Raw genomic sequence first — 60,948 nt, 5'->3', positions numbered from 1 at the left:
TATTTTGTAAACCATAAAGTGCTTTATAGATATATGTACTAGGTCATATCATAGTAGAAGGAATTTGATTTCCAGGGGTCCTAAGATAAAGTGGATAAAACTCTGGAAACAGTACTTGGTTCCTGGATTGATTGAGAGTAAGCAGACCTGGGTTCTTGTCTTGATCTTCCACATAAGCAATGAAGCATTTTCAGCTTTTGGGTCTCAGTGTCTCTATCCATAAAATGAGGCCTTTGACTGGCTTTCTTCCATTCCTGACAATGAGGAATTATTAAAGTAAAGACGTATATTATGTGCATGTTCTATACCATGGTTCCATTGATCTCTTTACCTGATCTTCATGTACAGTTGGCAGGGATTAACATAAGTCTTTCTATGTGCACCACACGCAGGGGTAAAGATAAGCTCCCAGCATAAGAGTATACCTGTTTCATGATTAACATATCTATCACAGTGTATCTGCAAGAAGAAAGAGAGCTTTCACGTACACAGGCTGTAGACAACAGTAATTAATCACATGGTCTAGAAAGTCAAATCATCAAGGCAAAAAATGCTAACTGACATTGTGATTTTCTATAAATGTTTCACCCTTGCCAAATCTCAGTGGATAACAGGAAATTTCTTATAGTTTAATTGAGAGGAATAAATGAAATAACAAATGTTAAACATGTTCCACAAGTTCTAGTGTAAAATAAGGGTTAGCCATTGTTATCTTAGATTATTTGAAAGTTAGACAAAAAAGTTACTAGGGCTTCTGAGTAGTATAATAAGATCATTATGAGGAAATACTCAATATAAAATATCTTTATTTTTACTCACACAAGTTGATCACTGCAAACAATTTCCTGCAATTATTTATTCAGTAGGAAACATAATTAATGCTTCCTACTGAATAATTAATTTATGACAAAAAAATCAGTCTTTTGTCATCAACTGTTTTTTTGTGGCTTTTCTTTGTGGCTAAGTAATCATTTGGGAAGATCTCAATTTCATTGATTCTTTCTCAAAACTGATTTTTGCTCATACAGCTCATATGTTAGACATAATCTAAATATATTTTAGTTATAGCTTATTTTTTCTAGATTTTAAGTAAATAATATCATATTGATATTGAAAATCAGGGTGGCATAGTGAAAAGAGGATTGTATTTAGACTTGGAATTAGAATATATGGCATTGACTCCTAGATCCCCACCAATGCTTTCTAGCTTAATTTCCCTCATTTGCTAAAAGAAAGATAAAAACAAACAAAAGATAGTAGCATCAGGCCATCCTATCTCAGAGAATAAAATTAAGAAATTCTCATGAAAATGTTATATAAATGATAAAATCCTGTTTGAAAACAAGATTTAAAAATTTAAATGAATGCAATAGCTTCAAAACAACTTTTACAAAACTTGATAAATAATGTATAGACTCGAACTAAACTTATGGTTAGTGTCACTAAGAATATCTAGAAAAGAAGAAAACAGTGAAAAAGATAAGGACCAAAATGTGCTCTTTAAAATTATTTGCAGACAAAGAGTTTTTTAAATTTGTAGTCAATGTAAAAACTATTTTTCATTTTCCCTCAGACAGTTTTGTGACGTGATTTAGCACTCACCATTTTTTCCCCTAAGGGTGGTCCTAGACTTTATGGATGGTAGACAGGGAGTGCTCATGAATAACCAGACGCTTACCAGAGCAAAACCAAAATACCAGAATAAAGGGAAAAGCAAAATATGACCAACCTTTTGGAGAAGATTTTTTTTTTTTGCTGTGGATACTGTGTTGGGTGAATGTTCTGGATAAACTCTCATGCAAATAGACCTTATTTACATGGATCTGCACAGAGGCTGCTGGGAGACAGTGAGTTGTTAGGGACTAATTAGTAAGAGAAGTGGAGGTTGGGTTCTGTTCTCACTTGTCAGGAAGGACTCTGGTGTATAATCACGGTTCTGCCACACTGGGCTCAAATCAAATTTCACCTTCTCTAAGAGATATTTCCTGTTAATCTCATGCAGCAGTGATGTTGCTTTCCACTGGGACCCTCTTGTATTGAGCTGGGTCAGACGTCTATCTCTGAATTTTCTAATTCTGAATATATAACAATTAAAAAATTAGATTGTTTAGGGCTTTTTTCAGTTCTATTGAATGATAATTTGTAGTGTGGAATCCTGGCATCTTTATTTTAGTTCATTTCTCATTATTCTTATGCAGCAAGTCTGGTATCTGCAAAGATATCAGATTTTATTCTAATGATGTTTCTATATTATAATTGTGATCCTTGGCACATTAGGCTGCATTAATAGACAAAAAGTTTTAGGAAAGAGGTGATAGTTTTACTTTTTCTGTATCTGTCGGACAAAAAAAATTGTGATTAGTCTATTTTTGGACAGCATAGCTACATATTTTAAGATGGACAATGCCTAATTGTAACAGATCCAAGGAATACGGTCCAGGATAGATATACTATAAAAGAAATAATGCTTAGGAAAAAATGGTTGAATTAACCGGAAATTTTTATCCTGGACAAAATAAATTTCAACGGAGACAGAATGTTCATTTTTAAATAATGAAAAGTCTGTTAATTGGCAAAAAGGGTGAACTTTTTTGTTGTATAGTGTCACTGGCCCTGATGGTTGGTTGATAGCCTCATGAATGTAGTTTTTCACTCTAGACAAATAGAACATCCCAACACTCAGATTTCTACAATAATGGACCTGCTTCCTCTCGAAGTACTGGCTTTTCCATCAGTGCTCTAGAAGAGCTGGTCTATGAGAAATTGTGCTATGTTTCTGGAAAGAAATAGGAAGACAAACTTCCCTTCTAGAGATGACTTCTTGGAACAAGAGAGGTTCTCTTTTAAGGATCTTTAAAAAAGAAATCAATGTAAAGCAACAGTATGTATATAGATGTCTCCAGTGGATAAAGACTCCAGGAGAAGGTGTGGTGTTCATTGGTGTTTCTGTGGGTTTATGTCTATGTATTTTCTGTTTGTGTGTGTGTGTGTGTGTGTGTGTGTGTGTGTGTGTGTGTGTATTTCCTGTGAGAAGACGTGGTGTTCATTGGTGTTTCTGTGGGTTTATGTCTATGCATTTTCTGTGTGTGTGTGTGTGTGTATGTGTCCTCATATCCATGTGTTTCTTGGAAGCTGATTGGGATTCTTTGTAAAAAAAGTTTTTCCTAAACAACAAGACTTCTATGTTTTTCAATTTTTCTTTATAGTTGTGATATTTTATAACTTGATCTAAGAAAAAACACAAACCGAAGTAAAGATAAACTTTGTGGGAGATTAGTTTTTTTATTGATGTGTTAAATAAAAAAAAAGAAGCTAGTGTGTCAGTAAGGCATGCATTTGTAGGGGTATCACTGAAACTTTCTCCATTCAATCAAGATGACTCTGAATCTGGCTCTGTCTCCGAGGCAAAACATCAGTAAAACTGAAAGAAAGTCCATCAGAGCCTGGAGATGATGAAGATGATGATGATGGTATCATTCCTTTCTATCCATGTTCATGGAGAATTTAGCAATTTCCTTCGTGAAGAAACTGAACTTTTCCATTACTTTTCCTAAGGGAAGACAGAGTTCACAAGATTCCTTAACACAAGATGAAATTTTATGTAATATTAGATCTGAAAGGAAATACAGAGATTATGAGGCTGAACCTCATTTTACAGATAAGGGAACTGAGTCTCAGAATTGAATTTTCTAGCCAAATCACGTTCTGACAGAAGCAGAATTTCCCTATTCCAGTGATAATTCCACCCCTTTCCTGCCTCCTCTGATTCCAGACTCACTGATCATTCAGTGTCTTAAAACAACAAAGAAAGAGTATTCTGGCAAAGAAAATTAAGGGCCCTATCTCTCAGCTTTTCCTGGTCAGCAAGGCCTTTGATGAAGCTGGATCCTGCATTAGTGAGAACTTTCATCATATTTTCCTTCAGTGTCCCTTGAAAAACAGCTAGTTTCCTGGCCAAGGGCTAGTTTCCCCACCTACCTATGTGACAGAATTTTACCTTTTGTGAAATAAAACCTCCCAAATAGGAATAAATACATAGACATGTCATTGTGCGCTCAGGGTTTGATATTCTAACTTGTTAAGGTAATCACAAAGATGAAAACACAAGATCTAAGTGTCCAAAATCCAGTGGCCTAAAAGAGTTAACAACGATCACAGTGGACTTGGTATGAGACAGTTAAATGCAATTTACATGTCTTGTACCAAAAAAGTGACATCTGCCTAGCTACATATCTGCAAAAACGTTGTGTGGGCCAAAGAAAATACCTAAACAAAACATGTCTATGGTATTCTGGTCCAAATACTGACAGCTTGTATCCCTTATTTTAGATAAAGGAAAAACAATCATTTTTTGTAGCCTTTATTTTGCAGCCTTATTCCCCTTTAAAGCTACAGATACTTAGAGCTTCTAGGAATTTGAAGATAAAAATCCTGTAGACACCCTGTGTCTAAGAATCAAGCTGCACTGAGACTGTTAAGTATCTTGGAAGTCAGGTAGTGTAGTGGTTTTCAATAATTTTTTGAGGGTAGGGAGTTCAGAGCCCTTTTTTCAAACATGAAGAACACAGCACTCCACTACTTAATATAGTCAAAGCTAAACTTAATGTCATAAACTATCCTATATGGTCCCTTTAACCCTAATGGTGATTCCTGACTTGTCTCTATAGAACTTCTGTGCTCTGGGACAGCAGTTTAAGAATTCACAGTCTTACTGGATTCCCACAACTGACAGACAGGAATTGGAGGTTCTGTGATGGGATGGGACCAGTATAAGCTGGCAGAACAGGTGACACTACCCTGTCTGATTGTGCAACAGTCCGTTTTCTATCCCCACTTGCTGTTCTGAGTGGGAATAATTATAAATTATAGCATATAGAGATTTAAGCTGGGTCCTGGAAAGAAGAAGGATTCATAGTAGAGAGCATGGGTTCAGATCTCTTTTTCTTCTTATGAGGTACTCACAAGCTCTCAGTACACAAGTGACATTCATTCCCATAGGTGATGTAGTCAGAACCACAAACTGGCAGGTATGTGATGGGGCAGGGGATGGCCACCACTGGATACTTCTTGTAAATGCTGCAGTCCACCTGTGTCATACACAAGCAAATATCCTGTTTTTTCTCCCAGACCCCAAGCTAGGATACCTTGGCCACTCTTAGATATACTACAAGGGCTGGAAGTCCCAGCTCAGATATTCAGATGTTGCTTGACCACTTCTGTAAGTACTAGTATTACCACTATGACAAATACTAGTACTACCATATTCTATTTTTTCTAATCTCAGTTAACAATTGCTGGGCATTTCTGCGCTAGACATTAAACTTAAATCTTACATTAATTTTGTTGTTTAATCTTCAAAACAACTAAATAGCGTAAGTTTTACCATTAAGTCTCTTTATAAATGGAGAAATTAAAGCTTAGCGATAACTTGTTCAAGGTAAATGCTGGTAAGTATTAGAGCTAGTATTGAAAACCAGAGCCTGTGTAATTTATCAGGGTATTTTTGCCCCGCTTCTTACGTGTTACGCCTTTTAGGAAAATATTACCAACCTCTCAGCTGGAATGCAGCTCTCCCTCCTTTAACTCTGGAATGTTTAAAAAACAGTTTTAAAATATGTTTGTTTATAGATATATTTCTTCAGTTGCCTTCTGGAGAGCAGATACCATTTCTCCATATGTGTTTGCTTCCCTCTTGAATCCTCCTAAATGTACTGAATTTATCCACCATAAATTGGCTAAATGGCAGTCCATAGGCATTGGCATTAAAATGTTATTCAAAATACTCACTGTTTTTAAAGGCAGACTAGCAGCTTCTGAAAAAGAGATGCAGATGAAAATGTTAAAAATAAAGCAAATTTTACATCTCATTAATTAATATGTTTCATTCTATATAATTAGATTTTCTCTGGCAATGAATTTCAGCACACTCTCCATCCTTATGCAAAATCATAGTTGTTTGCTGAGGAAGTTGAATGGCCAATGGGTTAGATTAACCCTTGGTTTAGGCAAAAGAATTATCAAAATTTCCTCCATTTATTAATCATGGGATGTTTTCTGAACCTCATAGTTTTTTTGATATTGGCCAAAGTCAGGTAGCAATAAGAATCATGAAAATCATCACTCTTAAGAGCCTGAAGGATCATCTTTGATATCCTTTCCTTCCTAATTGATATAAAGAAATGCATTATTGGAATGTCTTTAGGGGTTGGAAAGACTTTAATTAACTTTTCTCAACATAAAAGCCTAATTGTTGACCCTTGGCTTTTTGAGAATTGTGTTTTATTTTAATCCCTACAAACTGATTTAAGAAAAATGAGAACACATGGACACAGATAGGGGAGTACTAAACACTGGGGTCTATTGGGGGGAAAAGGGGAGGGCCAGTGGGAGGGGGAGGTGGGGAGGGATAGCCAGGGGAGAAATGCCAAATGTGGGTGAAGGGGAGAAGGAAAGAAAAGCACACTGACATGTGTGTTCCTACGCAACTGTCTTGCATGCTCTGCTCATGTACCCCAAAACCTAAAATCCAATAAAAAATTAAAAAAAAAGAAGACATCTAAATTTTTCTGTATCTTGACACTAAGGAATAGTGTATCTAATAACACTCACAACTTCCAGTGTCCATATGAACATATGAAATGAAAGACTTATGGATAAATTAGATCATTTTTTGGTCTATGGATGCAAATAAGAATCATTGAAAGTGAAGACATTAGACTCAAGTCTCTCAAAGTACAGACAGAATATAAAATTCTGTTACAAACTGTTATACTTTAAATTCTTACAACCAGATGTTTCTGAGATGCTCACATCTCAGGAGGGATTATTTGTGAAAACAAACTTAATGGCTGTATAGGGCATTGTCTGACCTTAACTTACCTGAGATGCTGTAGAAATGGATCACAGTACAGAACAGAAGGAGACCACCAATGATCTTCATGCTGGAAATGGCTGTGGTGCAGAGGCTGCTCCGAGATTGTCACTACAGTTGCCTTGACCATGTCCTGGGAAAGGGGTCATGTTTATATATGTGCAAGGCTTGGTTCTCCACCTTTCCTATGAGGTCATCCAGAGGATCGCAAAGCACAGTGTCACACCCTGGGCGGTTGTGTTACAGTCCTTGTTACTTAACTGCTACCTCTTATCTGACCAGTGATTTGGTTAATTGAGATAAGTATTCTCTCTCTGCCCCAAAGGTGGGACTGTTAAGAATTCTGAACTTCATATACTAGAAGAGATTAAGTATGAGCTTCTTGGCTTAGTTATAAAATAAGTGGAAATTTCTTTTATTTTACAAAACTGGAATTGATTAAACCCAGATTAGACTAATTACACCTATGTTTATATCTTGGTACCTGGGGAAATATTGTTTATTTTTGAGGAAATGAACCAATGAAGCAAACTGAGACCTAATAGAAGGAACAGTGACTTTAGCATTTATGAGGTATGGGGAAGATCATTAACATACTACTTTTGACATGTTCTACCTGTATAATCTTGGATAAGTCATTACATGCTGTGAGCCTGAAGAAGGCTTGGTTGCGTTGTGATAACATATAACTCCAAGATATCTGTAAATTAAAACTTTGTTTCTTACTCAAGCTACACATGTATGGTGGTCCGCTGATCATGCTGTACTGCCTTCACTGTGGATGCCAAGTGGACAGAGTGGTCACTATTTGAAATATTGTAGTCAAGGTGAAGTGAAGATGAGTTCTCAGTTCTCATGTTAGCAATGAAAACTTTCAGCCCAGAGCAATGCTACTGTCACTTCTCCTTGTGGTCTTACAGCCATTACATGCTTTGTTATGTATGGAGTGAGTGCAATCAGTCTGATATGGTTTTGCTCTGTCCCCACCCAAATCCCATCTTGAATTGTAGCTCCCCTAATTCCCATATGTTGTTGGGGGGATCCATGGGAGATAACTGAATCATGGAGGTGTTTTCCCCCATGCTGTTCTCATGATAGTGAATAAGTCTCACCAGATATAATCGTTTTATAAGGGGTTTTCCCTTGCACTTGGCTCTCATTCTCTCTTGCCTACTGCCATGTAAGACGTGCCATTCACTTTCTGCGATGATTGTGAGGCCTCTCCAGCAATGTGGAACCTCTTTTTCTTTATAAATTACCCAGTTTGGGGTATGTCTTTATCAGTAGCTTGAAAACAGACTAATACACAGTCTGACCTTGCCCCCTGAAGGTCAGATGGAGAACTAGAATAGTTGCAAACAGCAGAGAGATCATCCCAGAGACTGAGTTTCATCCTAATCCAATAGGGCCTGTTCTTAGCCACAATAGAGTTCACATAATTGGAACCATATACATAAAAGTCTGCTCTAAAGCATAGTGCATTTAATAATGTTATTGTGATTGTTATTATCATTGACAAACCAAGAGTTAATGCTCTGAGTTGCTGACATTAGATTGTAAACTGTATTGTCCATGTGCAATTGTCCAAATGGCTGCAGTTTACTTATTGATCTTAAGGACATATATAAGAAGACCTGGGGAAGGCAGTAGACTGTCCCACTAGTTTATGCTTGGCAGGTTTATTTTAGTGCATTCTAAAACATAGCATCTACAAAGTATATTAAGTAAATAGTAAATGATATTGCATAATCCCCTAAAACCTTGATTCCTATATTAGTTTGGAAGGCAATATAATATAGTGGTTAATTGAGTAGATCTCATTTAGAATCTTTCTTCTAAAAAATGTTGACTGTGTGTTTTTTAGTATTGAGATTAACATCTGATACTTAGTGATCTTTACAACAGAAATGATATTTACTCTATAGGTTGTTTTGAGTGTTAACTTAGATTTTCCAGACACACATATATTACACAGTTGACTCTTGAACAACTTGGGAGCCAGGGGTGCTGACCCCCCACAGTTGAAAAATTAACATTCAACTTTTGATTTCTCAATAACTTAACTACTAATAGCCTATTGTTGACCTTATTAATAACACAAACAGTTGATTAACACGTTGTGTATGTTACATGTATTATATACTGTATTCTGACAATAAAGTAAGCTAGAAAAAAGAAAATGTTATTAAGAAAATTATAAGAAAGATAAACATATTTACATTAGTTAATTGGAAATGGATTATCATAAAGATTTTCATCTTTATTAACTTCACTTGAGTACACTAAGGAGAAGAAGAAAGAGGAAAGATTGATCTTACTGTCTCAGGAGTGGCAGAGGTAGAAGCAAATCTATATATAAGTGAAACCATATGGTTCAAATCCATTTTATTCAAGGGTCAACTGTGCATATAATCTCTTATGGATGCATGTCTGTGAGGTGTGGTCTGTGTGGCGTGTTTGTGTGGTTTGTGTGTATTTGTGTATCAGGGTGCCAAGTTCATAATTATATCTTGATATATGGTAGCTAGTAATATGGAATGTGCTCTTCATAACAGCTCATTAAGGAAGGAATTTTTATTACCCTAGTTTTGCCAGTGAGTAAGTTAAGACTCAGAGGATTTAAGTAATCTTCCATGGATCATGATACAATTAATAGAGGAAACTGCTGAGTTCAGTCAAGGAAAAGAAGCAAAGTAAAGGTTTCAATAAGGAGAAGTAATTGTAGGTTTCATTTTTTGCCATGAATGTTTGAAAAGAATTAATCCTAAGAAAAAGGGTTCAAGATGAGGTGTCTTTATTGCAGTTTGAAAATGCCCTTTGTTTTCAAAGTGCAATAAAGAGGAGTAGGAATAGGGTCAAAGAGTGGTCAAAATGGTGGTAAAAGATAGGATCGCAGAATTTTTAAAAAATGTTTGATAGAGCGGAGAGGAATGGAAGAATCTGAGGCTACAGAAAGATCTAGAATAGACTGAGCATGTCTTAAAACTGAAGAGAAGAAGAAAATTTAGACATAAAGTTGAGAGTGGCTAATTAAAGGCATGTAGAAAGATTTAAAATAAGGTTAAGAGCACAGATGAAAAACCATTTTCTCTGATACATGAGAGAGAGTAGAGTGGATAAGAGGCATATTTTGCAGGTTAAGGAAGGAGAGATGTGGAGAGCCCACTGCGAGGTAGGCTCTGGTTGTTCAGTGTTGGTTTGCTTTTTGCACTGGGAGAGCTGGGTTGGTCTGGAAGCTTGAGAAAGATGATAGAAGACCTGGTAGCATGTCAGATAGTCAGCAATGGTTCTAAAGTTTAATGGCAGCTGGGAAAGTTAGAACTAGATTTTAGAAGGCCCAATCAGTACTCTTCTGCATATTTCTCCCAGAGTTTGTGTGACATGGAGTGAGAAATGGGGAATAGTGATTTTATAGATAGGGAGTATATACATCAGAGGCTTGAGGGTACCATAAAGACTGCATTAGGAGGTGGCAAAAATTGGAAGAGAGTTAAATGTTTCAGAAGGTTCTGATGGATTATACAAGGTGCAAGCAGTTAAGTGTTTGAGATCAAGGTTTAGGTGAACTGTGATAGGTATAGAAAAAAGAACAATTATTAAGACAGTAGGCGCTAAGAGTCAAGTTGTCAGATACAACTTCTCGGGGTAGGGCTGAAATAATGATTCTCAGGGTGTATCCAGTGGGTGGAGATAAAGTTCTTTCAACTGAAAAGCATGAGGAAAGGGGAGGTCAAGGGACCAGGAGAGGGGTTGCTTTGGGTTTTGGAAGCCATTTATATAGACAGGAAAATTTCCAGCTGGATACTGAGGGACAAATTATGGAAGAGGCTTTTGGAGTGAGAGTCAAAACCTGTGAGGATAAAAGCAGTCCATTTCAGGATGAGGATAGTTTTTTCCTTTATCCTCGTAGTCTTGCAAGGAGACAAACTTAAGGCCTTGTAAGAGAGAATCACTATGGTCCTGGTTCCATCATGAGGAAGGCAGAATAAAATTAGCTCTTTTCCCATTTAGGAAAAAAAGTGCAGCTTGCTGCCAAAATTCGTTTAATTTTACATAAACACACTCTTTGAGGCTGAAGTAAATCTGATTTTTTGGTGTGAAAATAAAATAGAAAAACTGTTCTTGGAGTTATTTCTAAACAGAACTTGTCTCTAATCCTGAGGTAACAGAAATGTATATGATGATCAGTATTTAATAATTTTATTCTCGTTTGGTAAATTTTGAAGTACAGAATAGCACAAAGCAAAACATCATATTCTGCATAAAAATATTTCATTTCTCTCCAGATCTTTTTGCTATCCTTGTCATTGTGTAAGTAGCAAACTTTGCAGTGACCAGTTGGATTCCACCTCCCTAATGTTGGTGGTATGCTCTTGGGGACATTTCTTCCAGACAGGCAAAGAGGAGTGACATCATCAGAGGACGGACGACCTCAAAGACATTGCTGCCCTGGTCTGTGATGTTTTTCCAGCATTCTTTCAATGAATGTCAGTCTGAATTTTACATGACTAATCATGTGCTCAGGATTGTCCTTCTTGAACAGGATGTAGGAGTTCAGCACTGTAATGTTTGGAAGGAGGCAAAAGAATTTCTTATACCAAACCTTTCAGCTCAGTTGGATAATAAGCAAAAGTCTGATCAGCCAAGTCCACTGCTCCCATATTCTTGTTGTTATCCACAATGACATATGGCTTCTTAGTTTTCTTTCTTTTCATTTCTGTGTCTACTTCAATCACAGTATCCTGGTTGATATGCTTTGGCTCTGTGTCCCTACTCGAATTTCATTTCAAATTGTAATTCCCCTGTGTTGGAGAAGGTGCCTGGTGGGAGGTGATTAAATCATGGGGGCAGATTTCCCCTACCTGTTCTAGGGGAAATGATAGTGAGTGAGTTCCCATGAGATCTGATGGTTCCAAATTATGTGGCACTTCCCCCTTCTCTCTTACGCTCTCTCCAGCTACAATTAGAAGAAGGTGCTTGCTTCCCCTTTGCCTTCTGCCATGATTGTAAGTTTTCTGAGGCCTCTCAGTCATGTTTCCTGTTAAGCCTGCAGAACTGTGAGTCAATTAAACCTCTTTTCTTCATAAATTACCCAGTATTATGTAGTTCTTTATAGCAGTGTGAGAATGGACTAAGACAATTGTGGAATGTTGACGGCATTGTCACCTAATTCTTTTTGGGGTAAATGCTGCAGCCACAAGTGCTACTGGCAAGTATTCTCAGGACAAATGGGAAAAGGATTTGCAGAAAAGCATAAAAATGAATAGAAAATTTGAGAGCATTGGGAATTTTTTCCCTTATAAATGTGGGGTGTCACAAGGAAGAGCAGGATAACTCCTTAGAGGGTTAGAGAAGGGTGAGGGAATTAAATTGGAACAGGGCCTGTATGAAGAGTTCTTGGGTTAGTTAGCTGGAGGGCAGGAATCCAGTCATAGAATAGTGACTCTAAGGATGGACTGTTATGATAAGAAAATTAACCATATATTCAGCACTTACCATGTGCTAAAAGTGTGCTACGCCTGCTGTGTGCATTATCTCATTTCATACTTAAAACGTCTTATGAAATAAGAATGGCTATTCTCCCTGCTATTTAGTTGCAATAATGGGCACTTAAGAGATGTGGCTAGCTTAAGGTAAAGGGCCAATGCTTTTTAATCACTCTGGTGTGTTACCTTTAAATCTAAACCTAAAAGGTAGAGTCTACAAATCTACCTTTTAGGTTTAGATTTAAATTTAGATTCACTGGACACTGAAATAATAATAGTATAACTGCAGAATAATAGCAGTCAGGAAGAACAGCTAAAGATCTGAATGAGCAGCAGAGGGAGCCGAACACTAGGGTAGAGTGTGTGACATTTTCACCTGTGAGGATCATTGGGAAAGAGGGTGCATTCCAGTGGGGAGAGAGGAAGACTGAAAGCCAGGTGCCAAGGGTTCCTGTCCTGTTCCTCATCCTCATCTATCTATCTAGGTAGCAAATGCTGTGACAACCCCTTCTCCAATGTGAGCTTTCTACTTCCCCTGCATCTAGTGAGATTAGCCAAGATTGGTAGTTCACATTTTTGAGTTAAAAAGCCATCCCTAGTACACTAATATATACAATAAATAAGGCTGAGGAGTGAGGCTAGGTGGGAAGGAGAGGCTGGAACTTTATTAATTGATTCCGATTTTCCCTCCCCATTGCTGCATCAGCATCTCTCACTTATCCTACCAGGATGCTTTTCTTCTTGACATCCAGCAAAAAAACCACCCAGCACTCTCAAGGAATCTTTTGACAGTTTAAAAATCACCGGCCTAGATTTGTCTCTTCTTCTTTCCCTATGTGAGCCCTTCACATCCCAGCTTTTTTCTTTTTTCTTTTTCAAGATAGTCCCAACTGTGATCATGCTGTCGTGACCACTGCAGGCACAATGACCTAGGCATCTGGATATCTGCATATTGACTTTATCTGGCAAGACTCTGTTCCCTGTATCTCATGAGAGCAGGGAGTTAGCACATCCAGGGATCTTATTCTTTGAATGCCTTTCATTATTTCTGGGCCATTGAGGCTAAATAGTTCCGATCATGGAATAAGGTAATTTGGAGGAATGAAACAACTATTGTTTTCTCTATGTTGCTCCTGGGGGCCCTCACAGTATCTGGATGAAGACTTTTTACATACACATACACACATTTGTAGAGAACCAGCCCTACATCACACCCGTGGGTACCCCACATTCAGTGGGACAAAGGAATGAGAAAAAGACAGATTAAGAGAGAAAGTGGGACCAGAGGGCCATCACTTTATTGCTTTGGAGGAAACAGTGAAGACCCCTAGCTCTGATCATCCACACAATTTATTGATTATAATCACTTTGATCTATAGGGTAGGGGTCCAGCGATGGTGGAGTGAATCAGTGAACTGGAAGTGAATCAGTGAGCCAGACTGGTATGTCATCCTAAGGATTGATAACAGTGATGGTTTGGGAGTTTCACAAACCAGTAACATGTGATTATTTTTAGCTTATGATCTATGTACAGCTGGTGGAACACAGACCTTACAAGAAGCCTATGAGTCTGGGCACATCATAGTGCTATGAAGGGGTTTTATGTCCTTGAGCACAGTGTTTATGGTAATAGAGCCTAGGTCACCCTGCACCAGAACATGAGGCATGGAGAGGCCTTCCTCCCCAGAGGCTCCTGCGGCCTTCCACAGTTTGTTGTTCCTTGTTTATGTGTTACTCATAACCAATATATGTTGACACTCTGTAAGTTCTTTCTCCTTTGCTGCTTTTCCCAACACACATGCACACACACACACACACACACGCACACAGCCCCAACTGGTAAAAATTATGTTTACTAGGAAGGAGCAGAGCAAGATGGCAGAGTAGGATTCTCCAGTGATTGTCCCCCTATAAGAAACATTGATTGGTAACAATTATCCATACAGGAAGAATCTTGATAAGTGCTAAATAAACCAGGTAAGAGTACCTAGTTTAAAAATAATAAGAAGAAAATATATATTGAAGATGGTTTTATATTACCCACATCTCCTTCCTCTAACCCCAGGCAGCACAGCTTGGAAAGAGAGAGATACTTTCTTGGGAGAAGGCCAGGGAAGCAAGTGTAGGACATTGCCTATAGCAGAAGCTAGAGTTATTAGGAAGAAGGTAGAGATGGGGTGACATTGGTCAAAGGAGACATAATTACAGTTAGATAGAAAAAACACACTTCAGCAGAACTATTACACAGCAGGGTGACTGGAGTTAATGATGACATATTCATTTTTATTCTTAAAAAATGTCAAAAAGTCGATGTTATGTGCTCTTACAACAAAAATGATAACTAGAAGTGGTAGTGCATTTGTTAGTTAGCTAGGTTTACTGTAAATGTACTTCAAAGCATCAGATTATATAAGATAAAAACATGTAATGTTATCTGTCAATTAAAAAATAAAAAAATTTAATAATCATGTTTCCTGTGCTCAGTGCTGAAAAGATATCTGTAACCTCAGAGTTAGCCAACAACAAGAAATGTATTAGTCTGTAGAGCTGCAGTAACAAAATATCACAAACTGAGTAGCTTAAACAGCAGAAATTTTTTCATTTCTAGGATCCAAAATCCAAATGCCAGCAGGTCTGGTTTCTCCTGAGGATTCTCCCTTTGGCTTGCAGACAGTTTGTCTTCACTGTGTCTTTACTCTGCTTACATGCCCCTGATGTCTTGTCCTCTTCTTTCAAGGACTCCAGTTCTATCGGATTAGAGCCTCTCTCTTAGGACCTCACTTAACCTTAATTACTGTCCTAAAGGGCATATTTCAAAATACAATCACATTGGGGGTGTTAGTTAAAAGATGCCTCTTTACATATTTTAAGTTTAGCCTAAAGATTTCTCTGTACATTGTGAACTATAACACATGGAGGTGTAAACAGACCATAGCATACACTTGTGCCAATCACTGAGTTTTGACCACTCAAATGTAGCCAACTGTTTGAGCTGTGTTCAAATAAGGCAAGCACCGAGCTGTCACCAGTCCAGTTGTTTATGTACCTTGCTTCCATTTTCTATACATCACTTTACTTTTTCTGTCTATAAATCTTCTTCCACCAAGTGGCTGTGCCAGAGTCTCAGAGCCTACTGTTGCTCAGGAGGCTGCCAATTTGCAAATCATTCATTGCACAATTAAACTCAACTCCTTTGAACGCAATTCAGCTGAAGTTTTTGTTGTTGTTGTTGTTTTAATCAGGGGTCAACATATAAATTTTAAGGAGACAAAATTCTGTCCATGACATTCTACCTCCAGACCCTCAATATGCATATTCTTTTTTTAAATTGCACTTTAAGATCTAGGGTACCTGTGCAGAACATGCATCCATTATCTTGTTATCTACATGAGGTATTTCTCCTAATGCTATCCCTCCCCTACCCCCCATCCCCAACAGTCCCTGGTGTGTGATGTTTCCCTCCCTTTGTCCATGTGTTCCATTGTTCAACTCCCACTCGTGTTCTCCCATGAGTGAGATCATGAGGTGTTTGGTTTTCTGTTCTTGTATTAGTTTGCTGAGAATGATGGTTTCTAGCTTCATCCATGTCCTTGTAAAGGACATGAACTCATTCTTTTTTATGGCTACATAGTATTCCATGGTATATATATGCCATATTTTCTTTATTCAATGTATCATTTATGGGAATTTGGGTTGGTTCCAAGTCTTTGCTATTGTGAACAGTGCTATAATAAACATACATGTGCATGTGTTTTTATAATAGACGATTTATAGTTCTTTGGGTATATACCCAGTAATGGTATTGCTGGGTCAAATGGTGTTTCTAGTTCTAGATCCTTGAGGAATCACCACACTGTCTTCCACAATGGTTCAACTAATTTACACTCCCACCAAGAGTGTAAAAGCATTCCTGTTTCTCCACGTCCTCTCCAGGATCTGTTGTCTCCTGATTTTTTAATGATTGCCATTCTAACTAGCATGAGATGGTATCCCAATGTGGTTTTAATTTGCATTTTCTAATGACCAGTAAGGATGAGCTTTTTTTTTTCATATGTTTGTTGGCTGTATAAATGTCTCCTTTTAGGAAGTGTCAGTTCATATCTTTCACCCATTCTTTTCACATGCAGAGAACCATAGATTTTTGATCTTCAAGACCCTGGTATCTCAGAAAATGTTAATAAGTGTTTCTTGAAAATAAGATGTCCTGATCAACTAGACATGGTAAACTCTGGGTACTGCATTTCTCTTTGAGGAATTCTCAGTACATTTTATTTTATTAAAGGTTCAATTACATTTTTTTTCCAATATGGAAAGTTTTCACTTTATTTAACTCAACTTTTTCCAAAACTTAACTGGCTGCAGTTTATTTATCATGTTATAGAATACTTAATAATGTCGAAAGGGTGCCAGTGTTTTCTTTTTTTATTATTATTATACTTGAACTTCTAACGTACATGTGCAGTTCGTGCAAGATTGTTACATAGGTATATACATGCCATAGTGGTTTGCTGCTCTCATCCCCCCATCATCCATATTAGGTATTTTCCAAATGTCATCCCTTCCCAATCCCCTCACCCCCTGCTCTCCCTCCCCTACCTCTCCCACCCACCAACTCCGGTGTATTCCATTCTTTCTTATCCCTGATATCCAGTCAGTGTTTTTCTCTACTGGCCTATCTTCCTGGTTTTTTTTTTTAATGTTCTCTCTATCTATGTCCTATAATCCATATTCTGCTGTTACATTCATCAATTAAATTAATTAATTTCAATAATTGTATTTTTAAATTCTAGAATTTACATTGATTTTAAAATATTTTAAAATCTGTTTGTAAAATTCTGTCCATCTTCTCATCTGTTTTCTTGAGCATGTTAACTAGTTATTTTAAAGTCTGTGTCTTAAAACTCCAGTTAGCTCACCAGTCATTCTTTCAACATGAATTTTATTAGCAGAGAGAAGACTAGTGGTCAGGCAATTACAAATAAGTCTGACAATACTAAAGAGTAGATTTACTTTAAGTAGAAGATGATTTGGTCAGAATTTATTCAATAAATACTTATTTAGTGCCTACTGTGTTCCAAGACACTTTTTAAAGTGCTAAACTTTATGGCTTGAAGGTCTTACTGACCACTAACCTTCACTGGTTTTACTTTTTCTGACCTCAACTACTGGTACTGGCCTTCTTCTTCTTCTTCTTTTTTGAGGCAGTCTCGCTCTGCCACCCCAGCTGGAGTGCAGTGGCATGATCTTAGCTCACTGCAACCTTCACCTCCCAGGTTCAAGTGATTCTCCTGCTTCAGCCTCCTTAGTACCTGGGCCTACAGGTGCACCACCACACCTGGCTAATTTTTGTAGTTTTAATAGAGATGGGGTTTCACCTTGTTAGCCAGGCTAGTCTCCAACTCCTGACCTGACCTCAGGTGATCCACATTAGGTATTTCTCCCAATGTCATTCCTCCCCAATCCGCTCACCCCCTGCTATCCCTCTCTTGGCCCCCAACCCCCCAATAGGACCCAGTGTGTGATGTTCCCCTCCCTATGTCCATGTATTCTCATTGCTCAACACCCACTTAGGAGTGAGAACCATGCAGTGTTTGGTTTTCTGTTCTCGTGTCAGTTTGCTGACAATGATGGTTTCCAGCTTCATCCATGGGAATGTAAATTAGTTCAACCATTGTTGAAGACAGTGTGGCAATTCCTCAAGGATCTAGAACTAGAAATACCATTTGACCCAGCAATCCCATTACTGGATGTAAACCCAAAGGATTATAAATTGTTCTTTTATAAAGACACATGCACACATATGTTCATTGCAGTTCTGTTTACAATAGCAAAGACTTGGAATCAACTCAAATACCCATAAATGATAGACTGGATAAAGAAAATATGCCACAGATATACCATGAGATACTATACAGCCATAAAAATGGATGAGTTCATGTCATGAGCGTGCCAGTGTTTTCTTGGACATTAAAGAAAAATAAGGATTTACTTTAATTTTCCATACTCGTCACTAAAGAAAGTCATCAAATTTTTGGCCTTCTTGGACTGCTCAGAAGTTCTTTATCACATTGAACAGATCTCCCCTGGGATGTAGCCTCCAATATTCTAGTTCTCAACAATGGAACACAACAGAACAAATCTGTACCCTCTTTCCGAGCATAGCCCTTTAAACCTGCAAAGGTAGTTCTAGAGTGCCCTATCAAGGTCTTTGTTTCTCCAGATGATTAGATCTCTTAGGTTTTCCTTATAGTACATATTCCTGTAAGTCCTCCATATTCTGACATATTAACACAAGTTTGCTTAATAAAAATGAAACACCAAGTAATAATCAGTTTTACTATTTCCCTTCTCTATTCTAGGCAGTGTTTCCCACACTAGAGATAGAGAGTTGAAAAAGACACACAGGATCCCTACTTCATAAAGCTTACTTTCTTGTAGAGTAAGAAAAAAAATATCAAGAAATATAGTAAGATGATTTCAGATCCTGACAAGTATTTTAAAAAATATGTATCATGATATTGAGATAGAAGATAACATGTAAATGGGGGATGAATTGGATTGGGTGACTACGGAATACTTCTCAGAGAAGGTGACATTTGAATAAACACCTAAATTATGAGAAGGAACCAGTCTGGGAGTGCAAAAAGCTCAGGTAGTGAAGAGGGAATAGCTGGTCGTTTACACATTAAATGATTAATGATTTAAATGATTCTGTTTTCTTTAATTCCAGTATTATATAAAATTGTTGATTTTTTCTTAAAACCTTCAATTTGGAAATCAAGCAAGTAGTAGCCTGTATCGTCTGTAACTAGGCTAAATGTCTTATACTGAATTCTACATGGGACTGAGTTGAAAAATTCTGCCATCTAGTTTCTTTTTTAAATCACCTTTTTATTTTCTTCTTTCTCTCTTCTTATTTTTTATTGGAAGTGTTTTTTCCAGTGATTTCAAGTGGTGTCTCTGTCCAGGAGTCTATAGTCTCAAACTTTCATTCAACATCTATTTATTCAATTCCTGTTATATGCCTCACTTTTTATCATATGACTTTGTAATTCATTTTTATGATAGCATTCATTACTGACATTCTGACTCAATGACATTGCCTATTCAATTATTTGTATTGTGTATTATCTGTATCGCACCACTTGAATTCAGCTTCCACAAAGACCAGGCTCTTGCCTATATTTTTTATTTGCTTATCCAACCCCTTATATGCATTGCCCAGAGTAGGAACTACTTAATAAATAATTGCTAAATTAATAAATAGACCTAAGATTCCACATCATTAGCCAAATTGTAGAGCAACTCACAATTCATCCAGCATTTTGGAGAAATCATGCATTTTACTTTAGTGGATTTAAAAAAATAAGTAAACTTACCTCGCTGGAACTTAATGTAATCATTTTTATTGAATTTGAATTCAATAATAAGAAGAAATTAATATGTTTAACACATTGTCTTTAACTTCCCCCCACCCATGATTTATAATAATGTTGAAGTTGAAATAACTATTATTTGAACATGCAGAGACCCCTTTGCAGAGCTCCCATCAGAAGAGAAGACAAAAGGATAAATGTATGCCTTAGGGCTGAGGGAGAACCACTGCCTACTCCTCCTTAGCTGCTACCATCACCGTATTCATACAAGGAATACACCAGTCCTTGCAGTGCCCAGATATAGTCTATAAAAAGATTTATCAGCCAATCAAAAGGCTTTATTAATTATGCTTGTATCTACATACTTAAAACATACATTCTGCCAAAATGTAGCATGTCCAGACCAAATGACCCAGGGTAAAAGAAATTAAAAAAATAAAAAAATAAACAGGACATGAGAAATGATTCAAGTAACTTGAAGTTTTTTTTTTTTTTGGAGGAAAAAATTGAGAATGCATTGAGTAGAAGTCAGAATATGCATTTTACATGACTAACTGGGAGAGTAAAAACCTATTCTGCCATGAAAGGCTCTGAAGGTTGAAAGCATCATATATGTAGCTGTGGATTTAAGGTAAGCAGAGCTGCCTATCAATCGGACCTCTATAGCAAAGTTGTTGCTTCATCATGAAGTGAGTTTTCTTTTTGTGGAAAATGCTGTAGATTCTTGTTCACTAGGAATATTGTGAAAGAAATCAGAGATGGATTAGATGATCTTTGAGTCCCCAACCAACTCTGAAAACCTGTGGTTATATCCACGTTAAACTCAGTCAGTGTATTGTGCATTCAAAAGACTTAGCTTTACTCATGTCTGATATGCAGGCATACATTGCAGATGTTGCAGAATAATTACCAGAGCACAAAAATAAAGTTATTATCACAATAAAGCAAGCCACACAGATTTTTTGGTCTCCCAGTAGATATAAAAATTATCTTTATCTTTACACTGTAGTCTATTAAATGTACAATAGTATTATGTCTAAAAACAATATATATATAATTTAATTTAAAAAAACTTTCTTGCTAAAAAATGCTAACAATCAGTTGAGCCTTTACCAAGTTGTAATTTTTTTGCTGGTGAAGGATATGATGTTGATGGCTGCTTACTGATCAGAGCGGTGGTTGACGAAAGTTAGGGTAGTTGTGGAAATTTTGGAAAATAAGACAACAGTAAAGTTTGCTGCATCAACTATCTCTTTCTTTCAAGAAAGGTATCTCTTTAGCATGCAGTGATTTTTGATGGAACTTTAACCAAAGAACTTTGAAAATTGTCAATCCTCTCAAACTCTGCCACTGTTTTATCAACTAGATTTATATGATATTCTAAACTTTTGATTGTGTTTTCAGCAGTGTTTACAATATTTTCACCAGCAATAGATTTTATCTCAAGAAACCACCTCCTTTCGTAATTCATGAGAAACAACTCATCATCCATTGAAGTTTAATCATGAGGTTACAACAATTCAGGCACATCTTCAGGCTCTGATCTAATTCTAGTTTCTTTGCTATTTCCACCAAATCTGCAGTGACTTCCTCCACTGATCTTGAACCCCTCAGAGTTGTCGATGACAGTTTGATTTACCTTCTAAACTCTTGCTAATGTTCTTTTGACCTCGCCTTATGGATCACAGATATTCTTTTTTTTTTGAGATGGAGTTTTGCACTTGTTACTCAGGCTGGAGTGCAATGGCGGGATCTCGGTTCACCGCAACCTCTGCCTCCTGGGTTCAGGCAATTCTCCTGCCTCAGCCTCCTGAGTAGCTGTGATTACAGGCATGCACCACCATGCCCAGCTAATTTTTTGTATTTTTAGTATAGACGGGGTTTCACCATGTTGACCAAGATGGGGATCACAGATATTCTTAATGGCATCTAGAATGGTGAATTCACTGCAGAATATTTTCAATTTACTTTGCTATCAGAGGAATCACCATCTATGGCAGCTATATCCTTATGAAATGTATTTCTTAAATGATAAAACTTGAAAGTCAAAATTAGTCCTTGATTCATGGTCAGCAGAATGGATGTCATGTCACTGGGCATGAAAACATTATTCTTGTACATTTCCATCAGAGTTCTTGAGTGACTAAATGTATTGTCAATGAGCATCAATAGTTTGGAAGGAATCTTTTTTTTCTTTCTGAGCAGTAGTTCTCAACAGTGGGCTTAAAATATTCAGTAAATCATGTTGTAAGCAGATGTGCTGTTATCTAGACCTTGTCATTCCATTTATAGAACATAGATGGAGTAGATTTAACATAATTCTTAAGGACAGTAGGATTTTCAGAATAGTCAGTGAGCACTGGCTTCAACTTAAAGTCAGCAGCTGCATTTTCCTTTAACAGGAAAGTCAGCCTGGCCTTTGAAGCTTTGAAACCAGGCATTAACTTCCACTATCTGGCTATGAAAGTCCTAGGCAGCATTTTCTCCCAACAGAAGGCTTTTTTATACACATTAAAAATTTATTGGGTAGTGTAGCCACCTTCATCAATTATCTAAGGCAAATCTTCAGGATAACTGGTTGCAGCTTCTTCATCAATACTTCATTTTGCACTTTTATGCTATAGGAATGACTTATTTCCTTAATAAATATGCTCTGCTAAGCTTCTAACTTTTCTTCTGCAGCTTTCCATTTCTCTTACCCTTCACAGAGTTGGGGAGGGGTAACATGGGGAGAAATGTCAGATATAGGTGATGGGGAGGAAGGCAGCAAACCACATTGCCATGTATGTACCTATGCAACAATCTTGCATGTTCTTCACATGTACCCCAAAACCTTAAACGCAATAATATATATATATATATGTATATATACATATTTTTTTAAAAGGAATTAAAGATAATTAAGGCTTTGCTCTTGACTAGGACTTGACGTAAGGAAATTTTGTAGCTGGTTTGATTTTCTATTCAGACCACTCGAAGTTTATATCAGCAGAGTCCATTTTGTTTTCTTTTTCATGTGTTCATTGGAGTAGCACTTTTAATTTCCTTCAAGAACTTTTTCTTCACATCCACAACTTGAGCTATTTGTTGCAGCAGGCCTTGCTTTTGGCCTATCTTAGCTTTTTTTTTTTTTTTTCTAATTTATTATACTTTAAGTTCTGGGATACATGTGCAGAACGTGCAGGTTTGTTACACAGGTACACATGTGCTATGGTGGTTTGCTGCACCCATCAACCTGTCATCTATATTGGGTATTTCTCCTAATGCTATCCCTCCCCTAACCCCACACCCCGACAGTCCCCAGTGTGTGATGTTCCCCTCCCTGTCTCCATGTGTTTTCATTGTTCAACTCCCACTTATGAGTGAGGATGTGGTGTTTGGATTTCTGTTCTTGTGTTAGTTTGCTGAGAATGACACTTTCCAGCTTCATCCATGTCACTGCAAAAGACATGAACTCATCCTTTTATATGGCTGGGTAGTATGCTATGGTGTATACGTGAAGAAAACCCAGGCAATATCATTCAGGACATAGGCATGGGCAAAGACTTCATGACTAAAACACCAAAAGCAGTGGCAACAAAAGCCAAGATTGACAAATGGGACCTAATTAAACTGAAGAGCTTCTGCACAGCAAAAGAAACTATCATCAGAGTGAACAGGCAGCCTACAGAATGGAAGAAAAATTTTGCAATCTATCCATCTGACAAAAGGCTAATATTCAGAATCTACAAATAACTTAAACAAATTTACAACAAAAAAAGAATCCCATCAAAAAGTGGGCAAGTGATATAACAGACACTTCTCAAATGACCACAGTGAGATACCATCTCACACCAGTTAGAATGGTGATCTTTAAAAAGTCAGGAAACAGCAAAGGCCAGAGAGGATGTGGATAAATAGGAACACTTTCACACTGCTGGTGGAAATGTAAATTAGTTCAATCACTGTGGGAGGTAGCATGGCGATTCCTCAAGGATCTGGAACCAGAAATACCATCTGACTCAGCAATACCATTACTGGGTATATACCCAAAAAATTATAAATCATTCTACTATAAAGACATATGCAAACGTATGTTTATTGCAGCATTGTCCACAATAGCAAAGACTTGGAACCAACCCAAATGCTCATCAATGATAGACTGTCTTAGCTTCTGACATGCCTTCCTTACTAAGTTTAATCATTTCTAGCTTTTGATTTAAAATGAGAGATTTGCAACTCTTCTTTTCACTTCAACACTTAGAGACCATAGCACGGTTTTCAGCTGGACTAATTTTAATATTGTTCTGTCTCAGGGAAACAGAGACCCAAGGAGAGGGAGAGTGATGGGGGAATAGCTACTCAGCAGGGCAGCTGGAACAATATTTATGTTTCAATTAAGTTCACTCTCTTATATGTCATGGTTCATGGCACTCCAAAAAAATAAAATAGCAGTATCAAAGATCACTGATTACCAAACCAGATATAATAATAATGAAAAAGTTTGAAATTTCATGAAAATTACCAAAATGTGAAACAGAGACACAAAATGATCACATTCTATTGGAAAAATGGTGCCAGTAGACTTTCTTGACACAGGATTGCCACAAACCTTCAATTCTTAAAAAGCACAATATCTGCAAAGCACAATAAAATGAAATGCAGCAAAGTGAGGTATTTCTGCAGTGACAAAGACTCTCTCCTAGACCAAAACTAGTCAGGCTCTCTTGAGTCCTATTCTCACCTAGGCCTAGAAAAACTGCAGACTCTCAACACCTAAGATTTTGTTTACTCCTCCCCATATTTACTGAAATGCACTAAGAGATCTGAACAAACCCTAGCAAATAGTTTCCAACAGCTCAAGGTCACATGCCTAGGATGACTCCAGCCTTCCCTAAAATGCTGGCCTACAAAAGCTTAACACTGCTGGGAGAATTTACTTTGTTCCAGCCAAAACCTGGTGATGGACAGATAGACCCCTAAGACCCCTCTTAGTTAAGCAGTTACTTTAGAAAGCTTGCAATTACAAATCCTTTCTCTTCCGTTTAAAATATAAACTTCAAAGTATTTCCTCAAGGACCTAAGCACTGTCTCTGAACTGCAAGCCTTTATGGAGATATCACTCCATTTTGTTCTCAGCCCCCATGAGAGGATAAGGGCCTCGCTTAAGTGGGAGCTTCACTTTATCTTGCACATCTGCTCTGGTCATAAATAAGAAGTTTGTTTCTTCTTGGAATAAACACCAGTTAACAAACCCAACTAACTCCTCTTGCCCTGATTGTTGTGAACTCTGACTTCCCTGACTGCTCAAGCCCCTACCTTTCTCTACTCTCTGTACCCTGTCCTCCTCTTCAAACACTCAGTCACTTCTGTACAAATCAAAGTTGCGTTTGGTTTACACTAGCTATTTCCCTATAGCAACAGTATTACTGATAAAATGTACCCTGGTTACTTGAGTAGTGTCAAGCTTTGTTTAGCTTTGACAATGTTTTATTAGTAACTTCTAAGTGAGAGAAATACAAAATAAAATTTGGGCATTGTTGGAAATATTAGATGTGCTGTCAAAGTTCAAGCAGTGGATCACAATCAGGACTTACAAGACTCCATGGAAGCTGAATGTATTTAAGATTATTAGAATGACCAGTTAGGAGTGTCAGTAGAAGCCTACCTGGATATGGTAATACTTTCTGTGATGGTTACATTCACTTTCAAAAAATTTGTCCTTTCATGGCATTCTCTCCCACCTGCACCCAAGTGTCATATTCTGCCTTGAAACAGAGATTTTTCCTATGACTTTTTTTGGTATAGGTGATATTATACTAAGAGGATACATTAATGGTAGTGAAATTTCTGGATCAAAGTATCCATATATCTATAAATGTTATATCTAGACTAAAGTTTCAGAGTTATAATTGAAAGACATTCATTAGAGTACCTACAGATTCCTTTAAATTTTACCCACAATATGAAGTATATGTGAACATATGTATAATTTTCTGTCCTTTTACTAGAATCTCAAAGGGGTTTCTCTTTAATCTCAAAACATGTCCTAGACTTTAAGATCCTGAGAACAGGGTTGTATGTAACGTTAGGTTTTGAAGGGAAGGCAAGAATTAAAGACAGAGAGAGAGGCCGGGGCGCGGTGGTTCAAGCCTGTGATCCCAGCACTTTGGGAGGCCAAGGCGGGTAGATCACAAGGTCAAGAGATCGAGACCATCCTGGTCAACATGGTGAAACCCCGTCTCTACTAAAAATACAAAAAATTAGCTGGGCATGGTGGCGTGTGCCTGTAATCCCAGCTACTCAGGAGGCTGAGGCAGGAGAATTGCCTGAGCCCAGGGCACGGAGGTTGCAGTGAGCCGAGATCGCACCATTGCACTCCAGCCTGGGTAACAAGAGTGAAACTCCGTCTCAAAAAAATAAAAAAATAAAAAATAAATTTAAAAAAGACAGAGAGAGAGAGAGAGAGTTGGTGGCTCTGCAGCAATGCAGCTTTGTTGCTGGTGCAACCTGTGGAAGTTGGGCACCAGCTTAATGCCAGAGCCCACTGCTGCTTACAGGCTGGGGTAATTTATAGGCCTGGGTGGGAGGGGTCTGGGCAGTATGGCTTGCTGCCTGGAGGATATTGATAAGGTGTTCCTATGATCAGGTGGTTTGGCCCTTTTTCTGGTGGGATGTGGTTAGGATGTTCCTTGGACTTTTGCCCAGCAGGATATAAGAGGGGTGTTCCTTAAGCAGGGAATGAAAAAGATGCTCCTGTGCTTTGTGGTCAGGTGGCTAGGCAGGATGTTTCTCATGGTCTGAACCCCCATGGAATGTTTCACTCTGACCAAGGTCTGCAAAATGGAAGGGAAACTTACAAAATGGTGCAGTTTGGACTAACATATAATTTTCTCTAATACAGGGCCATGCACATAAATGTTAATAAGTGGCAGGGAAAACAGCTTTGCAAATATTGTATTGGGGGCAGATTTTTTTCTTCAATAAGACAATGTACCTGGAGTCTTTTTATGTACTTTTCTCCCTCTTATGGGGTCTTACCATTTCTTCTTACCCTAAATTTTCTTGTCAACTTTGTCAATTTCTTGTCAAATGTCCTCTCAACATTCTAAGATCTGAAATGAGGATGGAAAGGAGTAAATAGGGCTCCAAAATATTTTGTGTTTTAAATGAAGAGAATGTAGCATTATGGGAAAAGTAAAAAATATCTGTGACTTATTAAGGATGATGATGGAGGATTAGAAAAGGTGACATTAATGTCATGGGCTGCTGTTTAATCTCCAGGAGAAGTGAGCCATCCCTCAGTATTTTCCTTCCAGATGCCCTGGTTCCCACGTTATAATGACTGATGACATAAGAAGCTTCAATGCTCCTGTTTGGAAGATTCAATCCCTGTTAGTATTTGGCAGAGCATGTGGACAGTAGCTTCTTCTTAAGGCATTCTCACTCTTTTTTTCCTTTTTTCTATTTTTTTAAATTGACAAATAAAAATTGTGTATGTTCATATTATACAACATGATGTTTTGAAATATGTACACATTGTAGAATGGCTAAGTCAATCTAATTAGCATATGCACCACTTTATCTACTTATCATTTTCCTGTGATAAGAACACTTAAAAAATCTCTCTTAGAAATTTTCTAGTATGCAATATATTATTATTAACTACAGTCATCGTGATGAGCAATGGACCTCTTGAGCTTATTCCTTCTGTCTACCTGTACTTTTCTGTCTTTTAACCAAAATCTTTGCAATTCTTCTTCTCTTTAGCCATTGGTAGCTACCATTCTACGGTCTGCTTTTAATGAGTTTTACTTTTAAAGATTCCACGTATGAGTGAGATCTTGCAGTATTTATCTTTGTGTGCCTGACTTAATTTTACTTAACATGATGTTCTCCATGTTCATTCATATTGTCCCAAATAACAGAATTTCTTTTTTTAAATGGCTGAATGGTATTACATTGTGTATATGTATAACATTTATTGTTATACAATAATGCTGCAATGAACACAGAAATGCAGGTATCTCTTCCACATACTGATTGATTGCTCCAAATTCTGAATAGAGATAATGGGATTGGTCACAACCATAATCCAGAATTAAAGATGGGACAGATAATCCACTTCATGCCCTGGAAGACAGGTTTTCCCTAGTGGAGTGTGTGAAAGTGGGAATTAGCAGATTTTGAAGAGTGGTTGGACTGAACTGGAGTGAAGGGGGTGTTACATATGAGAGTTGGAGTTGCGGCCTAGACAGAATTAGATGCTGGATAAGGATACAGAGCTAGCTGTATTTATCTGTAGAGACATATCCTTGCTGTTATATGTTGTCTTTCAAGATTCAGGCTTATGATCCAGGATACTGGGTGTGGGGATGAGATCTTATTATTTCTATTATTTCCCAAAACCCCCAAAGACCAGAGAAGCCAAAGTTTGTCAGTCTGCAAAACCAAAACCCACATCTTCTCCAATCTACTATCTACAGACATCATGAAATAAATACAAACTCTCCTCCAGAAGAAAGTGGAATAAATTAGCAGTGAGAGAATTTATGACATTTGTATTAGTCAGAGTCTATAAAGATGGTCTATTTTCAGTGTAGTGGAACAACTTTAAAATTTTATATTTACAATAGAATGCTATAAAAATGGTTTAATTCAAAAATGAGATATTTCTGGCTGAGATAAATATTACATAATAAAGCACAATATGTAACAATAAAAATCATAACATATGAAGAAGAATTGTCCAGGAATTATGAAGCTTTAGTTAGTGTATATAGAAAATAAATTTTCCAGAGATTTTACATTTTATATACACAGTGGTTTTACATTGCAGTTAAAAAAAGCAAAAAGTTTTAACAAACTGATGTAAAATATATGATGAAAGTCAAGGGATTATAATTAATAGCTTAATATATGCCAGATATTTTACTAGTTTATTTTGAAAATGTTAATCATATAACTATTTTATTTAAGAAAGATTTATACTTTAAAATGTGATATTTAATGTTTTATGGTAGGTGTTTTACATGATATATATATATGTTAATTTCTTCTCACTATTTTTCTTTAAAATAGTTTTTTGTCTTTGTACCTATTGAACTCACATATGTGCATGGAAGTTCCATAACATTTCTCCAATGTACGTGTTTTACTAAATGTTTCATCTTTGACATAGAAAACCTTAAAGAAAACCATCTTAAAGAAAAATTATTAAAATTTAGTAGAACTTTTTAACTTGCTTTAACATAAAGTAAGATATTTTAAATTATTAAACATAAGGTAATGCATTCAATTTGGATACAAATAAATATTACAAATCAAAATGCTTCACTAGAAAAATGCATGATGCATTGATACAATAAAAATTAAATGTCTTGTTAACTTTAAGAGATAGGTGTTATTGTGCCACCCATCTCAGTTGGTTCTTTGCTATTAACTACATTGTAGTTTAATGGGTTTGTGATAACTTGACCAAATTTTTAAACTATGAAAAACATTCTCAAGTTTTTTTCCACATTGGAAAACATTTTTTAAAAAACGATAATGGGAAATGAGACAGACCCTGCGATAAAAGCTTGAGGCAGGAGATGGATTGGGGAGGGGGGCGGGGATTGGAAAAGAAAGCATGAAAGAAAGGAAGCAGGCTCTCTGAACCTTGGTACAATATTTTAGGAAAAGCATTGCAACAGAAGATGCATTCCTGATGATGGAAAGATGATTAGAAACATATAGGTAATGGTAGTAGAAGCTTTTTAAATTAAAGAGTGGGTCCTTCTTACAAATTCCAATTCCAGTTTTATGTAGGAGATGATAAAACTAAAGTATATGATGAAATGGGATCCATGAAAAAGAAGCAAAATTATTTGGGCAATTTCTGAGAAATAAGAAAAGTGAAAAACAACAGCTAAAGAGGTCGTAATAATGTAAATATAGAGAAGGAAGAGCTGAAGAAACGAGTACTAAATTAACTGCCAAACTGTATAGGACATGGTAGTATCACAGAATATGGAATTATATAGTAAGGAGAATATGGAATTGTGTAGTAAGGAGAATATGGAATTGTCTCATAAAGAAATCAGCCGTTTCCAAAAAAGAGTCTGGCCTTTGCCCTTGACTTCTGAGATGTAATTTATGTCAGAGTGTCCTTGTTTGGAGCAGTGTCTGGCCAGAACAGCTCTTAGGATGGAGCTGGCCACACCTGACAGTTTAAGATAGGGCTGGTTGTACCAGAAAGACTAACGATGTAATTTAGGATGAGGACTCCAATTGACCTGGAGACTGAGTTTGACTGTGCAGACCATCAATCAATCAATCAATCATGCTTTTGTTATAAAGGCCTATAAAATTTCTGGACACCAAGGCTTATGGAAACTCCCTGGTTGGTATCACTCCATGTGTATTGCCACACATTGATGCTACACAGAAATTAATGTGTGCTTAATCCACAGAAAGAGGACAAAGTAAGCTTTGTCTTCCCCTCCCCTATGTCTCCTCCTTTGACTAATTTTAATCTGTATCTTCTTCCTGTAATAAAAATATAACCATGAGTGTAATAGCTTTCAGGGAGTTCTGTAAGTCTTCAAGCAAATTGTTTAACCTGAGAGAGGTAATAGGATCTTCTGAACTTGCAATTGGTGTCAGAAGTGAGAGCAGTCTTGTGAAGGATTATGCCCTTGATCTCAACAGTCTGGCTAACTTCAGATAGAGATTATTACCAAATATAGGACTAATGTGGGATATGGGAGCAATTTAGGAAATGAACATGTCTATAATATAAGTACCAATTAGAAGCAAAACAATATAATTAGATGCAAACAACAGGAAAGTGAATTTTTTAGGGAATAGAGCAAGTTAGTAAATATGCATTGTGACTGAGGTCAGCAGGAACATCTGGGAACAATTTTAAGAGTCTGAGAAAAGCTGAAGTACAGAATCAACTAGAAATTTGAAAGAATTAAAAGAACAAGGAGACAATGAGTATAATAAGCAATGAAGAAACAAATTTCTTAAAAGCACTTGACAGATTCTGACAATTGAGCAGGAACATCAGGACAACTCAAGTGACTAGGCAAGGGCAAGAGATTATAGCTGCAGGAACATTGTAGTAGGATATATTAAAAGATGAAGAAATGAGCAGAGTGGAAACGATGGACAACACAACGGTGGATTAAATAGTGGAGAAGATAAGAAAAGTTCAGGAAACGGATGTGGTTCCATACGTAGGAGCATCTGGGATAGGTGAGCAACCGAGGAGTAAAAAGTAGCTGAGGAAGAAATGAGTGTGTATTGAGGAAGGGATGCAGAGCTGGTCAGTGAGATTAGCTGACAAGCTGTGTCACTGAGAAAAGCTAAATCACCAAAGCTAGAAATGGCACTGGGGGAACATAGCACTTTTCAAATCAGCTCTAGGAAGATGAATAGCATTTAGAAAGAGGAAAAGTTGATATAGTAAGGACAGTAGTGAGAATGAACATTTGCTGATATGGAAACAGCTGAAAAACAAAGTAGAAAAACAAAGTGGATGGAGGAGCTTAGAGACAGATATGATCTATAAGATTCCTAGAAATGCCAATGTGCATATGAAGCTCTACTCTAGATCTCCATGAGGTGATACCTAGGGACAATGGGGAAATAAAAAACAGTGAAGTAAGGGAGCAGCTCAATGAATAAGGGCCGTAAAGGGGCAGAATGATGGAAGTGACATGCAAAGCCAGAGCAAATGATGAAAGAACAAATGGTGAGGCCACAGAAGACGGAGGGAGCCGAGGTGGTGGGAACATTTAGTAATATAGAAGCAAAAATTTAGGTTACACCCCAGATGATGAAAGGAGCCAGAGAGGCAGGACCTTATAAAATTGAGTTTAATTTCATAGCCATTATGAACAGCTAAACTATAGTGTTTCATCACTTATGGAAATGTTTGACAAATTAAGCAATGAAAACACCAACATTGAAGTAGCATTTACATACATGGCAGAAAGAAACAAGCTCAAACCAAAATAATTCTTCAAAAGGAAGAACCAATAAATTATTTTATTGAATTTGAAATGCTTATGAAAACAAAAGTTCAAAGTTTCACGTAAGTGTATTAGTACTTTGTGGGCTTCTTATTAAATGCCACTTAAGTTGCTCAGATTAGTAGTATATGCATATACATTTGCTGAGACATCAGTGAGAGACTGGATCAAAGATGTTTGCTTGGAAATATTGGGTAAATTTTTGGCAAGGATGGTTGCTCAGCTATCACTTTCTAGTAACACCGTAGCATGTGGACATGTGGTATGAAATATTAATTCATAGAATAAGTGAAGTTGGTGAAACATCTTCCACCATAACTTGACTAGTACTGGTGTAATTTACACATGTGATGTAAATATGAAAGAAATTTTTTTTCTGTTTGGCAACAAATGTGATTAACTCTGAACTACCTAAAATTCTGGAAGATTACTTTATAAGCAAATATGGTCTTAAACTGAAGTTTTGCATGGTTATATGTTCTGATACTAAACCTATGATAACAAGAAAACATGCTGAAGTAGTTGCCTAAATGAACGAACTTATACTAGAATATAAATCACTATTTCCTTCATGGAGAAAGTCTCACTATGGAAAAGAAAAGCAATTGAACTAAAATGTTTTTAGTGACAGTAAAAACTGAATTACATAAAGCTACAGCATTACTTCTTGACTACTATTTTTGTTATTATATAATATTGTGGATGCTAATCTGAACAATAGTTACTGCCTTTTATAGTTTTTAAGTAGAAATGTTCTGTTAAGTATTTCAGCTACCACACAAATGACCTGGTTCTGAAAGTGTTGAAACCAGTTTGATCTCCAACTTTTAAGGATATGAATGAGCCGTGCTTATGACTTGTCCAAGATCTTCAGTAGTTTTAATGATTTTAATATTTCCATTCAAGGAAAAAATGTGGAATGTTTTCCATGAACCAAAGACAAAAATAAAAGTTAGATGCTTGAATGAACAGTTTCTACGAATTTTTATGACATATGTAAATGATTCAACAATTAGCAATAAGTGCTAATTTTTATATTAAAATCTATGAAAAGTTAGCAGCAAAACCTTACACATTTGTTTCCAATTTTACTTTCTGTCCAAAGAATATTTACATGTAAAAAATTTACAGAACCAGAATCTATTTCTTTCATCAGATGTAATTTGTTAACTGTAATTTTATACCTCATTATTTTAGACCTGGATACTAAGGAGGATTGAAGATTAATTTTGAAAATATGGTGTCACTTTCTTAATATCATCAAATAGTTAAAATAGAATATCCTGAGCTTGCTGAAATTGCTTTAACATATATTTTCTAAATTTAACATAAATATTTCCTGTGAGATTTTCTTTTCAAACATAAGCATTATTTAAGCAAAACAACACAGAAAGAGTTTAAATATATAGACTTCTCTGGAGGTAGCATTGTTACCAATAAATAGATAATAATCAAGGAGTACACTTTTAACACCTACAAGAACATGTTCAAGTGCTGATATAGGTGTTTCATATGTAAGATTGCTATTTTACTCAATATTTATAATTACAGAAAAACAAAAATTATGAATGTAAAAATTAAATATATTGATCACCTGTATGTATACTTTCTATAAATGGGTTCAGTTTTCTCATTTTTTTCTTTTCCTGTATTTGTCCTTATTCAATTTATTAAAATTGATTTTATATCTGAATGTGATAAAAAAAAATTTGGGCTTATACTTTCTTTGACTTCTTGTCATTTTGTTTTCTAGTTATCCGTTTTATTGTCTTTTATACAAATATTGGCCTTTGGAGGCTTGAAAGTTTTTGAAAAAAGTGGTCCTTAAGCACAAATGGTTTAAGAACTTCACTAGAGAGTTCAATGACTATATGACTATAGGTGGAGCCATGAAGGGACAAAGAAAGAGCAAAATTGTTCAGCATCGTGACTGGGAAGATGAAGCTCCATGGCCTGAAATAGGGAGGAGGAGCTGGCCTGTGGGGAGAGATGCTTGTTTGAGTTTTAGATCTCTAGATTGTAAGATGATGGTGGAAAATTCAGATTTAGGGTCTAGCAGGAGACTGAAGCTCTGGAACTGGAGCTGAGGTCATGGAAAAGGTAAGACCAGTCTAATTTGCCTGAAGTCATAGTTGAATCATGGAAATTGTATGATTCAAAGAAAAGAATGATGTCCTATGTATGAGATCTGAGCCGCTGTATTTTCTCATTCAGTGGCTTTCAATAAAATTGATTTACATCTCATATCAAGGCTGTTATTCTCCCGGCTAATGTAAATTTTCTAATTTGTAACAGGAGAAAGTAACAGAGCGATGATGATGATGATGATGATGACAATAAGGATAATAAGATAACGATGATATGACTGTAAAGCGATGGTAAAAATACAAACAAGTCCTTCTGTAGTCTCTATGTACCAAGGGCACTTCAATAAGAAAGTGAACGCACAGAGCAGTTAAGTTTAATAATTTGCTGGAGGTCACTTAAATAATATGTGGTAAAGTTTAGGTTTTAATTCAGACCGTTTGGATTTAGAACTTGTTTTCTTAACCATTGACTACTGGCCATTAAAGATGCTGATGTAAACCTTGTTCAGAATCATTAACAACAAGCTATAGAATATCTTGGAAGTATTTGTGTCTTTTAGGGAAAAAACAAAACCATTTTAAGTTTGTTTAAAAACAAACTTATTTTTCTGCAAGAGTCCTCTAAGGAGTCTAAACCGATTCTTCTCAAAACTGCCATGTGCATTCAAGTGCCCTGCAGATCTTGCTACAATGCAGAAGCTGACCCAGCCGGTCTGAGGTGAGATCTGTAATTCTGCATTGGTAATAGGCACCCAATGCTGGCCCTGACCCACACTCTGAAGAGGAAGGGTCTACAAAGTCAGGAGGCAGCTGAAGATAGGAGGAAGCTGTCACAGCAGTTAGAGAGAAACTATGTTCTGCAATTTTATCTAGAGGAGGCTCTTGCTCAATGTCTTTAAATTGTTGAAACTACTATTAATCCATTATAACATCTAGGCAGAATACTTTCTTAAAGAAGAGACTGATATTTTTAAGAAGATATAGGTCTGTATTTTTTTTAAATCTCTTATAATCACCTCTTTTTTTCTGGTTCCATCTGGGTTTGACAATGTAAGGTTGTGGTTAGAAGCAGGATAATTTAATCTCGGTTCTTCTTCACTAACTACAAGATTACATAGCTTACTTGCCTTGTGTGAGTTTAGTTTCCTCATTTGTAGGACGGGGGTGATAATGGTATCAGGCTTATAAGACTGTGGAGCGGATCAATTGAGACAAGCCACATAAAACATACTATGGAGATTAGCATGGAACATGTGTTCCCTGAACCTGGGCTAATTACTGTTACAGCCCTATCTCTGCCCACGTGCTGTGTCCTAGTGTCGCACTGCCTGTTCCTGTACTGGAACACCCATGTTCTCATCTGGAATCTCAGATTATTATTTCCATTCTCAGGTCACACCCAGAGCCCCTTCCAGTGTCCTTGCTTTCACGTTTGTGTTCATGTCTTTCAACCAGCACAGGATTTTCACACAATAGTGGAGACATTTATAAATCAGGGGTTTCTAGACTTTGCATGTTGGTTTTCCTACTAAAATAGAATCGTTATAAACTCTATATTTTGAAGAGAAAAAAGAAAGGATAAAATTTTCTTTGATTTTTTTTTTCTGTTCATTCTGTGGTAATACAGGATTGTTCCTCTCCATCCCTCTTTTGAGGAGACTTCATTTTTGTTTTCGTTATTTTGTGTGAAGCAGAGTTACAGACTAAATAATGAAGTAGTGTTAGGCTCTAATAGACAACCAATATTAACAAAAATATCTGTATTTTAGGAGCTGCTTTACTCTGTGAAACTGGAAAGACCTGAAGCTCTTTCTTTCCAGCTCCACAGACAGCCGTCCGAACGGAACCTGCTGACCAGGGGGACACAAGGAAAATAGGGAGGAGATGATAGAGTAGGGGGGTCTCTATTGCCATCAGAACTGGACTGTGTGTTTAACTGGAAAGGTGATGGAGAACATAGAGTTAAGCATTGCTCTCCAGACACTGCTAGTGAAATAGTTAAATAAGGCAAGACAGAAGAATGAGGCTGCCATCTAGTGGTAGTAACAGGTAATGTCCCAGAACACAAGGCGGCCAAAGGCAGAGAGCTCTTTACTTTTCATTCTCTGCAGTCTTTATACATATTAATGATCTCATTCCTCTGCATTAGTCAAGATCTTCCCATTATAAGTGACAAATTATAACCAGATTAAAAAACAAGTAAAAGAATTTGTTGACTAATTGATATGGTTTGGATTTGTGTCCCCGCCCAAATCTGATGTAGAATTATAATCCCCAATATTGGCAGTGGGGTCTGGTGGGAGGTGATGGTACCATGTGGGCGGTTTCTCATGCTTTAGTGCAACCCACCTTGGTGCTGTCATTGCCATGGTAAGTCCTCCTCAAATCTGGTTGTTTCATAGTGTGTGGCACCTCATCTCTCTCTCTCTTGCTCCTGCTCCCACCGCGTGAGGCACCTCTCTATCCCTTTGCCTTCTGCCATGGTTGGAAGCTTCCTGAAGCCTCCCCAGAAGCAGAAGCCTCTGTGCTTCCTGTACTGTCTTCAGAACCTTGAGCCAATTAAACTTCTTTTCTTTATAAATTATGCATTCTCAGGTTTTTTTTAATGGAATGAAAGAATGGAGTGATATAATTGGAATAATGATATAATTGGAATAGGATGAGATGGAGTGAGCATTAGATATGCTGGAACTAGGGGAGCAAATTATATCAACTCACTCTCTCCTGCTTAAAAACACACCTACTCCCCCAAAATGATTGGATCTCCTTCTCCTTCCTTTTATTAACTTGTGGCCACTATTCTATCCTAATGAATGTGGGCCTTACCCAGGAAATGGAGTTAGAAGGCCACAGCTATGTGTATATGTGTATGTGAGTGTGGGGTTGTGATGGAGGTCTTAGTTTATCTTTTCTGCTGCAATACCTATCCACTGATGACTTCCAAATTTTTTGTCAACCCCATCCTAATTCTAACTTGCAGATTTAGACATTTAGAGGGCGTTCTGGCCTACATGTCTAATAAGTTATTCAACTACAAAGTAGTCAAAATAGAAGGTGCTACTCTTCTTATGTATTTATCCTTAGTTATTTGTGTTTTTTTTTCATGTTGATGATGATACTACCTTTAAATTCTTCTTGGATTTTCACCAGGGATCAGAATTTATAAATTGGTTGATACATAATCATTAAATAAATAAATATATGAATATTGAACATACAAAGTGGAAATGCATTATGTGTGACATAATTTCGTTGTGAGGATTAAAAGAAATAACATATGAAAAGCATTCAGAAAAATTCTTGACACACATAATTTCACAACCAATGAATGAGGTGGATATAAAAAGATAATATTTTTAAACTTGTGTCTTTTATCCTATGGTTTCTCAAGTGAATTCATATCATGGAAGAATATGATATTTTTCACACCCAAGGAAAGTGACCTTACCACCAGAACATTCTGTAGTACACTTCGAGGTTGTGCCTCGAAGTGTTTGCATTTGTTAATATAAATGAGAGAAGAGCAGAATGCTTCCCCCATCTCAGGTAAGCTTGTAAGTGGACCTGTCTCTACTGCATCTGAGGGCATTGTTAGATACAGACTCCACTTTCCACTTTAGCCTGGAATCCATTTGAAATGAGTTGAGTGGGAGAAAAGAATGGTGTGTGTGTGTGCGTGTGTGTGTGTGTGTGTGTGTATATATATATATATATATACCAATTATTAATAATTTAAGATGTACTAAGTGACATTACAGACCCATGTCTATAAAAGGCATTTTCCCAAACATGCTCTCTTTTAGTGTTTGCAGAATTCCTGTACATTAGGTGTGGAGAAAGGGATACTCAAGGACTGGAAGTTACATATGTGGCAGGAGGAAGTGAACCCAGTCCTCCATGCTGCGTATTCACCCCTCAGCTCACTGAACCCCATTGCCACACTTACCCCTGAGAAAAACCTCCTCTGCCCATGAACACTCACTGAGGTAGCATCCTTTACAATTTTCAAGATCATGCATTCTTTTCTGTTAGGAGGAGAATATTTCCTGCAGAAATAAAATGTATCCACCAGAATTGATCCTAGAGGTGTTGAGAAACTTGAAAGCTCTCTGTGTCACGAATTCTTAGAATAGAGATTCATATTAAGTTAGAATGGCACAAATATGTATCACAAACATATAAACACACTCAAGCATACCACATCTGACATTTCAAATGTCTGGACTAAGAAAATGTGAGGCCAGAGGTTTTGATGAGTAAACTAGGTGGACATAGAAGCCACCTAGGACAAAGACATGAATGTTGTCGAGAAAGGCTGTGTGTGTTAGAGGCCGAAAGACCTGAATTATGGGGGGACCAGTGTCTAGGCAGCAGACAGGAGGCATTGTTAGTGATTCACCTGGCATGTGCCTTAATGTTGCTTTTCCAGCAAGGCAGAGAAATGATTGCCTGAAAGCTGCCTCAGAAAATCAAGATGATTCCAGTCTGTTCTCCACAACCTTGGAGTAGAATGGGCATCCTCTACTCTCACTATTCCAATGTCAAGAGTTCCTTGGGGGAAACACCAGAGTCAGCAGAGTTAAGGTGGTGAAAGTAGCATTTGGTAAACAAGAGAAAAGATCTGTAGAACACAGTGGAAACATTTATGAGGGAAGAGACTCATGGAAAGAAGGACTGGGGAAAAGAAACAAAATTGTAAGAGAACGTGATATAATTAAGATAACGCTGCTCGCCAAAACTCTGCACAAGCAGCAGTCGAGCTGGTCTTCTAGTCTACTTGGACAAAGTGGCTCTGTTGTCCTGATTATGAACGCTTTAATAGAGTATATAGGTTTTGAATCTTTCTCTTTGCAGAAAGATGACTTTCTGTAACCATGCACTGTATATTCAACTTTTAAAAAATATATATTTTATTGCGTTTTAGGTTTTGGGGTACATGTGAAGAACATGCAAGTTTGTTACATAGGTACATACATGGCAATGTGGTTTGCTCTCTTCCTCCCCATTACCTATACCTAATAGAAATTAACTTTTTTAAAAAATTGCATCCTCTTTATTTCTTTATCTTGTCTGATTGCTCTAGCTAGGACTTTCAGCATCATGTCCAATAACGGTGGTGAAAGTGGGCATCCTTGTCTTGTTCCAGACCTAGAGGAAAGACTTTTAGCTGTTCCCTGTTCAGTAGGATACCAGCTGTGAGTCTCTCATATATGGCTTTTATTATGTGAGGTAGGATGTTAACATTTTATGTATATTAAAAAATGTTGGGTTTGGATGACTATACTGCCTTTGTAACCAGGGAGGAGATTCTGGCCTCCAGCGCAAATACTTTGGGAAAGGATCTTTGCAAAAGTGAAAAATCCAGGGGAGTTGGTTATCCCTTGATACATTGTACTTTAATTTAACATTTGGCTTATCTCAGAGAATAGAAAACATGATGCCAACTGTGTAAGAGAAGAGGAAATGTATTACTTCCTATTAAAGAAAAATAAAAGAGTAGATCTAATTTAGGCATGACATGGCTGGAGACAGAAAATAGATGTCATCAGAATATAATTTCTCCGTATCTCTTGCTTTCTATTTCCTCTGCTCTTTGACTCCATTTGTTCTTATAAGATGGCTGCCTGCGGCTCTGAGGAAACACATTCCAAGAAAAGAGTGGCCATCTTTCTCTCAGTATTTCCAAGTAAGGACCAGAATATCAATGGCTCTGTTTGCGTCATGTGCTGATGCCTGCACTAATGTCTGTGACCAAGGGACTTCTATTTCTAGATGTGCATAGGCCCAGATTATGTGTTCCACCCCAGATCATGATGAAGTTAACACAAACGAAGACACAATGCTGAAAGTTGGGGTAGTCACAAAGAGATAATTGGATTTTAGTTTCTAGAATATGGATGACTGGAAATAGAGACATCAGCAAAAGATGTTCACTCCATCTGTCTCTTTTACCCCTTAGTTCCCATACGAGCTGCTAACAACCCTCATTGTGGTTTGCTAGAATATCTTTGCTGTCTGATGTAAACCTGCAGTGGATTTTCAAATCTCAGTCTTGCTAACGAATGGAGGAGCCATAGTTCATTTCATCAGGATACTTAATATATATAAGGCTAGATACCAGTAAAGTGGATGACTTACTCTTTTGCATAAACAAAACAATAAGTGGAACCAAGAAAAAGTTAAAGCCACTATAGCCAAAGACACTGATAGTGAATATGACCCAAAATTATACAATTAATCAGGGGCAAACTTGAGGGCAAAATTCAGATCTCCTTATTTCTATACCAGTGTCCTTTCTTTTTTTGAGTAGGAAACACCCAGTCACCTAATACTCCTCCTCTCACCATGGTACTTCACTTCTCCAACCACAGAAAGTGGCAACTCAGTGATTCCCTCCTTTGGACACTGCCTTTTGTAGGAAGGATATTTTCTCTTTTGCTCCACATCTTTTAATTATATTAACGGGGCAGTGTATAATCCTGCAGTTAGGCCTGCATTTGGTGGTAAGTTTAATTGAGAGTAGTGTTAATAAGACCAACTGGTGAAGAGAATTTAAACCACCCAAAGTGGGAGGAAGATAACTTAAAACAATCAACACATAGAAATGAGCATCAGCTCTTTTGTTGTTTTTCTGTAATAAGTGTGATATTTGGTTTTTGTTAGTTTAGTTCCTTAATTTTTATCACCCATTTTGTTTGAAATTTAGGTAAAGCATCGGGATATTATTTAATTAACATCTTCACACTCCAAATTAAGTAAAAAAAAAAAAGAATCAGCAAGTATAGGTACTCTGTACTCTATTACTCATTTATCACATTTTCCATATTTTTCAAATTGAATATGATCACCAAATTCCCTAAAGAGAAGAGAAAAAAAAGAAGATTAGTGTCATGAGGAAAGTGAACATTGGTATTGGATGTACTTTTTCTTGTCTTCTAAAAGAGTTCCTGAAAAGGGAGCTGCCTTTAAATTCCCTTTACATCCCTTTTTTAAAACTTTGCTTTGTTACCACCATAGTTTGTATATTCTCTCTCCATGTCTTGATTATTCAAAAGGTGTCCTATGAAATGTTTTATGTAGAGTTTTTCATCCCCTACCAATTCCTTTCTCAATACCTTTCCATTCAACATAGAAATACCAGTTTTTTTTTTTAACCAAGAGGTAAAAGATAACCACAGCAATAATGCTATATATAATTCACACAATTCACTCTGTGCTCAAATTGTTCACTATTTTCACACTGTCCATTGATTGTAGCCCATTCCCCTTACTTGGGTCTTTATGCTTCATGGAAGACAAGCCGCTGCATTATTTTTCCATCTTTATGTTTTACTATTCTCTAAAAATATCTACTATTCCTTTCAGCATCATATTTGTATTACATCTCTAAAGACACTGCACACTTTCTCAATTCCAAGTGTTTTCTGTAACAGTTGGCACTGTGTAGATTGACCAATCTATTTTCTTGTGTTTCATTTCTTTAAAACTCCTATAGCCCTCTCATTCTTCAAGAGACTTCCAACTCCAACTCCTATAATCAGGCTCACCTTTGATATATATCTAATCCACTCATTTGGTTGAGGAATTGCAAACATAAATGCTAGGAGCCTATATAAATAAGTGATGGGAGCCACTTCCACCACAAAAGAGGGAGGAAGAACCATGGTTGTTTGGAGCACGTGATCTCCATTTGAACAAAGAGTGACTATGTGGCAGCTGCTGCTTATTTAAGCCTGAGCAATCCTTGCTTAGTATCACTAAGCAAGTTGGAAACCTGTATTCTTGGGTAAATTCTATCAACGATCTCAAAACTTATTAAACCACCATTTTTGTCCAACAAAACAAAGGTTGCTTTCTATTCTGATCAACTTTATATGCACATGTTCTTTTTGCCAAATAAGACCACAAGCCTTTTAAGAGTATGGACTCAGTTTCATGCAATCCTCTCTTTGCTGAGCATATATTGTCAGAGTGCTAGAATGAGTAGAGTTGAGGGATTCACTAAGGATAGTGAATATGAATCTATCAATTCTAGTCAAGTCTTGGATTCATCATTATTTTTCAAAGATTTTACATTGTTCACAAGTTGCAGGTATCTCTGTGGGTGGTAAGTCCAATTTGCCAGGGCTTTTTCTTCAAAACATTGCCAAGAGCAGAGACTGAGGAATCACCCTTCTCCTCCCATCACTCAAAAGAGCACTAGGACTATTCTTTTTGCCCCAAGATATAGAAATGGCATGAATGCTAAGTTTATACATTCAGGTCATATGGATAATTAAGCAAATATACATGTCACTGTGCCATTCCTACCATTCGAATCAATTTTCTGTGCTCCACAATAAGATACATTTGATATGAACTGTGCTCATATTGGCTATAAAATGTTACTGAACACTTTTTAACTGCTTTAACCAGCAGGGCTATTTGTTTATTCTTAGATTGAGAAGTAACTGCTAGAGTGGTCACAGTACATCTCTCAGAGTTACAAGGTAGAAAGGAAGGAAAGAAGGAAAGAGGGAGAGAGGGAGGAAGGAAGCAAGGAAGGAATTATCACATCAGGAATTATTACCAGCTTCTGGGGGATGACCTAGAAGCCCAAGGAAGGAAGAAAGGAAGAAAGAACAGATGGAGGAAGAAAGAAAAGGAAGGAAGAAGGAAGGAAGAAAGGAAGGAAGGAAGAAGAAGGAAGGAAGGAAGGAAGGAAGGAAGGAATGAAAGGGACAGAGGGAGGGAAGGAGGGAGGGAAGAAGGAAGGAAGGAGAAAGAGAGAAGGAGGGAGGAAGGGAGGGAGGGATTTTTCTTAAACCTCTTCCCCATTTTTGCCAAAGAGATCTGAGTCCTGATCTTTGAGTTGCTAACACTGCTCCATGAAGTTACAGCCTCCTCACCTTTCCTATTATGAGCCTGAAAGGAATCTCAGAATGATCTTTATGGGAAGTTGTGATGTAATAGTCTGGCAGATCAAGACTCACATTGTGTCTCTGCCTCAATCTATGTGATTTTCCAAAGGCCAGGGCGTTATGGGTGAGACCCTCTTCTACTTCTCTTTTTAGTAGTGTGTGTACAAATACCACAGAGTATAACAGAAATCTTACATGGAAGAGCTACAAAGACATTTCCAAGTCTCTTTTCTGATTATCTCATTCCTGAGAAATCAACAGTAATCACATTAGGAAGGAAGGATAATGTCACTGAATTATTCTACAAAGTCTGATAACACTCCCGAATTCTCATTCATCTTTGAATGGGAACACTAGAGCCAACATTAGAGACCTGGTTAACTTAACATTTTTTCTATTTACATTTTTTTTCTTTAAAGGACATTTTAATTATCCTCTGAAATTGAATAATCCTTATGGGATGGCAACATGATACTAGAAGCTCATGAGGATTCTTTTCAAAGAAAGATGTGCAGAAGAGTTGGCTCAGCAGGCTTGGGTGCTCAAACCAGCTCCTGAGATATAACTTATAAGCCCTTGGAATATTCTGTGCAATATGGTGTGTTTGTATATCTAGGACCTGGGCCTGCCAAAGAGTTTATGCTAGTCATGAAATTTATAATGAATACCTGTTGTTGTTTGCCTAGGGTCCTGAACCACTCTGCATCAATTTGATCTCTGGCTGGGGAAGAGCTGGCGATTAAGTATTTAAGATCAGCCATGTAGGTATTCTATGCCTACCTGACTGACCCCCAATAAAATGTTTGAACACCAAGGCTTGGGTGAGCTTCCCTGGCAAGCAATACTACTTGTGTGCTGTCATGGTAGCAGGGAGAATTAAGTATCACCTCTGCGACTCCACTGGGAGAAGACAGCTGGAAAGTTGCACCTGCTGTCTCAGGGACTCCACCTCATGCATCTTTGGTTGTTCCTGATTTCGATTTGTATCTGTTCATTGTAACGAACATTTACCATGAATATAACAGCTTTTCTGAGTTTTTTGAGTCCTCATGAATCCTCAAGCCTGAGGATAGTCTTGGGGATCTCCAACACAGAAGATCTCACAGGTCATGACGGAGTTAACTGGCATGACACAGGACTGATTTGTGAATATAATTTTGAATAGAGCTAAATATATATCATAAGGAATATTATTAATTTTTTAGTCTAAATTTCCTAATGAATTTATTTGAAAGGCAAAAACAATATGAAAAGTTGGCTGTCCATTTTGACACATATAAGACCACAAAACCACTTTGCTACTTATGTGTGTATCTACACCTGCATCTATGTTTATGCCTTTGTCTATGTCTATAGCTGCATCTGCATCTTTTTCTATGCCTCTCAATAGCTACCAAACACTGATAGGTGCTATTCATAGGTTTGTCAATGTCAGTTATAAAAAGTGTTGAGTGTTTGTTTAAAATAACTAGACTTCCATTCATTACCTGAATATAACCTATTGATTACTTAGAAATATAATCTCTATACAGTTCTCCCAGAACATTAGGTAAGCCCTTTTTCTTTTTTAAATGATTCAACTTTGAATACTAACTAAATTCAAGGAGACTTTCTTTCTTCACTCTATCTGTAGTCTGTCCCCAGTTTTTGTGAATAATAGAGGCTGTTTTTTAAAAAAAATTATGCATCAGTAAAATCCAATTCCTTGACTACATTTCTTTGAAATTTCTATGAAGCAGTATAGAGAAAAAATAATGGCACTTTATTCTTAACTTACCACTATTCAACACAAAAGAAACACTCATTCTGGTAAGTGTGGCCATTTGTAGCACAAACAGGTGACGTCACATTAGGGCAGTTGGCATCATAAGAAGGATCCACCACTGGGTGATACATTTGACATAGGAGCTGCAATACATGACACCAGAAAAATAACAAATAATAGACTTTCTTCCACCTACTGCTTCCTGTCACTTCTGCCCCACTTAAAAATAATATCAAGGCATACCAGTCAATGGATCTTTTCAAGGATTCCTTGTGCTGTGGCCTGCTGTCAGGCCAGTTAACTTTTCTGATTGTAGTGTCCCCACACATCCTATCATCTCTTCAAGACATAACCATTTTAATATCCTTGTTTAACCTAGGATGCCAAGTTTTCACATACCCTCATGTTTCAGTTCTGGTAGGAAGTTTATGAGCAGAGATATTTATGTTTTTGTGAACTTTTAGAGGACAGACCTTAAGTGTCATTGGTTGGAATAAGAATTTTGTATTAAACCTTATTAAAACTCGCAGACAAGATGGCTAAATAGGAACAGCTCTGGTCTGCAACTCCCAATGAGACCAATGCAGAAGGTGGGTGATTTCTGCCTTTCCAACTGAGGTACCCTGTTCATCTCACTGGGACTGATAGACAGTGGGTACTGCACATGTGGGCGATCAGAAGCAGGGCGGGGTGTTGCGTCACCTGGGAAGTGCAAGGGGTCGGGGAACTCCCACCTCTAGCCAAGGGAAGCCATGAGGGCCTGTGCCATGAAAGACTGTGCTATCTGGCCCATATACTATGCTTTTCCCATGGTCTTCACTACCTGAAGATGAGGAGATTCCCTTGGGTGCCTATACCACCAGGGCCCTGGGTTTCAAGCACAAAATTGGATGACCATATGGGCAGATACCGAGCTAGCTGCAGTTTTGTTTTTGTTTTTTTTCTTTTGTATCCCAGTGGCACCTGCATTGCTAGTGAGACAGAACTGCTTACTCCCCTGGAAAGGGGGCTGAAGCCAGGGAGCTGAGTGGTCTTTCTTAGTGGATTGCAACCCCATGGAGCCCAATAAGCTGAGATTTACTGGATTGAAATTCTTGCTGCCAGCATAGAAGCAAACAGTCTGAAATCAACCTGGGACACTCCAGCTTGGTTGGGGGAGGGGCATCCATCATTATTGAGGCTTGGGTAGGCAGTTTTCCCCTCACAGTATAAACAAAGCCACAGGGAAGTCTGAACTGGGTTGAGCCCACCACAGCTCAGGAAAGCCATTGTAGCCGGACTGCCTCCGTATATTCTTCCTCTTTGGTCAGGGCATCACTGACAGAAAGGAAGCCACCCCAGTTGGGGGCTTATCGATAAAACTCCCATCTCCCTGGGACAGAGTACCTGGGGGAAGGGGCGGCCATGGGTGCAGCTTCAGCAAAGTTAAAAGTTCCTGTCTGCCAGCTCTCAAGAGAGCAGCAGATCTCCCAGCACAGTGCTTGAGCTCTGCTAAGGGACAGACTGCCTACTAAGTCAGTCACTGACCCCTGTGCCTCCTGATAAGGAGACATCTCCCAGCAGGCGTCAACAGACACCTCATATAGGAGAGCTCCAGCTGGCCTCTGGCAGGTGTCCCTCTGGCGTGAAGCTTCATCTGCTGGTGATACCCAGGCAAACAGGGTCTCGAGTGGACCTCCAGCACCCTCCAGAAGACCTGCAGAAGAGGGGCCTGAATGTTAGAAGGAAAACTAACAAACAGAAAGCAATAACATCAACATCAACAAAAAGGATGACCATGCAAAAACCTCATCTGAAGGTCACCAACATCAAAGACCAAAGGTAGATAAATACATGAAGATGAGGAAAAACAGCACAAACAGAATGAAAATTCCCAAAACCATAATGCCTCTTCTCTTCCAAAGGATGACAACTCCTCACCAGCAAGGGGACAAAACTGGGCGAAGAATGAGTTCGATGAATTGACAGAAGTAGGCATCAGAAAGTGGGTAATAACAAACTCCTCTAAGCTAAGAGAGGCTGTTCTAACGCAATGCAAGAAAGCTAAGAACCTTGATAAAAGGTTACAGGAACTGCTAACTAGAATAAACAGTTTGGAGAAGAACATAAATGACCTGATGGAGCTGAAAAACACAGTACAAGTACTTCATCAAACATACACAAGTATCAATAGCTAAATCAATCAAGCAGAAGAAAAGATATCAGAGATTGAAGATCAACTTAATGAAATAAAATGTGAAGACAAGATTAGAGATAAAAGAATGAAAAGGAATGAACAAAGCCTCCAAGAAATATGGGACTATGGGAAAAGACCAAGCCTACATTTGATTGGTGTACTTGATAGTGACGCGGAGAATGGAACCAAGTTGGAAACACATTTCAGGATATTATCCAGGAGAACTTCCCCAACCTAGCAAGACAGGCCAATATTCAAATTCAGGAAATAAAGACAACACCACAAAGATACTCCTTGAGAAGAGCAACCCCAAGACACATAATAGTCAGAGTTCACCAAGGTTGCAATGAAGGGAAAAATGTTAAGGGCAGCCACAGAGAAAGGTTGGGTTACCCATAAAGGGAAGCCCATCAGACTAGCAGATCTCTCTGCAATAACACTACAAGTCAGAATAGAGTAGGGGGCAATATTCAACATTCTTAAAGAAAATAATTTTCAGCCCAGAATTTCGTATTCATCCTAACTAAGCTTCATAAATGAAGGAGGAAAAAAACCTGTTTACAGACAAGCAAATGCTGAAGGATTTCATACCACCAGGCCTGCCTTACAAGAGGTCCTGAAGGAAGCACTAAATATGGAAAGAAAAAACTAGTACCAGCCACTGCAAAAACATACCAAAATGTGAAGACCATTGACACTATGAAGAAACTGCACCAACTAATGGTCAAAATAACCAGCTAGCATCATAATGACAGGATCAAATTTGCACTTAATAATATTAACCTTAAATGTAAACAGTTAAATGCCCTAATAAAAAGATAGAGACTGGAAAATTAGATAAAGAGTCAAAATCCACCAGTGTGCTATATTCAGGAGACCCATCCACAGTTTACCCATCTGACAGAGGGCTGATATCCAGAATTTACAAAGAACTCAAACAGATTTACAGGAAAAAAACAAGCCCATTCAAAAGTGGGCAAAGGATATGAACAGACACTTTACGAAAGAAGACATATATGAGGCCAACAATCATATAAAAAAATGCTTATTGTCACTGCTCATCAGAGAGATGCAAATCAAAACCACATTGAGATATCATCTCACGCCAGTTAGAATGGCGATCATTAAAAAATCTGGAGACAACAGATGCTGGAGAGGATGTGGAGAAAAAGGAACACTTTTACACTGTTGGTGGGAGTGTAAATTAGTTCAACCATTGTGAAAGACAGTGTGGCGAGTCCTAAAGGCCTTAGAAATAGAAATTCCATTTGACCCAGCAATCCCATTACTGGGTACATATCCAAAAGACTATAAATTGTTCTACTATAAGGACACATGTACACGAATGTTCATTGCAGCACTGTTTACAATAGCAAAGACCTGGAATCAACCCAAATGCCCATTGATAATAGACTGGATTGGAAAAATGTGGCACATATACACCATGGAATATTATGCAGCAATCAGAAATGATGAGTTTGTGTCGTTTGTAGGGACATGGATGAATCTGGAGAACATCATCCTCAGCAAACTGACACAAGAACAGAAAATGAAACACCGCATATTGTCACTCATAGGCGGGTGATGAAAAATGAGAACACATGGACACAGGGAGGGGAGTACTAAACACTGGGGTCTATTGGGGCGAAAAAGGGAGGGTCAGTGGGAGGGGGAGGTGGGGAGGGATAGCCTGGGGAGAAATGCCAAATGTGGGTGAAGGGGAGAAAGGAAGCAAAACACACTGCCATGTGTGTACCTACACAACTGTCTTGCATGCTCTGCTCATGTACCCCTAAACCTAAAATGCAATAAAAACTAAAAAAAAAAAAAACTACCCAAAAAAAAAAAAAAAGAAAATGTATTGGGCTATCTTAACTTGGTCTCTGATAAATTTGCTTTGAAACAAGTGTTTGTCCTTTTCTTTGTAGAGATCTTGTGCAAGAGATGCTTTAACAAACAGTGATATATTTATGAAAGTAGTCATTTGTTCTTTGCTGATGTGTCCATTAAACACTATCTATTAGGATCTATACATTATGTTAACCATAAGATGGTAAGCACAAGAAGCCACTTTCCTCCAGGCATTGAATATATACCCGTTAGAATCATGCTCCAGTAGTGAGTGGAAACTGGGGCCCTTGAACAACCACTCACAACCAAGAGCTCTGCTGAGCATTTTCACAGATGCCTTTACTTGAGTCCTTGTAGGAACTTGTTTTGTAGACCTACCTAAACTCATTGTGTTGCCTTAATGTATGTGTTAAGGCAACCTCAAGAGATTAAGGAAATGTGAGCATAAGATTCAAAATGGAAGATGGTTTTGATAGAAATCCTTTAGACTGATACAACTGCTCTGCTGCATTGACCTAGTACATACAAACTTGTCTTTCAAATGAACGCAATTTGCTTTAAGTAAACACAACTTCTGTTTAGTCAGAGCATGAAACAAAATATCCCCCCAGATAATCTGAGTCAAATTTTTCTCATGAGTGTGGTATTTTAAACTTTTGCAGTTTGAGTAATGACGTTTTTAAAAATAAGGTGTTCCGAGTATTTCTTTAACTTAATCAGGAATAGAGACCATTACCTGACTACAGTGTATATCTGCATAAAACTGAAAGATGTAATTACTCCTTACCAGCCTCCAGCTTACAGATTTGGGTTTCTTTGTTGGCCTTAACATTGGAAATTACCTGCCTACATAGAATTTTGTGGCAAATATTTCTGTTTGTATTGATGCCCATGAATTTGACTCTTCCTTGCCTTCAGTGAGTAACTTGCTTTTGTAAATCTCATAAATTCCTAATTGCTGCAGAGGAGATTATACTGATTACCTAATTCACTATTTTCAACCAAGAACACTCTGAACGTAAAGGCCATGATAGGGTAGGAGCTCAGAGTTTACTCATTACTATTTCACATAACTGTTCTACTATTTTTTATTTCACATAACAATGTCTGCGGAATATTTTATTTGAAAAGGAGTTTTTGCTAGGCAAATTTGAAAATGATTTTTATATTCTAAAGTTCTTATTTTGTAGGAGAGAAAATGCTAGATAATAATTAAATCAGGCAGTGATAATTTCTTCACACGTATAAGACTTCTAAATGATAATAGATATGTTTTCAGATGGGCTCACTGTAAAAAAGTGAGAGGGATTATGCTGTATATTACTATGGCTGAGGAATTTTAATAAAATTCCACAGTGCATCTTTTGGAAATGAACCAGTGGCTCAAAGTTAACATTAAAAATCTGAAAGCTTAAATTACTGGTAATCACATAATTCAATTAGAGATTTACTTGAGTAAATATACTATTAGGCAGAATAGGGTGTCTATTAATATAGTTTATAAAAGAGTTGAGAAAAATTCATATATAGGTATTTAATAAATAATAGAGTTGATGTTAGATATTTTTATGTAGTATTAATCAATTCAATATCCATGAGTGGCAAATTGTGCCTTTGGAAATAATAAATTTATATAGCTTTCATATCCTTATTTTCTTATTAACAATTTTGCTATAATGAATACAGAAACAGACATAATAATTCTATTAGGAGATGATATATACTTGCTGAACCCTAGGGAAGATTTTACTGTTAGGATACAAGGCACTTAATTTTCTCAAGGAAAATCTCTGGAAAGTAAGATTTTATACTTACTTTATGTAAGACAATGGCTTACATAATGATAATCAGAGTTTTCATCTCATATCATAATAAAAGAAAATTTAAATAAAATTTTAAAACATTCAATTCTGAGAAGATAATAGTGATATTATATGTAGAAGCTCATGTCATCTTTACATAGCTTTAGTTTACACTTTCTAACCTGGATGACTTTCCTTTTCTCTTTTACCCCTCCCCTCCCTTCCTCTTTTTATCCACTCCTCTCTCCCTCTCTACTTTCTTTCTTCCTTTCCTTCTCTTTTCTTTCCTTCTTACTATTTCTTTATTTCTTTTTTTTTTGTCTAATTACCCTGGATACAACATCCCACACAATCTTAAATAGAAGTGACAAGATGGACAGCGCTGTCTTTTTCCAAATCTAGGAGAAAAGTGTTGTCTTTCATCATTTAGTACGATGCTAGCTTAAAAAAAAATCAGGTTGAGGAATTTATTTTTCTTCTATTTCTAAATTGTTGCACATCTTTAACATTAAATGGTATTTGATTTTACTAAAAGCTTTCCATGTCTATCAAATAACTGACTTTTGACACTTAATTAAAATGAGGTAGTCCATTAATACATACTAAATGTAAATGAACTTTGAATTTCTATGATAAATCATTTTTCCTTAAGTTGTATAATATTTTTTATATTTTGCTGGATTTGGCTGCCTGGTATTTATTTGTGGAGTTTTGCATCCAGTTTCATAAGAGATACTTAAAGGATATTTAAAAGAGATTTCTTTTCTTGAGATGTCTGTCAGTTTTGGCATCAGGATAATACATGATAGCCACAATGAATTAAAATGTTTTCATATATTTATTCTGATAAGGGTTGAGATGGATTGATGGTGATTCTCTCTTTGGAGTATTTGTTAGGATTCTTCAATAAATACACTGGACCTGTGATTTTCTTTGTGGAATGATTTAATGTTAATTTAATATCTTTAATATCGATATCTTCTATATACATATTCTGTTTCTTGTTTAATTATTTTTGCTAGTTTGTGTCTTTTTAGGAATTCATCCATCTGTTATTTAATTTGTTGACATATTTTTGTTCACTGTATGTATTGAAGGAAAAGCCTAATTTCTTTTATTTCCTTTTATGTGTTCTTAGTTGAGGCACTGTCCTGAAAACTAAAGTCAGAGTAACAAAAGAAAAGGAAGCAGTAATTTAGTAACACAGGCTGTATGCATCATGGAGTGGTTTTAAAAGTATTTCTCTCTCAAGGAAGTGACTTAGGGGTATTACTTAAATACAATTTTAACAAAGAGCCGTAAATTCTTCATAATAACAAGATAAAGGAGAGAGAAGTTCCAGTTTTTTAAAACATGAGAAAATATGGGAAGATAGTAAAATCTGTTCTTAGGTTGGCATCTGCTACAGCCATCACTGGGCCAAGAAGCAAGGGCCGTCTCCAGTAAGGAAAGATTATGACCAATCACTAGGTAAACAGAAGACAAGTGTTCACCCATGTAACAGGTACAGCCTGTGTACAGTGTTTTTAACTTAAAATTTCTCTATTATTTTGTGGAGAAATATTTTTATTTTCTTCATTTGGCCTTGTATTTTGTTTTTAGTTCTGCAAGGTAAGTACTAATGTCTAAATTTAATGATCTTTCTCTCTCCTGTTTATTCTTTAAAGTTCTGCTACACAGCAAAATGGCATTTCTAAACAACACCCAAGCACTTTTGCTAGGGATTTTGCATTGAGAGAGCAGTTGAGTTACTTTCTCTGTTGTGCTAGGAGTTGGTACCAAATGCACCCTTTGCATTTATTCTTTGTTTTTTGTTTTTCATCAACATCTGGGCCACTGACTGTCATGGATGTGTACCTTGATAGCCTTGAGTGTGTTAGGTGAGCCCATGCAACAGAAACAGCATCTCAAATGATGAGCAAGATTGTTGCCTTTACCTGAAAAATAACTCTTTACAGGCAATCTAGGTGCCATATGTAATGCTCCCTGAGAGAGTGTTCTCCTGCCTTTCAGCAAATTTAATAAAGGGTCATCTCCACTCTTGTGCTAGAGTTATAGGATCACAAAGAATATTCATAGAGTGCACCAAACAACCAGTACTGGTCACCACACAGTGACCTGAAAGTGCTAACTTACCCTTGGTAAGCAGAATTCAAGAATTGACCAGTTGGGATGCTGTATTTTTATTGACTTTTGACATGACAATCTCATGGTTCACATGCCAAATACAGGTCAAACTGGATGGCAAAACACAGTGGAGTAGACTCAATTAACGACACTTCTTGTTTTGTAGATAAGAGCATGTTAGGGTATAAGAATACCTGGCAACATCAACAAAGACAACCTAATGCCATGTAGCTGCAAGGGCAAGCCTATCATAAACTGGTGCTTCTGTCTTAGGTGGCCTCACTGTATCATAGAACCACTTGGTTTAGCCAAAATAAATTAATTAGAGCTGACCAAATATCTTCAGTAAAGTTTTATATATTGATATACATATTTAGTTACTTTATAAATGTTGAGTTTATTTTTATATATGGTGTGAAGTAAGAATCTAACTTCATTTGTTTCTTTTACATGTGACTACACATTTGTTTTGTTGCAGAATCTTAGAGACTGGAGAGACCGTTGAGGATGCAGGAGTTTATTTTAGGTGTACACCAGCCCAGCTCAGAAACAAAATGGCTGAGCCCCTAACAAAGACAGGGCTTAACTTTTTATACATGAAGTACATAGTGGCACCAAAACAAGTCTGCAGGTATAGAACAAAGGCAATTTATCAAGCAATGAGAAGCACCTAACTTAGGCTTACATATTACTATTGCTATGTAACCCAGGTGTTTGCTGTCTGTAGAGCTCAAGGATTCTAGCACAGGCCTTATCTATTGCCTTTTGCTACAGCACCCAGAAGGCTGGAGTCCTGTCTGCTTGGGCATTTCTTATGACCTTTTCTGTGTCATAGAAACTTGTAGTTATCAGCTATAGAGAACAAGAATACAAGAGGTTATAAACTTATAAAACTTGCAAAGCAGGATACAATTCCATGGGAGGGGGAAGGACTCAAGGAAGTTTGCTTATAAAAGAAAATTTTAATTTCCGCTTCTCTTGTGTGAATTAATTTTATTTTTATTTTATGCTGTTTTATCAAGTTTTTTTTCCTCTTCATTTTCAGCACCATGTTTGGGAAAGACTATTTTTCCTCACTGAATGTTTTTGAAATTTGTTTGTAACAGTGGAGCAAAAGACATTACCAAGATAATGTCAGGATAAGAAGTCCTGGATCCTTCCTTCTCACTCACCATTTCTGATTCAGTGACACACTACAGACCAATTTTTCTTGTGAGAAGTCCACAAACTAGTTGAGAGCATCCTATGTTTGAGCAAGCATAAAATCGACCACGCTGAAAGCAGTAAGAGAGCTCAAGATAATCTCGCATCAAAAGCCCTATCACAGCACAGCTCCACATGATTTTGGAAAAAGAAAAAAAAAAACTCATTTGCCAGCTTCTCCATGAAAAGAGAATCAAAGGACAAGACCATGTATTCAATATTCTTAGTTTTCTGGGGGTTCCCAAGGCACTGTCTACTTTCTACCTATGTCAGAACACTGATGCAACCGCATATACTGCAGCCAACTGAGGGCTGTGGAAAAAAACAACTGCAGTTTTCAGTAACAAGCTAGCACATGCCACAGACACATTAATTGGTTTTGTATAAAGTGAGTAGCTAATCAAAACTCTTTTCCCAGCTTATTCTTTGAGAGGGATAAAAATTACTGGAACAGACATCCAAAATTCTGACTGTGTCAAGCCGTTGAAAGCACTGGGTATGTCTTGCCTGTCAGGACAGAGATGACAAGATATTACATTCCCTAGACACCTGGATGATATGAAAAACAAAGATGGTGGTTTGAAGTAACATAACGTCTCCTAGAATCACTGAGTGGCCAGAACATTTAAGATATTTTCTTGTATGTGGCCAGCCAGGAAAGACTTATGCAAGTGGCTATATTCTATAATGAGCTGACTGTCAAAAGTAAAGGCAAATGAGGAAACAAAGAGTCAAGGAAACATGTTACAAACTAAACAAGGTAAACATCCAGAATTGACCCTAATAAAATAAAGATGTGTGATTTCCTGATAGAGAATTAATAATTGTCATAATGATGGTCAATGATGTTACTAGAACAATGCATGAACAAAGTGAGAGTTTCAACAAAGAAAAAAAGATTATAAAATGTACCACATAGAAAACAAGAGTTTGAATAATACAAAAAATTAAATGAAATATTCATAAGATGTTTAACAGCAGACTGGATATAAAAGAAGAAAGAATCAGTGTCTTAGTGCAGTTGGGCTATTAAAACAAAACACCATAGGCTGGGTGGCTTACAAACACCACAGATTTATTCCTCACAATTCTGGAGGCTGAAGTATCCAAGAGCCAGGCACTTGTAGATAAGAACCAACTTATTTGTTGAGAGACAATCTTCTTGCTGTATTTTTACATGGAAAGAAAAGTGACTTAGATCTCTGGAGTCTCTTTCATAGGGCACTAATTCTAATCCTAATGGCTTCACTGTCAAGATCTACTCACCTCTTAAAGGAGCCTTTTTTCTAATATCTTGAGAATTAAGATTTCAACATGAATTTTGGGGAAACAAAAACACTCAGACTATAGCAATCAGCAAATTCAAAGACATGTTATTACAAATTATTCAATGAGAAGAGCAAAAAGAAAAAATGTGAATGATTGAACAAATCTTAAGAAACTTATGGGATACCATCAAGTGGACCTAATATATATGCATTAAATGGGAGCTCAGAAGAAAAATAGAGAAAATGTCAGCTTATGGAAATAAATGCTGAGAGAAAGCTTATTCATAGAAATAATGGATGAAAACTTCCCAAATTTAGGGAAGAGTGTAGACATTCAGATGTAGGAATCTCAGTGAGCTCCAAATAAGATGAACTCAAAGAAATTAAAACTAAGACTACATTATAATCACATTTTCAGTAAGACAAGAAAGGGACAATATTGAACGCAGAAAGGAAAACACTATTGTCTCTTATGTGTGAGCCCTCATTATATTCTCAGTGCATTTTGCTGCAGAAATATTTCATGATAGAAAGGCAGTTGTCTAACATACCCAAAATTCCAAAATTAAAAAAAATTGACAAACAAAAATAGTATACTTTGGCAACATTGCCCTTCAAAAAAGGATAGCTAAAAATTTTTATTTAACAAACAAAAGCTGAGATCCATATTGCAAGAAATGATGAAGGAAGTTTTAAAAATTCAAATAAAAAAGATTCTACCTGAAATCATGACCCCTTTTCCTTATTATTTCTTGTCTTCTGTCTGATTTATATTTATTTTTTCCTTCATTTTTAAGTATCCTAATGTAAAAGTTTGGGCTATTGAGTTGAGAACTTTCTTCTACCTTGATATATGTATTAAAAACTTCCTCTAAACATTGTTTAGCTGCATTCCATACATTTTTTGTGTGCTTTGTCGATTTTCATTAATCTCAAATGATTTTATAATTTTAATTTCTTCTTTATTTTAATTTTTTATTGGATTTTAGGTTTTGGGGTACATGAGCAGAGCATGCAAGACAGTTGCGTAGGTACACACATGGCAATTTTAATTTCTTCTTAAAGCTGTTTGTTATTTAAGGATGTGCTGCAAGATTTTCAAACGTTTATGAGTTTCTCAAATATCTTCAATTTATTGATTTTTTAATTTTATTGCACTGTGGATGGAGACCATATGATTTTTGGAACCTTTAACATTTATTAAAAGTTTTTAATAACAGCATATTATCTATACTGGAGGATATTATGTGTGTGTTAGAGAAGAATGTATATTATGCTATTGTTGGTGAAGTGTTTTAAAGATGTCTGTTAGGTCATGGCAGTGTTTGTGGTTGCTCAAACATTCTGTTTTCTTATTGAGCTTCTGTCTGGTTGTTCTGTTCATTGTAAGTCAGGCATAAAACTTTTCAACTGGTATTATTGAATTATTTCTGTACTCATTTCTTTCAGTTTTTGTTTCTCTTACTCTGTGCATATACACTGCTAATAACTTAATTACAGATTGATCCTTTTAACATTGTAAAATGTTCCTCTTCATCTCTAGTAATATTTTCTGTTTTAAAATCTATTTTGTCTGATATATGTATTGCTATGCCAGCTCCCCTAAGGGTGTTATTTGCATGATGTATCTTTTTACCATATTCTTGCTTTGAATCTCTTTGTGTCTTTTGAATCAAAAGCAGGTCTCCTGTTGATAACATGTAATTGAATCATGGTTTCTGAACTAAGTCAGAGCATCTCAGTCTTTTAATGAGATTGTTAAGTTTATTGATATTTAATGTTATAGTTGAATTTATGTCTGCTACCTTATTTTTCATTGTCTGTATGTCTCATGTGTTTTATTCCTTCATTTTTATTTAATGTCTTTTTGCATCAAGTGACTACTTACTAATTTGACTTTTAATTTTCAGTAATAATTTGTAACACACTTTTTGCATTTTCTACTGATTTTTTTAAGGCTTTTTCTAGGGAAAATTCTAATAGCTTAATCAGAATCAGCTTCAGATTTATACTAAATGAACTCCAGTAATACATAGAAATTTTATTCTACATATCTCTTTCCTTTTCTCCTTTCTGAAGTGTTATTGTTATTCATATTGCATCTATTAATATTACAATCTCAACAATACATTATTATGACTTTACCCCATATCATTATTTTTTTAACTCATACAGCTTTGCTCCCTCTTTCCCCCTTTGTGCTATAATTGGCAAATATATTACACATATTTCTAGATGTTACAGTCTCAACAATATACTACATACATTTATATAAATATTTTGTACAATTGTTTATTACATTAGTTAAGAGAATTTAAAAATACACATTAATAGTGTGTTATAATTATGTTTACATATATGTTATATAATGTTTACATATTACTGGTGTTTTTTTTTTGTAATGTGGGTTCAAATTGCCATCTGAAGTAGTTTACTTTCTATGTTATAAACATTCAGAGTTTATTCTAATGTGAATCTGCTAGCAACACATTTCTCATTTTGAGGTAACCCAGAAAAGTATTTCAGCTCCATTTTTGTGTGATTGTTGTACTTGGTATAGAGTTCTTGGTTTACAGATTTTTTTCTTTTCTCCGTGATCACTTTTTATGTGATATCTCACTGCTTTGTGGCCTCTGTTACTCTCTTTGAGAAGTTAGCTGTTATTCATACTAGGTTTTACTTAGAAGTAAAATGTAATTTTTTTCTTTGCTGTTTCAAAATGGGTTCTCTTTGTCTTTGACTCTCAGCAGATTTCCCATGATGTGTATGTTTGTGGGCTTATGTTTATTCTGTTTGGAATTCATTAGCCTTTCTAGATGTGTAGATTTTTTTTTTTTAAATAAACTTTGTAAGATTTCAGATGTGGTTTCTTCAAATAGGGTTTTTCTTTCCTTATCTATCCTCCTTTCTGATCTTTTTCCAAATGAATTTCTCCTCTGATACTACCATAACACATATATTAGTGTCCAAATGGCATCCCATATTTACCTGAGGTTCTGTTTGTTTTAAAATTTTTTCTCTGTTCTTTGACTTACATAATTTCTATTGATCTTTCTTAAAATTCATGATTTCTTTCATCTGTTACTTGAAATCTACTGTTAAGCCCCTTTAGTAATTTTTTAAAAAATATTTATATTTGTACTTTCTGGTGCAAATATTTCTATTTGCATCTGTTTGCAAAAGCTTTGTCTTTTTATTAGAACTGTATTGGATGTGACATTTTCATTATATCTTTGCTATTTTTAAAAACAAACTTAACTTTAGTTCTGGTAACTTACTAATAATGACTATTTTGTATTCCTTTTCTTTTAAATTGAACATCTGACTTTTCTGTCACATATACTTATGTTGCCTACGTTTTCCCAACTTATGGGTTATGCCTTCCTATTTCTTTGCCCAACTCTTAATTTTGTTTTTGGAAAACTGAACATTTTAGATAATATATTAAAGCAGCTTAAGCAACTCTGATTATTATCCAACTCCCTGGAGGTTTGTTATTGTTATTTGGTTTTTATATCTTTGGTGACTGGCTGAATAATTTTACTGCCATCTACTTCCCCCAACTGCCAGTGATGTTGTCTGATGTTGATCTTCCTGGGTATACAACATTGGGTATGTTTAAGGTTACTTTGAATTTCAGTGGTACAGACTGAACTCTTTTGTCCTCTTACTTTGAGGACATCTACTTATTAATCTCCTTAACTGCCTAAAGATTGCTCTATTGTTTAAAGCAGTGCCTTGAAACAAATTTCTCTACAAAGTAATCTGATCGAATTGTTACTCCTTGAGTGGAATAGTTTGTGAGGTCAATGTTTGATTCTGATGCTGATTCTTGATGTTTGTTCTTACCCCAAGAGAACACTCTCAATCATATTATTTTGAAGTACCCTCCTGGAACCTGGCTGACCTTCAATCTAGTCTGTATCTGTATTTGATCTATGAGTATTCTAATTCGCTTCACAACAACCTTCACTGTTTTTAAGGGGACTCTTAGATTTCAACTTATCCAAGTTCTGTTATAAATAAAGTCCATTCCTTGTAGAAGAAATCAAGAGTTAGCTGTTTTTAGGCCTGCTTCTTCTCTAAGGCAGAAACTCTCTGTCAAGGCCTTGGAGCTGGGCATGTGACAACGGCCTGCTTCTCACTGGCTGACACCCTGATTCTAGGAGGTGAGGCTGTAACCTGAGATTCATTTGACTCACCTTTCCTTTTATGGGAACACCACTTCATGAGTTGGACAGGAAGGTAATGTTGTCAGTATTTCAGGCTCAAGGAAGAGCTTCCATTTCGTAACTAGGAGTTGGGTGTAATTTTATTTTGCTTTGTCATTCATTCTGAATATGAGTTTAACTTCTTACCAGGAGCGGGACTCAGTTACAGTTGACAGTTTTCAGACCCCGACCCCACACAAATGGGTCAAGCTGGTGATAGGGACTTGGGGCATCTATCCGGCCTGGCAGACTGGGCTCTTCTGCCACTTCTTTTCATCAAAACATTCAGGCACTTGCTTGTGAATGTACAGTGACCCACACCCTATTGCTTTTTATATACTGCTGGTTATTACATGATCCTCTCTCTCTCTGCCTTTGTCTTTGTTCTGGCTGATTGTGATGCAAGAATTATGAAAGATTGCCCTCCAGACTCATTGTTCCCTCCTTGCCCAGAGTCTGTAAGTAATACATCTTTGAACTTCTTTCCCATTGTGCTAGTGTATTAAATTTGTGCCATCCTTCTGAAGAGCTGGGGGAGCTCCAGGCTGACTTTTCCCTATAATGCCAGAGAGCACACTTCAGACCCCCAGCAATGTGAGCAATGGCCAAGCAGGCATAAACTGAACATATGTCGGAGAAGAGCCATGAGGACATCTGTCAATATAGGCACATTTCTTGTGTGAGAGCCCTCTGTCCCTGGATCAGAAAAATAGGCATTATGACCTTTGGCAAGTAAAAAATTATCCCATGAAAGATACACGGTAAGCTTTGATTCTAGTTCCCATTTATTTTCTGTTAGAACAGGGTAGTCATTCTGATACCCTAATATAAATTTCCCTGCAAGCTCCCAAAACAGGGCAGAAGAAGAAAGATCCCATTATCAGTCTGCACTCACCCACTTAGGACTTAGCCTCAGCAACAGGCATGAGAAATGCTAAAGTCCCATTTTTCCTGAGAAGAAGAGCCTCTCCTTGGGTGCTACAGGGAAAGGGAACATGTGTTCTTGGCTAAAGCAGTCTAGATTGGAGTATCCACTTAGTTAATTTGGGAAGATGAAAAAGGGAGGTTACTGTTTCAAGTACAGCAGACTCCTTTTTTACAAAGTTTTAAATAGATGTTTCTTCATTTGCTCTTTGCCCTTAAAACCATTTCCAGAGTTGTTAATTAAAAAAATTTTTTTGCATTAGTTTCTCTGAAGTGTCAGTGGAGATACTCATCTGTCACATCAGAAGTTGATTTTATTTTTTGTGTGGTTACAAATTACTGCTTAGTGTCATTTGCTTTAGTATTTCTTGTGAGACCAAAGTCTTCCACCAAGAAACTGTCAAGTATGCCTCTCTGAAAATATCTTTATATTGCCCTCATTTTGGAGAGATGGTTATGAAGGATGTAGGTTTCTTGATTGACAGTTTTTTCTTTCTTACAGTATTTGAAATAAGTCATACACTGCCTTTGACCTTCATATTTTCTGAGGAGAGATTAGCTGATAATTATATTTTTGTCCCTTTTTATATAATGAGTCATTTTACCTTGCTGTATCCATATATTCCTTTTTCCCCTTTGGTTATCAATATTTGATGAAGATGTGTTTGGATTTTTTTTTTTACTTTATCCTAATTAGAGTTTGTTCAACTTCCTTTATGTATAGAAGAATGATTTTAAAATCAAATTTCAGAAATTGTCAGTAATTATTTCAAGACATGGAGAAAACTCAAGTGTTTATTGACAGACAAATAGGTAAAGAAAATGTGGTACATACACATACCAGAATACAATTCAGGTGGCCTTAAATAAATCTTACCCTTTATTATAATGTGTATGGA

The 60,948-nt window shown here is 36.8% G+C and overlaps 2 protein-coding genes across 2 annotated transcripts; both read right to left on the bottom strand.

The window, feature by feature from the left end:
• Nucleotides 1-3,262: 3,262 nt before the first annotated feature.
• SPINK7 (serine peptidase inhibitor Kazal type 7) lies at nucleotides 3,263-6,999 on the bottom strand. The gene is made up of 4 exons (XM_002744343.5): nucleotides 6,880-6,999; nucleotides 5,788-5,813; nucleotides 4,963-5,087; nucleotides 3,263-3,550 (listed from the first exon to the last, which is right to left on the bottom strand). The coding sequence occupies exons 1-4, from the start codon at nucleotides 6,938-6,940 to the stop codon at nucleotides 3,505-3,507; spliced, it is 258 nt and encodes an 85-aa protein (XP_002744389.3). The 5' UTR covers nucleotides 6,941-6,999; the 3' UTR covers nucleotides 3,263-3,504.
• Nucleotides 7,000-40,626: 33,627 nt separating this feature from the next.
• Nucleotides 40,627-44,618, bottom strand: SPINK13 (serine peptidase inhibitor Kazal type 13). Its single transcript, XM_035291882.2, is given in 2 exon segments — nucleotides 40,627-40,678; nucleotides 44,500-44,618. Coding segments are annotated over 2 exon segments (171 nt in total).
• Nucleotides 44,619-60,948: the final 16,330 nt, after the last annotated feature.

Source organism: Callithrix jacchus, chromosome 2 (assembly GCF_049354715.1).
Source record: "Callithrix jacchus isolate 240 chromosome 2, calJac240_pri, whole genome shotgun sequence".
Taxonomy (NCBI): Eukaryota; Metazoa; Chordata; class Mammalia; order Primates; family Cebidae; genus Callithrix; species Callithrix jacchus.
The sequence above is the reverse complement of the archived record's forward strand: the minus strand, read 5'-3'. Positions and strand labels throughout refer to the sequence as shown.

Excerpts from the sequence above, each read along its gene's own strand:
- SPINK7 (XM_002744343.5), bottom strand. The coding sequence starts at position 6,940 with ATGAAGATCATTGGTGGTCTCCTTCTGTTCTGTACTGTGATCCATTTC. Across the intron at positions 5,814-6,879 it reads CCATTTCTACAGCATCTCAG|AAGCTGCTAGTCTGCCTTTA; the intron begins GTAAGTTAAGGT and ends TCTCTTTTTCAG. Across the intron at positions 3,551-4,962 it reads CACTTGTGTACTGAGAGCTT|GAAAAGTAATGGAAAAGTTC; the intron begins GTGAGTACCTCA and ends GTCTTCCCTTAG.